Raw genomic sequence first — 72,089 nt, forward strand, 5'->3', positions numbered from 1 at the left:
ACATAGGGGCATACACTTTGCTCACCATTTTTCCTTATAATGATGGAGTAACAAATGTAGATTCTAAGTATGTCTTAGAATACTGTAGCCTCTAGAGCTTGGTATGGTTTCTAGGATATCATCAAATGTATGCATTGTTGCTTCATTATTTTTTGCACACTCTTTGACAATTTTATCTCCTTTGAACTAATCATAATTCATTGGGGTTGGGTTTTTATTTTGTTCCCTTTGGATCTCTATCTAGACTACTAATTTCCTAGGAGGCCCTATTCTTTTTATCAATCCTTCTTTGGACTATTAATAGTCCAAGATTTTCTTGTGTTATTTTGATCCCTTAAGGACACACACATCCTTATACCTGGGTCATTTGTTTTTATTCTTCTTTTTTGAACATGGAGTTCCCTTGAGGACGGAATTTTTTATATGAATTGACTAGAATGCCACACACACTTACTAGACTATTCAATTCATCTTTAATGGGTTGAATAGCATGCAACACACCCTTGTTGAACCATTCAATGTCATCTCTTATTTCAACAATCTCCCTCTTTTCTTGTGAGTTCACAATAAGGCAAAAAAATCTTGTTGGGTAAGTTAAGTACACCTTCTTATAGTAGTATCTCTCTTATTATGATTTTGGATATGATGAAGACTCAAGTCTCTTGGGGGCTTTATGGTTTCTTCATCTCCTTACTCATGATAAGAGTGACTTTTTCTTTTGATCTACTTTACAATGTTTTTGAGGTACCTCATACACCTACTAAAGTGAGGACCAAATCTACCATATTAAAATGGAAGCATCTATGATTTAAGATCTTTTAGCACCTATCTCATAGCAATCTGTTGGACCATGGATGAATTTGTGCTCAATATCCCCTTTCTCCCATTTCTTTCTCCTTTTCCCCATTCTATCTGCACTCACTTTGAGACCTTATATATAAGAGATAAGCTAGAAGGAAGTCATTGCTAGTCAGGTTGTTCAGGAAGTTGATGAAAGAAATTGTAGAAGGGCATACTGAGTAGATCTGAAGTGCAAAGTGAAGTATAAATAAAAAGTTAGTGTGATGGCTACTCAATGAGCACGAGATATGGGAAGAATCAGGTTCTAAACAAGAAAAGTGAGTTGTATATTTATCAGATCATTTGACTACTACTCTCTAACAATTGTAGTGAAAAATATCTTAACCAAGTGAACTAAACAACCTTTATTTGTAAATCCTTTTGTAAGGTAAAGTTTCATTGAATCTTTGTAAGTGCTTTAGATAGGAAACTCATTGAAGGGTGATTAGGTCTAAATGATCTTTGGTGAAAATCACCTAATAGGGTCACACCTAGCAAGTGTGCTTGTAAACTTTAACAGGGCTGGTTCCTAATCGAGCTCACTTCAGAAGAGTGAAATTATTTTGGGTGACTAGTCCTAGGTGGTTTTTACCCTAACTGGGTTTTCACATTAAATTATTGGTGTTAATGTGTTCATGAATATTTTTGATGTTATTTCATGTTTACTGTTATAAACTATTATTTACTATCGTAATTTTGTTAATGAAGTTGATATTTAGTAGGAATTACAAGTCTATTTACTAGCATCAAGTTGAATGAAGTTTTATCTATTTATCAAGTGAATTGCTGAAAAGTTTAAGTTATTATAAGTGTAGTGAATTTTTTAAAAGGGCTTAAAGGATAATAGTTTCACTCGTCCTCTTAGTTATTTAACAGGTTACTCCTAGGCTCTAGGAGTTGATTGTGGTGAATTTTTTTCTCCTGTAGAAAAAATGGCATCCATTTAATTTTTTCTTTCTATTACAACTACTTACATTCTACAAATTGAAAAAATGGTTGTGAAAAGAACTTTTTGTTATAGATATTTGGAGGAAAAAAATTTATATGACACAACCAGAGCAATCATTTTGTTTGTAGGTTGAAGAAATCATTGTATGATTTAAAACAAAGTCCTATAATATAGTACTAGAAGTTTTATAAATATGTATTGAGTTTGAGATTTGTACAGTTTAAATAAGATCACTCTATATATTTCAAATTTGATAATGATCACTTTCTTGTTATTTCCTTATATATTGATGGCATGTTGTTTATTGGCAAACAAAAAAAATTGGTTGCAGAATCAAAATCTTAACTCTCACAAAAGTTTGAAAAGAAAGATCTTGGTGTAGAAAGACACATTTTAGGAATGGAGATTATTAGAAATAGAAAAAATAGAAAGCTTTGGCTAAGACAAAGTAAGTATGTTGCAACTATACTAAAAATATTCAATATGTAAGATTCTAGATCGTTGTGTGTTCCTATCACAATGAGAATTGAGCTTACTAGTTCACAACTTCCTACATCACCATTAGAGATGGAAGACACAAGTTGAATATTGCATCAAGGAGTTGTTAGAAGTTTAGTGTATTCTATGGTATGTACAAGACCAAATATTGCCCAAGCAATGGGTGTTCTTTCTCGCTACATGTCTAATCCAAGAAGAGTATATTGGGGTGTAGTAAAAAGAGTTTTTAGGTACTTGTGAGGTATCTCAAATTACTCTATATGTTTTCATTGAACAAGAAATTATCGTTCCTTAGATGTTTGAGGCTATGTGTATTTAGGTTGGGCTAGAGATCTTTATAGAAGAAGATCGACCAAAGCATGCATGTTTACATTATTTAGTGGTATAATCCATAAGATGAGCAAGCAATAGGTTGTGGTCACTTTTCCCACTACAGAGAAAAAGTATATGGTAGGTACTCATGCTTCCAAGGAAGCCATTCAACTCAAGATATTGTGTTTAGATATAGAGTTAAATTAGGATATAGTCATGACAATTAATAGTGATGGTCAGGTTGCAATATGCCTAGCAAAGAATGCAACATTTCATGCTAGAACCAAGCACATTAATGTGCAATATCATTTTGTGAGAGATGTGGTTAAGGATGGAAAGGTGAAGCTAGAGAAGGTAGAAACTTTGAAATACATTTCTATTTTTTTTTAACTAAGCTTGCGAGCACAGAGAAGTTAAAATGGTGTTTGGAGTTAATGGGCCTTTTGACCTCTAGTAGTTAAGTCCATGATAGTATGAATCCCCTGACTCTTGCAAGGTATTTGACAAGTGGGAGAATATTGAGAAAACATGTGTCTCAGCCCTACAATATTTTCTAGATAATTCTATAATGTAGTTAAGAAGTTTTCCATATGCCATTGCCTTGAAAAAGGTAAAAATTAGTTGTCAAAAGATAACTTGTTCATAATATAATATAAGAAGGCCATTTTTAGAGGTTATATGACACATTTCATGACAACTATGAGGGTTAAAAATAGGGGATACTCCTTTGGATGTGAAAGACTATTTTTAACTTGGTTAATATCTATCTTAGGCAATATAAGTCAAGGACATACGAAATGTGTCAAGGAGGTTTCACACATGGAATTCTAAAATCACATGTGGCTTCCAATTTGTGAGAAGCCTATACAAAGAGGTATTCGTGATGAGTTTGAGAATTGAGTTGTGTTTGCAAGACTAGGTTGTAAAAATGTGCTTGTGAAGTTTCTTCAAGCTTGAGTTGGGGTGATACTCTTGCAAGAACTTGCATTGCAAGTGTGTTGTAATTTCCTATTGATTTGATAATACATTATGTAGGTCTTATAGTGTAGGGTTTTTGTCTTTTAAGGGTTTCCCCAATGATAATCAATATTATATGGTCATTGTTGTTTCATTTATTCATTTATTTGTCTCTTGAATTCTTTGTAATAGTTAATTTTATATTTGCATAATGATTTCTCAAGATTAGCGTAGGAAGTGATTCTGCATTTCTTTTCTTCATTATACATACAAAATACTAGATATATGTGGTATAGTGTAATGGCTCTTACCCATGGGAAGAGCAAGAGAACACTCTATCTAAAAATTATTACTTCATTTGTCCAATTACATTTACAACAACTTATTGTAGCAACAAGAAAAAAATGATTGTTACACTATCCTCATGGTTTTGAATTTGAAAGACTCCACAAAAGGGAATATCAAAAGACCACTAATAGAGGGAAAGGATGAGGACTTGAAAGGTTTGCATCCACTTGATTTTATTATCCAATATATACTAGGTAATTAAAACCACAGTTCAATGTCACAGGATATCAAACAAAACTAAATATAGGAGCACATGCAAGCTAATGCTTCCACTTAATTAAAAAAAGGATCCAAAAACCCAATTGATTTGTGTTATTTGCATAGAAGAACTCAATATCACTTAACGTAAAAATTAAATTGGAAATATTTTGATATGTAAAGAGTGAAATCACAATGGAAAAAGAAAACATAGAATAGTCCTTAATCATCAGGTAAACATGAAAGAGCTCTTGCCAAGCTAGTATTGCATAATTTAGATTGACGTCTAGCTCCTCAAGTCTAATTATAAGTATGACATGACAAAAAATATAGGGAATAATGTTGTGTACACCTTCTATCTGTACTGTTGAAAAATAGAAGCACTTTCATTTGAGGCCTTTTAGTCTTCCTTTGTGTGGTTTGGTACATTAGGACCTTTCCTTTGGCATTAATTTACTTAAATCAAGGTCTTTTTTCTTCTTCCAACCTTTCTAAAAACTCTACATTGGCACCATCCTTTATTCTTGGCTTCTCTTTTATTCTCCCTCACATAAATCACACTTTAAATGCATTTTTTATTATTTCCCTTGCATATATCATATTTTTCTCTATTCCTAGAGTGGTTCTTGGGCTTGGAGCCAATTTTTTGGCCCCATCACCTCGAGGTCAGGGACAAGGTCATCCCTTATATGGCGTAAGGGTTGAGTTCTTCCATTACCAATGTGTTTTCTCGAAGTAACTTAGGGCCCTCTATGTTAAATCTCTCTCTCTCTCTCTCTCTCTCTCTCTCTCTCTCTCTCTCTAAAGTTGACTCTTCTTGGGGTTTCTCTAAAATTGCTATAAAAGGATTATTAGTTTGTGGTGATTGATCAGGGAAGTACTATATATACTTCATAAATTCTTTGGGGTTTCAGGCTTAGGGTTTTTTTTTTTGGGCTACTATTCACCAATGGTCGGTTACTATTCGCCAATTGGATATTGGTTATATTCACCAATTTATGGTAGACATGTTATAACTAGTTTTATCCCTAAAGTAGGAAAAATACTTGTATAAAAGGGCTTAGGGTTTGGGATTGTTTCATAAGGTGTGATACAAAAATTGGTTCTTGTGGCAGTATTGAGCTGTAAGGGATTGAAGATTGTAACCAGGTTGTAATCATTGGATTGTAATAATATTGGACTTGCTGTTTGGTGGATGTAGCCTAGGGATTGGGTGAACCATGTTAAATATTGGTGTCTTGTGTTCTCTTCTGTGTGATCTATTATTTTTTGATATTGTTTATATTTGCATGTAATTATTATTTCTATCTATGGTTAAATCCTAACAAGGATGCCTTCTCTCCTAATTTGGCATATCATATATACATGCAAGATATCCATTATCAATGTTTTAAGGTGTATTCAAGGGGTTCTTAAGAAGGAAAGCAATGCATTCTTCATTCAAGCATTCAATATATTCAACAACCATCATGCATTCTTCCTCATAGATCTAGTTTCACAGTGGAGTTTGACAATCAAAGAGGAGAATTACATTCCTACAAGAATTCACCATTGACACATATGTTAGCATCTACATACATGAGGTTTTTTCTTAGACGATTTAATTTTGGTTTTGGTCTTTTATTTTGGCATATGCAAGAATTTATCATTGAGGCATATATGTAAGCATCTACATACCTCTTTGTAGATCTTGATAGGACTGTTTGTTTCCATTGCTATGTATTTCTTGTTATTTGAATAAATTTTAACCTCTCTTTTATTTCAAATCTATGAATCATAAAAAAATGAAAAAATGTCCATGGACAATTGTGCAAAATAGAGTGAAGAATAAAAGGAGGTTTCAATGAGGGTAGACATACTAGGAAGTCTTGTAAATTCTTAGGTTGGGGGTTGCATTTTTGAAACAAAACTATAATTATAGTGTATATAGGTTAAAATTGATCAAGGGATCCGTTGATAGGGGCTTTCATCTAATAGTCCAATGGTTGAGCGCTTGATTGAAAAATAATAATGTTATGAAGTGAAATAACACTTATAAAACAATAACAACAATAAAACAAATGATCATAATCAATTTAGTTGTCTTGCAATTCTTTACAACTGAATGGTTGATTTAGCAGAATAATTAGCATTTTAATAATTATTTTCAAAATAATCCAGCTATTTTTCTTTTAAATAAAAATTTAATCATTTTGCTTTAAGTGACAAGGCACTAATGAAACCAACGAATTATTTACATGTATAATAGCTTTAATTTCAATAAAAATAACCTCCTAAAAATATGAATAAATAAAATTATTGATTTTTTTACTTTATGTAAGAGTCTTAAAAAAGAAAACCAAAAAAAAAGTAGAGCACCAATGCTGACAAACTCTCTGCATGCAAACTAAAATTTATACAGTCATACATTATCTCTAATCACAAGTTCCCTAAAAAGGAAAACAAAGTGCTTTGAGCTTTTATTTTTGAAAGCAAAACAAAAGTCCCTATAAAGCTATGTCTATCAAGATTTATGATCCTAATAAGCCAAAGAGACCATAAATAAATTACCAGAAAACCAAAATGTTCTAAAAATGTTGACCATGCTAACAAGAGTTCTAGAACCTACTCAAGCACATAAAATGGTGAGATTATTGTAGGAGTTCTTTACTAGCCTACCACAAAGCTGTTAAACTTCCCTAGAATCTTTCTTGACATGAAATATACCTAGCTCAACAATGAGGAAGTCTAAACAAGTAAAACTAAGGTAAGTAATAGAAAAATGAAGCAAACAATTAATTTACTCTTCAAAAATGGTGACACAAAATAAATTTAAATTCCTCTTAATCAAAGTATTCCAAGAGGTAAGCATATCATGAGCTCTTCTTGAAGGGTGAACCCATAATAGTGGGTTACACTTTTTCAGAGGAAGAAATTCTTCCAAAATCACGTGATTAGGAATTTTTCATTTCTTAGTTTTGATAAAAACCAATTAATTTCTATCAACACTAATCAAAATGAAAGTTTCTATCCATGCCACGTAGTTTCGATCGAAACTACATAGAGAGTTTCGATCGAAACTACATAGAGAGTTTCGATCAAAACTTTCTTTGTAGTTTTGATCATATCTATGAAGCTCGACTAGGGTTTGTTATCTCCACTGTCGAGCTTGTTAGATTTGATCAAAACTATATGAATTAGTTTCGAATGAAACTAAGAAAAATACAAATGTCCAAATAGTTTTGCATGACCCCACATGTCATTTTCGACAATGGGAAGATAGTTTCAATTGGAAGCACAAGGAAGAGAAGAGACATTTGAATTTACCAGATTTGGAAAAAGGCATGATTTTCCCCTTTTTTACCTATTTTATACATTTTTTATTTCATTTTATATGTTTTTTAGTTTCATTTTATATATGTTTTTTGTATATATGTATATATCATGTATATATGTATATATGTATATATATATATATAATGTGTGTATACATGCATATATGTATATGTATATGTACGTGTATACATGTATATATATAAATATAAATATATATGTTATTTATATTATGTACATGTATATATGAAATATGTATATATACATATATAAATACATATGCATATGTATATATATATATATACATGCATGCACATACATATGTACATGTATATGTGTATATATGCATATATATACATACATATTATGGATATGTACACACACATTTAAATTTTTAATGTACACATGTGAACTTGTAATATATTAGAATTTAATTTCATATACACGTGTGTGTGTGTTTAAATCTTCACCTTACCTCTAATAATTTAATTTCAATGAACTAACCCTAACATTAGTTCCAATGGGTTAGGTCATGATATGAGTTCCCTAATATAAACTTCATCTTGACCTCTTCACCCTAATCTTAGAAGTCTAATTAATCCTTGACTATTTAACCTAATCTAAAAAATAAATATAACCATGCAATCCTAACCCTAGAAATTTCATGTAACACAATGTTAACCCTCATTTAAATTCAATCCCAATCTTAAACCTAAACAATATACATTTATCCTAGAATTTACAGGTTGATTTTAATCATAACCATAAAATCTAAACCCTAAACATAAACCTTTGAACCTAAAGTTATATCATTTTAACTCAAAAGTGATCCCTAAACCTAACCATGATGAGAAGACTAACTATAAATTTTTATAACACGATCCTCACTTCTTAACCCTAAAAAATCCTAATTTATGAATCCTAACTAAAATTTTTAATCTAGATTTACATTAGACCTAAACATTTAATCCTAAATATCCCTAAACATTATATTAACTTTCCTTAAAATTGATCATAATTCTAATCATAAAGCTCTAAAATCCTAACCACAATCCTAACTCTAAGCCTAACCATGTAACTATAGTTCCATTTGTTAGTCGTAAGTAAAACTAAACTAGGTAATGGTCTAATTATATTAACTTACTCAACATTTAACACTAAATCCTAAACCTAATCATAATTCTACTCATAACGCTAATGTAAGTCTCACACTGATATTAAACACTACTGATCTGACTATATAAACACAATTATAACACTAACCCTAACTCTAACCATAATAACTTACTCAACATAGAACACTATTCTGAACACACACTCCTTTAACCCTAGCCCTAAATAGTTTCCTAACCCCAACTTAATAAAAATTTACCATGATTAAACCCTAATAATGGTCCCCTAAACTCAATCTTAATACTAAACCAGGCAACCCTGAAATTAAACCTAGAACCATAATATAAACCATAATCATGATAAAACATTAACCTTGAATGCCAAACCTAATCAAATTAATTTATGCACTATGAAGCATGTATAGTTCAAGAAAAATATATGTAGTACTAATTTTATAACTCTAAACCCAAGTATAACCCTAATAATAAGTCTTAACCTAACCCTAATGTTTTAACTTTAAGCCTAACCCTAAAATTTGTTGAAAATATAATAGGAAATTAAACTCTGGAGTGGGGGGGTGGTGGGGGGTGAATCATCACTAAAAAATTTCAACCTCTAAAATTATTCACCACGCATCCATCTCATAGTCTATGCATATAAACTAAAATAAAAAATTAAGCATATACATTCATAGCATGAAAGTAAATATTCAACACATGTATAACACAATATATTTGGTTACCCAAAAACCCTCCAAGGAGAAGGTAAAACTAGGGTGGGAATGAAACCCACAAATCTTCACTCATGTAGTAATAAAGTGTATCCAATGAAGGTTACAATGTTTGACCATGAAACATGATCTACCATATGAAAGGTCTGTCCTATTAAAGGCTTACAAGATTGTTAGATCTTACCCTATTAAAATATTTAAAACACCCTACTAAAAGTGTGTCTAGTAAGAGGACTTTAACTTACAATGAAGTAAGTACCCTGTTAAAGACTTTACAAGAGCCTTTTAAGACTACTCTATTAAGATATTTAACTGATTCACCTATTAAAATGTCTTAGCAATGATCCTTCGGTTAGCACTCTGTTGCTTCATGTCAGATCACCTCTATACTAATGTGCACTTGATCCTTTCTGATCAGATGTATCTCTACTGTCCTCTTTTTCTTTTCTCTATTGTCCTTCTAACTAATTCTGCAATATAACTCAATTCATAATGCCTTAATCACCATGAATGCTTTGTTTGTGCATGCAAACTCTCTTCAATTCTCCTTAGCATTCTTTTTTCATCTCTTTAAAGTTTAGGGTTTTTCTTCCTTAAGAAGACCTAGGTGATTTAGGGTTAGGTATGAATCAATAGTAGTGATTCACCTATATTGTCACTTAAACCTTCCCTTTCTCTGATTGGATGGATGTTATGTATAGGAATTCACAATTAAGATTCGTCCTTATCAAAAAAGATCGTAAAACAATACTTAAGTCATCTCAAAAATAGTTTACATAGTAGTTTGTGCCAATACAAACAACTATGTCAAAATTGTATTACTCGGTATCTAAAGTCCCTAGTGCTTGGCACTCACTATAACTTCAATGTTGTTACTCTGCATCTGAGTGACTCAGCATGCACTACTTGCTCGACACTTGAATCACTTCACACATACTATCTACTCAACATCTGAGTGACTCGACACTCACTATTTACTCGACATGCACTATCTTATATATTATGCTCAACACATGTTACTTGTTCAGTATGAACTAAGTAGATGATTTAAGTGTATAAACACTCATTAGTCAAAACCAATCTGACATCAACAATCTCCCCCTTTGACATGAGTGTCAAAAACACTTGGTCATGCATTAATGATCTTATCCTTACTAGCATAATATAGATAACTAGTATATATTAATCTTCTATACAAAAATTTCTAAATATCAAAATTTGGCAACACATGACTTATCAGTCACACCTCAAAATTTCATAACTCCCTCTAAGTTGTCATAACTCCCTTTGAGTTAATTTTTCTTTGCTATACTCTATATCTAATACAAAATCTTTCTCCTGCTGAGTAGATTGTCTATCTGTTTAGCTTTGTCTCTTTCTCCCCCATACTCTTTCTCATTATTACTCCCCCTTTGTCCTTACTGCCCTTTTATCCTTACTTTCCCTTTTTGACACTTATGTCAATGGGTTATACACTAATAGTGTGTTTGTCCAAAAATGGTTTCTGGATCTCAAGGATAATCTTTAGAGCTACATCCCAATTATCACAAGCTACCTCAAATTACTTAATTTGGATGGCCATCTCGGCCGCAAGGTGTACTAAGCCTTCATTGTAGAAAGATTAGTCTTTATTCATGAGAGTTTCAATGTAGGCTAGTTCCTTCTATAGTATCTCCAAGTGTGGAGTCAATGTAGACTAGATGCATATCAGTTTAGCCCTGATGTTGGCTTCATCTTCATGTAATGTTGCTAATTGACTTTGGAATGTAGGAGGGTGTTGAAGTGTTTCTCACTTTGGGCTGGAGAATTTGGTAGAGTTATGCTAGATGTGTGCATAATGCTCTCCAAGTTTAGGATATGACTCCTAACATCCCTTGTGAAGAGTGTAGTATTATTTAGTTTGGTATACAAAGAGAAAATATTCTCTAGTATCTTCTTCACACTTTCTATTTTGGTTGCTAATTCAACCCGTATCAGTGTAAGAGAACTTGATATCTTTTCATCAACCTTGTGTTGGAACTTTCTCTTAAACCATTCAAGTAATTTGACATTAGAATCTAGGTCTGTGTCATTCAACTTCTCTACTAAGCTAGTTAATTGTTCAATTATTGGCTTGTCTTCCTCTAGTCAGCAAATTGAATGCATCAATAAAAATGTCTTTGATATCAATTAAAGCTTTCTTCTACCTATGCTCCTGTCTGATCAATTCTTGATGCTTCTTCTTTGTTAGGGCTTCCTGGAGTATACTCATCTGCTTAATAGTAATAGCTGTATAATCAAATTTGGGCAACTCAATTACTTCATCTAGGTTTACATGAACAAATGATGTAACTTTAGCTCCATTGGATGTACTTGGACTTGGCCTTGAGGATTGTAATGGTGTAGCTTCTATGCTCAGCCTCTGAAGAGCTTGATTAGGAGTGGCAGATTTTGGTAATGCTACCAATGTTTGTATTGCTATTTTCTCCTCTGGCTTTGTTGTCAAACTTGACTCTTTAGTTGCGTCTTTCTCCTCCTTTGTATTATTAGTAACACCTTGATTATATATTGGAGATGTAGGAGTATCTACCCAACCTGTTTGAACTTGAGTTTCTTCATTCTATTATGTCTCATCTTTCTACTCTCCAGCTATCTCACCTTTATCATTTACACTTTACTCTATAGTGATTGAGACTGGAGTACTTTGTGCCATTATAGTAATGGTAGGAGTAGCTATCTCCTTCCTTTGATATACCACAAGAGGTAGTGTTGGTTGTATCATTGTGAATTAAGGAGGGGATAAAGGTGTACCTTGTTTCTATACTACCTCCCTTGCAAATACCTTATCTACCTTCTCAATCTCATCAATACTCACCAGTACAAGATTCTAACAAAGTTTAGCCTGCATGGTGGATTCCATCAGTATCTTTTTCAAGTCATCCTCTATGAGGGGATTGATGTTCTAAGTGACAGTATCAGAAACATCCTTTATCTTTATAGTGTCATCTTTTTTGTTCACCTCATGTGAAGGACTAACACTCGACATTAGTGTCTCTAGTATACTCTATTCAGTTGGTTGCTCATCCTTAGCTAGTGCTTGTGTGTCTATGTTCATGTCCTTGCCTCTCTCAACTATATCTTTTTCAGTGCCAACTTCTTTTTCTCCTTCTTTTTCTTCACCTACCTCAATAGGCACCTGTAATATTGCCTAGGATGTTGTCAAACCATATAGTGATATCCACATGAAAGTAGTATTTTGTGCAACATCCTCACTGTTATTTTGCAATATACTAAATGCCCTATATTTTGGTGCAAATTTTCGAGTATGTTTCTTAATGGCTTGCCATTGCACCCTTACTTAGTTCTGGCATTACCTAGGCAAGTGTTGTTTCTCTTATTTGTTTTTTAATATTCAGACAATAATGCCACTTCTTCTCAACTCTCTCATACAAACTCTTAGGTATGGAGTTGACAAGTTCAACAGGAGCATTTTTAAATATTTTCATCATGGCATATACTACCTCTTCAACTTGATTCTTTTCAATCTTCCCAAGATTGTCAAACTCAATGTGAGAGAATCTAGATAAATCAGCATGATTTCTAATATTCTCACATAGATTATCTAAATCTGAAGAAGAACTGTGACTTACCACTTGAAATTGGTTGTTGTTATCAGATTTAGTCTTCTCTTCATTAGATTCATCTAGAGCAACATGTTTTCTCCTTGGTCTCTTATGAGATTCTTCACCCTTGCTAGCTTGACTAGCTCTTTGCTCCTTTGGATTGGCTACTTCCTTAGCCTTTTGTGTAGTGGCCCTTGTGCTAGCCCTAGTTGTAGGTACTATAGGCTAAGTAGGTTTTGCAACCTTCTTTGGTTTGTTTATTACAGACACTTTAGCTTTTCTTTTCTTTTGTTTAGTAGCTATAGGTGCTTCACCGACTTCTTCTCCCTCAACACCTTCTAAAATTTATACTTCCTCTTCTTGTTGGTCCTCTCCTTGACCTTGGGTGATAGAAAGTGGTGCTTGGGCAAGTGCATTATCTTCATTATCATCATCATCTTCTTCATCTTCTTCTTCTGCCCCTTCACCAAATTTCTCTTTCAATTTCTTTACCGTCTTATTCTTCTTTCTAATGATTGAAGCAATCTTCAAGTCCATTGTGATTTTTGACTTGGCCATATCATAGTTCCCAAAAGTTGTAGCTACCTTGTCCACTTCTTCTACAAGTAATGTTGTTATTGTTGCAGAGGTTTCACCAATGTTGATTTCATATCCCAATGATCTTAACCATCTAAATCTAGGAACTACTACCTAAACATATGTATAATTAGTGTCAACTAAGAAGAAAACATTATCAAAATGTTTCTCCACTAGTGAAACTAGTATCCTTAGTCTTTTCTTCATTGTTTTCTTGAAGTCTTCAAAGTAGCTTATCATGACTGAATCAAAATTATCACCTAGTTGCTCAATGAATTCACCTATTTGCACTGCAATAGATCTATTTACCTTCCATGCAACTTTACCAAAAGTAGGAAATGTATTCTATACATAAAAGAATATACATACAAGAATAGATCCAAATTTACATTGTGCACTTTTGGTCTTCCTTATGGCTCCCAAATTCTCAGTCAACTGTTGCAACTACAACTCGGTAAGATCATAAGTATGATCTTTCTTCACTATTTTGTATCCCACATCCATTGTAATAAATGGAACACTATTAAGACTATTGGATTGATAGAACTTATGTGTTATTATCCTCACTGCAAAAGCAATTAAGGAATTTATGATTGTATCTATTGTCATTCCTCGTTTATTCCATATGGCCACTGTATTCCCTTCAATTACCTCTTTTGCTTCACTTCTCAATGTCTTTGGTTGATCTAGGGTTGGATACCCTATAACTCTATGCACAATTTTCTTGGTGATTTTCATTGGTCCATTCTCTAACCATACATAATTATCATGTATCCTGCTTAAAACTATCTTTATCCATTCTATCTTGAAGATGTTGGGGAAATCTAGGGCACAAGTTAACCCTTTCTTCTCAACAATTTTGAATTCCTCCTTCAACACTCCATTTTCACACAATTTCCCATATGTCTCCTTAATTTCCATGTCTCCTATGCTTCCAACCTTACATGTATAACAACATATAACATCTTGGATTATTAAGACTTGTGGTGGTATTATTGACAACACACTAGGTGGATCTTGTTTATAAGCTATGTTTGGAATAGCTCTAAAATTAGGTTGTTTAATCTCATTAATTATCAATTGCATATTCAAAACTTCCTTTCCCTCTACAACCTTGGCTACTGAAGAACTAGACGCCATTTCATAAAACTAGGTTTAACAAAAATTTAAACTACGTAACTCGACACTCGATAAATATCTTTATGATTCTGCAATGATGGTGTCGAGTGACTGTTGAATCCATTTGCAAAAGAAAAGAACAATTTTTCTGGTTCATCTTTAGTTCTTTGTGCTCTCCTTCAAATTCTAATAATGTCAAATGAGTAGAAACTGATCATATAGACCTCAAAACCTTGCAATTAATGCTTAGTGCTTACACAACTATAAGCTCAAATTCAATAAAGATTTCAACGCACTCAACTTCCATGAAGTTTCCTTTCCACTCAACAACCACTATGAGCTCGATCAACACTAACAATTTTGATAGCTCGACACCAACTAATATTTCACTCGGCAACCATAGTGAAATTTTTTATGCTTGATAGTAACATCAAAACGAACAAAACTAAAATATTTCTTCTTTATTCTTAACAAATGTAATCTTTTCAGCACTAAATCATTCAAACTAGTGTAAAGTATATTATTTTACATACCAGTCTCACTTACCTCTTGATTGCTTAATTGGAGGTGTGATCACCTGACCCATTTGGTGAAGTGATCCCTTCTACACTTGATGTGTTGCAATCTTCCTTTCTCTTCCATGTCTTATTCATTTCATCTTTGATATTCATAATATCTGCCTTTTCTTTGCCTTTGTTGAACTCACTATTTGATGCCTTTGACCTTGTTGGACAATTTCTGCTTATGTGAGTAGTCTTCAAGCAACTATAACATGTGGTTTGACTCAACCATCTACTATAGTCACTTTTGAAATGTGTTCTTATGCATTTTTTAGCAACATGTTTATATTCTTGATAGGAATGGAAACTATATCTTGTATTATAATCCCAATTATAAGAGTTTCCATTATGCCTTACCTATGTCTACTTGTTTGATGAGAATTTAGGCTTGGATCTGCACTCATATGCTCTATTTCCATACTTATGATAGTTATAGTAGTATCCTTCAGATCTTTGTGAGCTTGTGGTCTTGGTTTTGCATTCATGTGCCTGATGTCTTTGTTTGTAACATTTATGGCAGTGACTCATGAATTTTTTCATAGGATTCTGATTTGCAATCTTGCTCCTACAAATATTAGCAGTATGACCTATCTTACCACAATTATGACAAGTAGGTTTGGAGTTCTTGCCTTAATTACTTCTCTGTTGGCCACTTTCTGATGTTTCTCCTTCTTTAGTACTAGTGTATTCACCACATATCCATCTCACAGTCTATGCATATAAATTGAAATACCAAATTAAGTATATACATTCATAGCATGAAAGTAAATATCCAACACAAGTATGACACAAGATATTTGGTTACCCAAAAACCCTCCAAGAAGAAGGTAAAATTGGGGTGGGGATGACACCCACAAATATTCACTACTACAATAATAAAGTGTATCTAATGAAGGTTACAATGTTTGACCATGAAACATAATCTACCCTGTAAAAGGTCTACCCTGTTAAAGGCTTACATGATTGTTAGATCTTACCTTGTTAAAGGATTTAAAACACCCTGCTAAAAGTGTGCCTAGTAAGAGGAATTTAACTTACAATGAAGTAAGCACTCTGTTAAAGGATTTACAAGAGCCTGTTTGGACTACTCTGTTAAGAGATTTAAATGATTCACCTATTTAAATGTCTCAACAATGATCCTTCGATTAGCACTCTGTTGCTTGATGTTAGATCGCCTCTATACTAATGTGTACTTGATCCTTTATGATTAGATGTACCTCTATTATCCTCTTTTTCTTTCCTCTGTTCTCCTTCTAACTGATTCTACAATGTAACTCAATTCATAACACATTAATCACCATGAATGCTCTATTTAAGCATGCAAACTCTCTTCAATTCTCCTTAGCATTCCTTTTCATCTCTTTAAAGTTTAGGGTTTTTCTTCCTTAAGAAAACCTAGGTGATTTAGGGTTAGGTATGAATCAACGGTAATGATTCACCCATATTGTCACTTAAACCTTGTCTTTCTCTAAGTGGATGCATGTCATGCATAGGGATTCAAAACTAAGATTCATTCTTATCATCAAAGATCCTAAAATAATACTTAAGTCAGCTAAAAAATGGTTTACATAGTAGTTTGTGACAATGCAAACAACTATGTCAAACTCTATTACTCAGAATTTGAAGTCCCTGGTGCTTGGCACTAACTATAACTTCAATGCTATCACTCAACATTTGAGTGACTTAGCATGAACTGCTTGCTCGACACTTGAATCACTTGGCACATACTATCTTCTTAACATTTGAGTGACTCAGCACTTGAGTGGCTTGACACTCACTATTTACTTAGCATGCACTATCTTATATGTTATGCTCGACATATGTTACTCGTTCAATATGAACTAAGTAGATGAATTAAGTGTATAAATACTCATTAGTCAAAACCAATATGAGATCAACAAAATTAACTCTAAACTTAACACTAACTCTAACTCTAACCATAGTCCTACTGCACGATCATTTGGTTTGTCACATAAGATTGATGTTATGAATTCACTCGGTCATTTATGAAAAGAATTTTGAGAACCACCACTCTCTTCTATCATCTTTTTGAACCCTTGATTGTAAAAATCAAATTCAAAATGATATCAACAACAACATATTTCTCGCCTGGATCCCCATGCCTGGCTTCGGCTCCGACCCCTGGCTTAGTACTAGCCTCTGCACATGGATTCAATTTTGGCTTCAGCTTCAACACTTGGCTTTGGCTTTGGCTCCTACATGGGTCCTGCTCTGAATCTCTGATCAGAGATGGTTTGGTGACGCTAGTTCTTGGTCGTTTGGGTTCATTTCACTATGCTTTGCCTCTTTTCACTGGTTGTTGGTAGCTATCTTTGGTTGCAGGGTCTAGGTGTGGGAATGCTTCCTACCATTGTTGCTGGTTCTAGGTTAGCTTCTTCTATGCCTTTTGGGGGTAGATCTGCCTCTTATGCCGATGTGGCTGCTTTTGAGGTGGGTCTTCATGGAGCTCGTGTTGTTCTATCTGGGTGATCTCGTCCTCATGAAACATCCCCTGTATGTGTTTCAAACCCTATAAGGGTTCTCTTGGATTCTAAAATAGTCGATAATATTTTAGGTACGACAGATGAGCTTTCTTCTTTTGTTGCTATCTTTAGGATTCGAGGTTTTTGGCCCTCTCTTTCTAATCTTCAGGCTTGGATTTATAAGCATTGGGAGCCCATTTTAGATAGTGAGGTCCATATCTTTCTGGTGGCTAAAGGTTTTTTCATAATTAAGTTCAATTCTGTTAAAGACATGAAGACTATTTTGTGCAATCACAATTTCTCATGGGAGGACAAATTTCCTCTTATGGCAAAACCGTGGCATATGGATTTTGATCTGCTTACTGAATCATTTAACAAGGTTCCTATTTGGGTCCAGTTACTAAATCTTTCGATGCATCTCTGGCTAGATTCAGTTTATGAAGCTATTGGGGCTGCCATTGGTGATTTTCTTTATGTGGACCCAGACACTTCGGATCTCCTTCATTCTACATATGCTAGATTTTTTGTAGAGATGGATATTTCTAAGGGCCTTCCTGATATGGTCTATTTGGATTCTTTGAGGGGCTCTTGGACCCAATCATTGGATTATGAAGGTATCCCTTTTCGTTGTAGAAAATGTCATAAGACTGGTCACATTGCTGCTCACTATTCTACTGTGAGGACTAAAACCAAGTGACCACCTTCCTAGTGGTCAGGGGCCTCTTCTAAACACTATTAGTTGGATAAGTCTAGTGGTGTGCCTCTAGATTCAGCAGCTGTATCTGCGGATGTTTCTTTAGCTAATGTTCTTTCGACGCCGTTGTTTCAGGAGGTTCCTATTCCTTCTCCTGTCGCAGTACTGGACATTCCTCTTGGTCCTATTGTGGGCCAGGATCCTTTTCCCTCTCCTACCCCTGCCCCTATTCTTCCTCCTGGTTTTGTGGAGGGCCAGTCGGATTTGGTGCCTTCTCCTGACCTCTTGCAGATGGATCCACCTTTGGCTCCTTCTGTTTCCAAGGAAGATCCTTCTTTGGTTCCTTTTCCGGGTGCCACTATTCCATCTCTGGTCTTTGTTGTCACATCCTCTTCCCTAGCTTCCAGAGTTCTAGGTTCTAGTTGTGATGGTGCAGATTTACTTTGTAGAAGGTTGCAAGTTTGGTGGAGGATGGATGGACTACAGTACAAGGAAAAAAGGTAAAATCATCCACTCCCTCTTTTGATATGGCACTGAGGTCTCACAAGAAGGGTCCAAAAGGGAAAGTTTGAATCTCCTAGCTTTTGGCCAACTGTCCCCTGACTCTTTTGGCCTTTTGTTTTTGGAAATGTGTTTTTTTATGAGGTTTCAGGAGCTCGGTAAAACCTATTTTTGTGGCTATTGTTGTCTTGTTCAATATGTTGCCACTTTGGTCACCTTTTGTTTGGTGACTTGTTTCACCTTTGTTGCCTCTTATTGGGTTTTAGGCTCCCTTCAAAACTTGTTTGTGTGGCAGATTAGTACTATGTTTTCTTTGATGCCACTCTGGTCACTAAGTTCTATTTGGTGACCTGTTCTTCCTTACATTTGTAGTTTTGTTTAGTTGAGCTTCATTGAAAATTCTTGAATTGTAAAGGGTTTCAAGGCCCCTTCAAATCCTGTTTATCTTATCAAAAATAACATGTTTCAAAAGATTTTATCTTCACAAAATATGGTTTCAATATTTCAAACATTGTTTGTCTAATCTTTGTGTCAGGATTTAAATTACAAAATGAGAGATACAATTCATGTTGCATGAAAGATAGATGTGAGAGACAAAGAGAGAGATGGGGGGTAATTAGTGGGAAAATATGGTTTGACTAGTGACGGGAGAAAGTGCAAGAGAAAAGTTACAAAGATAAGGATGTGTGGAGAGAGATAGAGGTTATGGGTTAGGATTTAGAGAGAGGGGGTATGGGAGAGGGAGAGGTTAGGGGTTAGAGAGAGGGCTTGTGTGTGTGTGTGTGTGTGTGTGTGTGTGTGTGTGTGTGTGTGAGAGAGAGAGAGAGAGAGAGAGAAATGGGTATATATATATATATATATATATAAGTTGAGAGTTAATCCTTCTTGAGGTGCCTATTTTAATAATCTAACACATAACAATAGTCGCCTCGAGAAGAATTAACTCTCCCCTTATATATATATATATATATATATATATATATATATATATATATATATATATAAAATCTAGTTTACTTGTGAATGAAGGCTAATCTAAAGAGTCAAACACAAAAAAATGCAATAATTATTCTGATTGTAATTATGTAAAATATCTTAAATATTAGAAAGGAGATTTATGATTTAATGAAAGATATTAAAACACTTTAAGCCTAATTTATAATTTAAAAATAAATTACAACCTTTAAATAACAAATTAAGAATGGCATGACAAACATCCAAGTGATCCACCACTTAATCTAATTAAATGCTATAAAATAGCAATGAATTTTCAATATTCACATACTACACAATCCATAATTCATTTTAACATAGCTAATTAGTGAGAAAATTTAGCCTTTTCCTTACCACAAATCTAATGTATATAGAGTTTAGGTGTGAAAAGGCAAAACTACAAATGCCTAAGTCGGACCTTGTTATTTCTAACTTCTCTCTAAAGTCATCCTTAAACATCACATAATGATGGAAAAATTAAGGTTGAAAAAACAAGTCAACTTTGTCTATTTAACAGTTTTAGTTTAATTGTGATATTGCTATCAGGAATTAACTATGTGATTTTTGAGTCAAACTCATTGACCCATGTTTCATGAGTAGTGATTCAACATGAATCCATCTCTCATGAGAATAAATGGAACACTTAGCACTCATTGGATCTAGGTGATGCTCACACGGGTGAAGCACCGGTATTACGAAGATAATAGAATAATATGTCTTCTTTTCCAATTTAAAAGTGAAACAAAAGTCCCTATAAAGCTATGCTTGTGGTGAGTTTTATTTTTGTTAGTTTGTGCTAAATTTTACGAATGATAAAAGACTTTTGGTGAATTTTAGAACTTTACAACAAAGTGTTTTCTCTTCCTTTTGGATTGCATCTGTCATTCTATGGATCTCTTTCAATTACTACCAAAATACTTGGTCAGGGAAGTCATTCTGAGGGTCCCTTATATATTTTAGAGTAATCTGAGGTGCGTATCAACAAAGTGGAAAGCCATTATAGAATGAGGTGAAGTGTACAAAGAAAGAGATTAGGATCATGTGAAAAACTTGCATGTTTTCTGGACCAATCTGGTGAATGTAATAGAATTGTATTCTATGATCCACTTTACAACTCACTGGCCAAAAGCCCATCTATGCCCAATAAGTTTCAGTTCACAGACCATTCTCATTGCTTGTATGTTGGTAAGAAATTGATTGTTATGGGTCTCAACTATGAAATTAAACCTACAAAGGCCATCGTGGTATTTGATTTCATGTCACACACATGGAAAAAGGGAGCAAAGGTTCCTATTCATACATTTGGATACCAAAATGCTTGTTGTGCATCACCTGAAGGACTTGTTTACATTGCTAGAGAAGGTGAGGAAGCAACAGTTTATGATGTGTCTGAAGACAAATGAGAGCTTCTTCGCAAAATGGAAGAAAAAATAGGTTGGGCAAGAGGTTATTATATTGATGGGATGTTTCATTTTGTGTGTCTTTGGGCGAAGAGTTTTTATAGGACTGATCGATTCAATCCAGTGACTCAATAGTGAGTGAGATGTATTGTATGATTTTGAGTTGTTGAGATATTCTCCATTGTCTTATGTGGCTGAATCAGGGCGTATATATTTATTTGCAGAGTATAATAAAGTAATGGAATTTGATTGTTCAAGGAAGGTGTGGATAGAGGCACGTCACGTTCCTCCGTATATGAACTAGGTTGGTGCCGCCGCATTGGAGGATCATGCATTTGTGACAGGAAGAATAGATGCTTCTCCAGAATTTGAAAGTAAAACATGGAGGTGGGTGTTTACAGACAGCTCAATAACCGCACCATGGAGTTACTACAGTTCTCTTGTGATCATTCAAATTTGAATTGTTTTAAAAGTTTTATGTTTACATGGAATTCACTTGCGATCCTTAAATTTGAATTGTTTTTGAAGTTTCGTCTCGTTATGAATTCACTGTGTTCTTTTAACTCACGATTCTCTGGGAATTTTGGTTTTCAAAAATTTGAATTGGAATACTTATTTCTCCCTCTCAATTTTTTTCTAGAATTCGGTATGTTCTCTTGATTGATGTGAGAATGAAATTTCCCATTACTAGACATGGTAAAAATTTTGAAGTGCACGATTTGAAATTCAAAACGGAAAATATGACAACAGGATGGGTTTGTGGCCTTCCTTAGCATTGCAATTGCAATAGCCAACTTTTATTTTAATTTTCCTCTGGATTTGGAGAAGTGGTAGAGCAACAATCAAGATAACTCTGCATATCCCCTGTTCAGCCTCAAAACCCTGTTGGATGAAACATTTATGTGAGGGTTCTATGCGGAGGAGGCTAAATGATTATTCGATTGGTAAAGATTTTGATCATGCTGAAACATGTCCTCTTCCTTGTAGGCAGCGAATAATTTTTAACAAAACATATTTATAAAATTAGTGTTAAAATAAATTTAGTCATATGAGGGCTTTTTGGGGAATTATGTTAGAATAAAAAAAAAATTTTAATTCCCTTATAAAATTTGTTAGAATTAGGGTTAGGGTTTTATAATATATGTATTGTTATAGTTAAGTTTTCTATAAGACTTAAAAGGTAATGGGTAATGTAATGGATAGGAGTACAACTATGGTTATAGTTAGGGTTAGGGTTAAGGTGGGCTTGGGGTTGGGGTTGGGGTTAGGGTTAGGGTTATTTGTTACAATTAGGGTTTGAGTAAGGGTTGTGTTTAGGGTTATAATCAAGGTAACTTGGGTTAAACATTATAATTAGAGTAAGGTTCTAACATGTAGGTTTTTAAGATTATGGTTAGGGTTATGGTTACGATTATATTTAGAGTAAGGACCAAACATGTAGTTGTTTAATATAATAATAGAGGTTACAAATAGCAGTAGGGTTAGGGTTAGGGTTTTAGATTATATGTATCAAACTATAGTTAACTTTTCTATAAGACTTGCAAAGGTAATGGGTAATGTAATGGATAGGAGTACAACTATGGTTACAATTAGAGTTAGGGTTGGGCTTAGGGTTAGGGTTAGAGTTAAGGTTAGGCTTAGGTTTTAATATGTGATTACAATTAGGGTTAGGGTTAGGGTTTTAGATGATATGCATTGTTATAGTTAAGCTTTCTATAAGACTTGCAAAGGTAATGGGCAATGTAATGGGTAGGAGTATAACTATGGTTACAATTAGAGTTATGGTTTGGGTTTGGGTTAGGTTTAGGCTAAGGGTTATGTTTATGTTTAGGATTAGGGCTAAGTTAGAGTTATGATTAGGGTTTAAGGAACTGTTAGGATTAGGATTAGGGTTAGGCTTAGGCTTAGGACCTATACTACCGAGTAACTTACGGTTAGATTTAAGGCTTAGGAAACATGATTAGGGAAAGGGTTACATTTAGAAGTTGGTTTAGGGTTATAATTATAACTATGATTAGGATTAGGGTTAGGGTTAGGGTTATAATTATAATAAGGGTCAAACATGTAAATTTTTAGGATTATAATCAGGATTATAGATGGCAAAAGGGTTAGGGTTAGGGTTATAGACTATATATATTTTAATAGTATGAGAGAGACTCCCTACTCTCTCTCTATCTCTCAACTTCCTAATCTCTCTCTAGATACGCCCCTTAATATCTCTCTATCCCTCTTCACTCTCTAGATACACCCCCTAATCTACATGTCCCTCTTCCTTCTCTCTAGTCACACCTCCTAATATATATCTCCTAATCTCTAGATACACTCTCAATCCCTCTCTCCCTTCTTTATCTCTAAATGCACCCCCTAATCTCTCTCTCTCTCTCTCTCTCTCTCTCTCTCTCTCTCTCTCTCTCTCTCTCTCTCTCTCTCTCTCTCTCTCTCTCTCTCTCTCTCTCTCTCTCCCCTCATTACATGCATGTCTCTACCCCTATCTCTAATATATTGAGCTCTATTGAGAACATCCCTCTATTAAAATCATAATGTAAGCCCCCTCCACTCTCTAGATGCACCCCCTAAACTCTCTCTCTCTCTCTCTCTCTCTCTCTCTCTCTCTCTCTCTCTCTCTCTCTCTCTCTCTCTCTCTCTCTCTCTCTCTCTCTCTCTCCATCCCTCCCTCTAATATAATATTATTTCTATTCTCTCCCCCTCCCCCCCCCCCCCCGCTCCCTCCCTCCTTCCCTCTAATATAATATTATTTCTATTCAGTAGTATTGTTATAGATAGGGTTAAGGTTACGTATATAATTTATTAAATAATTTGTACAATTACATATATACATCGGGTTAAGAGTTAGGATCTAAGGTTTGAAATTTCATTTATATGGCACGTAGTGTTATTGTTAGGGTTAATAGGTGGTTAAGTGTTACACTAAAATAAGGGACATGGTTAAGGGAAGTATGAGATTTATATGTAGTGTAGGAGTGTTTGAAGTAGAATTATGCTCATATTGGTATAAGTTTTAAATGTGACTTGAATACCAATTTTTAAAAAAAATCTATTTTGTTCATGAAAGGGAAATTATAAGTCCCAACACAACTATTTAGATGATGTCAAAGTGTGAAAGAAATGATAAGAATAAATTGTATGGAAATCATTTCTCCATAATGACGTGACAGCATCATATATCAAGTTGAATGTTAAAAATTATAATGCAAGTTTTGAATTACAATGACTAAGAATTGTATTCAATAAATTTGCCTATCAAGAAGGATATGAATGCAAAATTACAACTTTCTATGAATGTTAGTGAAATAAGGGTTACATTTAGAATAAATACATTTCTTAGAATTAGAATATGAGATTTATATACTAAATTTAGAATGTGACATATATAAGTGAGATGTCCATTTTAATTAACATATTTAGTAGGCACATCCATTGAATCTTATATCTATATAAACAAATTATTTTTCTCTTGTCCTCTTCTTCATGAAAGTTGACTAATGTGATAGAAGGATTTAGGGCTTACAAAAAATCCCATTTATGAACCAATTAATGATTTCTCTCTTAAAGCTTCTCCCCCTCATAAGGACACATTGATGCAAAAATATACTTTTAACACTCTTCTCAATGATCCCCCTCATTGGGATGAACCATAATGTTGATTATTCACTCGATATACACCCCTCCCATAAGAGTATTTTTATGCATGAAGATGAATTTTTGGTAGAAGAGGGTGATTTGGTTGTCAATTACCTTAAAAACACTTACCCGACTATCCATTTCAGTTATCTTCCCTCTAGAGATAGAGAATTAATGAGTTGTGTTTTTTTTCAATCCTAAAATTTTTCATGAAAGTACCTAAGAAGTAGATGGTGATATCTTTGATGCTCTCTCTTTTATAAATGAATCTTGAAAATTAAAACCCTGGTAAATTAAATACCATTATATATACCTCTCAAAACAAAACAATGATTATTCTAAAACATTCCACACAACTTGATTATCAGGCAATACCATACACATATAACAACAATCCTCAAGAGGGCAATGTCATTGATGCTCTCCTTTCTACGAATGAAACCTTAGCACATAATAATCCTCATCAACTGAAAACTATTCAATCATGATTAAGGAGCTTCAAATTTTACAACTACCTTCTATAATAAAAACAAAATCCTTAAATTTGAAAACTAGACACATTATTCTAACATATATATAGATATTGAATGGACCTTTTTAAATTTCAATACAATTCCACCTAGAAGACGTGATATAGGATGTTTTACAACAAAGCATAGAAACCAATGAGAAATCTAAATCACACTTTTCCAAAGAGCCTTTGATTTCAAACCTAATATGTCCAGTCAATCTATATATTCATCTCCTAATTTCTCATCACAACAAGAGAATATTTTGTTTGATTTTTTCAATTGAGACTTAATTAATAAATTAAGAAACAAATGAAAAAATAGGAAATATGTGAAAAAAACTCTTTCATTTGTATGTATCATCAAACTTTTGGTCATAAGAGTAATGAGTGTTATTATTTGATGCATAAAATTTAAGAATTAAATGGTTGTCGTATAATTCAATTGATGCATAACTATGAATGCCACTTTTTTCATGGTCGTTCTAAATAGCATCAAAGTATCTATTATGTTTCCTCTCACTATGAACATTACTAGCCTATACTTTGGGGACACATTATCATTTATGGGTAGTGTAGTTTTAGGTGCAATCATACTTTGTATGCATCGTAATAATATTTTGTGTTCCTTGCCTCCGCATTTTGGAGGGGGGGTGGAGGAGTAATGTTTCATTCTCCTATCACAAGGACCCATTTCTTCCCCTTATTGACATATGTCTTTTATAATATAATTCCATTTATTGTATGGATTTGTTTGTTTACAAAAGGGCATTCTCTTTTTTAGGAGATTCATATTGTGAATTACAACCTTATGCTTGCTTAAAATTCCATGTCTATCATAGATTATATATCATCTAGGTGTTTGCATTATGTTGGGGAGCTTTGTGGAATACATGCTTTTGGTTTCCCTCCCTATTTTTGCAGATAGATTGACATTCTTCTTAAGTATTCTTCTACTATCATTGATGTAAATGGTGAGTTCACTCATAGTATTATTATCCAAAGATTTATTAGGAAGGGTTTCCTAATTGCTCGTTTGTTTGTTATTGCAGTTGATTCCCTGTATTATATTCTCAAGTCCTCACAATCAGAGCCTCCAGTTAGAGGAATCACTCTTCCTAATTAGGAGATTTTTCTTAATGCTTAGTTTGCAGATGACACTACTTTGTTTATTGAATTTGAGGAAGGAAATTTTGATAATATGAACCACAAGCTTAATTTCTTTTGTATGGTCTGGGGATAAAGTAGCTTCACATAAGTCCTCTATCATTGGGTGGTCTCCCTCCCCCCGAAGTGGATTGTGAACAAATTGTGGCAATGGTCAAGACCAAATGACAATGTTAGATATTTGGGATTAGGTCATTCTCCATTGATCCATCTCTTAAAGATATGTGGAATAGGCTCTTTTCCAAAATTTAAAATAAGTACTTAAAGTGGCAAAGTGGCAAACTCATCTCCTTTCCTTGGTTGGCCGAGTGCAAGTGGTTCAAAAAGTTTTATTTTCTCATCATATCTATTTCTCTTATGCGTGGTTGTTTGCTAATTATCAAATTGCTATCTTGGAAAGGATTATGAGAGACTTCTTGTCGTCTGATGGGATAGGGAATAAAAAGAGACATTGTGCCAAATGGGAGCGGTGTTGTTTACCTAAGGAAAATGGTGGTCTGGGCACTAAAATTTTGAAAGCTCAAGGAATGGCATTGGCCTCTAAGTGGATTATTCAAGCCCTTTCAAGGGAGGAACCTTAAAAGGTTTTGATCATAAAAAACATCTCTAGATTAAGAATTAAAAAAGGCAAAAGCTAGACTAATGTTCCTCTATGTAACAAGGTGTTTGGTAACTTTCAATTGTCTATTTTTTATTCCAACATCTTTCAATCCATTTGGTAGGCATGGACTCAAGTTAGAAATCTTATCCTAAGCAAGGGTGTAAGTGGGGGTTCTCCTACATACTTTGTTTTAGATAGATCCATTTGGTGGGGAATAGAAGCTAATGGTAAACCTCTAGCACTAACCTAAATTTGTTCTACTAAGAATTGGTACAAATATGGTATCAATTTAAAGATATTATGGTTGACAATAGGTTAAAGGGTATTGGGAAAAAAATTATGCTAAATATCACATTCCTAATACTCAGAAGAAAACTTATTGTATCATTGCTAAAGCCATGGGAAACTCTTTCCCAGGTCATACTATGAATGTTGATCAGTTAATGCAATGGATCAAGTGTAAAGATGATTCTAATTTTAACTTGACTTCTACCAAACATATTTATAATATGCTTAAAGATTATTTTTATATCTTTGACATGGTGAATCATTGTTGGGGGTTGGGGTGCTCGATCTCTAGGTCGCAATATATCTTTAATTTCTTTTAGCAATCTACTTATGAACCAAAAGATTCTTGCTTTAGATGGTTATTACTTTTAAGAAAGCTTTTTGTCGGTAATACTCTACCTCACAATTTAGGCAGTTCTATTGTTTGTGGTGTGAGCTTTGTTCTTGAATCTTATGAACACCTATTTTATGAATGTATCTATGCCAATGGTGTCTGGTCCATTTTATTTGGGTCACCTATTGTATGGAACTGTAGACCTAGTCTTTAATGGAGTGAAGTTTTAGTTGGCTTTGTGGAGTCTCTTGATTTTAAAGCTAACACTTTTTGGTTTGTTTTAACCTATGATATTTTATGGTTTCTTTGAAAGGAGAGGATTGGAGAGATTTTTCAAAAGAGAAGGTGGTAGCTTACTGGTTTTGGATGTAAACTCATTCATTTTTATATTATGTCATAGGTTGTCATGGCTATAGAAATCTCTAGAGGAAATTCATGGTGTTGATGTGGGAGGGACGAATCATGATTCACAAGGAAGATGTGGTTTCATGCCACTAATTTTATATTCACAAAGATATGATTGGAAAAAGAGAAATTGACATTTTGAACCAATTCATCAAAAAGTTGAGCATTGAAGATAGATATGGTGATGCAAATAGAATGCACCATGACCAAGCATTACTAGGACAAAGAGATTAGTAAGATGGATAGGTCACTGCTAGATTTGTGGAAGGATATCTCTTCCATGTTATTTTGTTTCCATGAAACTTTTTGTATTAACAGATATTACAAACTATAGGTTACTCAAAAATGTAAATGTATATGCTTAATATTTAGCTATTCAGATGCTACCTAAATATCTTCCGAGTTGCTTTTGATATTGTTTACTAGTCTTGTAGCTCAAAACTCTTATATTTCACTGATGTAACCCAATTTTATTCACTATGTTAATACAAAGATTAATATAATATAATCTATTATAATGATAACGATTAGTTATTTTTAAGTAACAACGTTGTATGCAAAAAAAAATTGGTGATATTTACATAATATATTAATTTTTTCCTAAATTTTAGAATTCATTTGGTGACCAACTTTAATAAATGCATTAGATTAACAATTAAAAAGTTCTCCTAATTTCAGTGCCATTCTGATCTATTTTTATCATAGATAGTGTTTGTCTCATATTAAAATTGTAGCTAAGTGTGGTAATATTACATAATTAGAATCAAAAAAAGGAAATGAGTGTATTTCTTAAAAAAATTAAAAAGGTATACATAATTCAATCACAAGTATTTATTAAGTTTTTATTATGAGAATTTGAACTTTCTATTAAAAATATAAAAAATGAATCTAATAAAATCTCGCATTCAAAATAATAATTTGATTTTTTTGTTCTTATGACATTGTACTTAGTCCTTATTTTTCAAAATGAAAATGAAAATTTTCTTCTTCTTATGATAGAGCACTTAACACTTATTCTCACTAGTATCTCCTTTCATTTTAAGTAAATATGTATTTATTGAAAACAAGTTTTGATATATTCTCTCTAAACTTGACATCCTATTTTTCATGTCTCATTACCTCGTTTGGATATATTATCCTAGTTTTGATATATTCTCCTTTCAATTCAAGATGTAGGGAAGCAAAGGTGCACGGAATCACTTCCTACACTAATCTTGAAAGGAGGATTACACAAATTCATCTAACTATTGCAGAGATCTCAGGAAATGCATAATGATATAATCAAAATAACAATGAACACATAACACAATGATTATCGTGGGGCTTTCAAGAGAAAAACCCCACCCTCCAAAACCCGCACAATGTATTCTCAAATCAAGAAGATTACAATACACTTGTAATGCAAGTTCTTACTATTGGATACAATTGTTCAATTGTGTGTTGTCTCTGATGTTACACAAATGTCATATCAGTTATCAGATACAGTCTACCAAGCTCAAATGGTCAGCAAAGTGAATTACAGAGTCTACCAAGCGTTTCTAAAGGTTACACTATGGAGTCAGTTTCTACCGAGCTCACTCGGGCGCTGAAGGAATTTATAGCAGAAGACAGTTTCTACCAAGCTCACAAGGTCAGTGAAAGAAATTTAGTTCTTACTGAGTTCACTCGATCTCCAAAGGTTTTTGTTGCAGAGTTTGCAGTGTTTACTGAGCTTCACTTGGTTAACACTGGAAGTCATTTTTGGAGCAGTGTTTACCAAGACGGGTCGGCCAATGAAGGATTTCATTGTTTTGGGAAATAAAGTTTAATTGTTTCATATAATGTTTGTAGCCGATTAATGTATGGTTTATTGGTAATTGTAACTTGTAAATGAGTCGACTTCACAATCTGTAATGTATAAATAAAAGGTCAAGTTGTGATTTCAAATGTATGGATGAATGAATGAGCAAGTATGCAAGTGAGTAAATTGTGTGAAGAGGAAGGTGTGAGCGAATTTTGAAGAAGGATCAAATATCCTTGAGGAGCAACAAAGTTGTATTCGATCCGAGAGGATCTAGTGAAGCAAAGCAGAAATCTGTATCAGCAAAGTTTAGTTGCATCTCATTCAGGTCACTTATTGTTACTTTCTCACCATTGTAGCAGTAATTCCTAAATCTCTTAACAGAGTTGGTCTAACAGACATTTTGTAAATCCTCTAACAAGGTGGATAGTTCTATTGAATTGTTCTAAAGTCTTCTAGCAAGGCCACTCCTAACAGGGTGATTAAATCCTCTAACTAGGTCACACCTAACAATGTGTTTTGTAACCTTTAACAAAGTTGGCTCCTAAAAGGGCTCACTTCAAAAGAGTGAAAATTGGTAGCTAGTTACTTGGTGGTTTTTTACAAGTTAAATTTGGTGTCTCTTATGTTCATGTTATTTTCCTTTGCATGCATGTTAATAGTTGTGAATGCTTAAAGATCAGTAACAAGTTAATCTACCGAGTTACAACATTTTTCTATGTGGCTACCGAGTGACAGAAGTAACTAGTTATTTAAGACATCTAAGGGATTTGTGGATTTGTTTTTGTGGTAACAGATTCACAACCCCCCCCCCCCCCCTCAGTTACTCCATCTATAATTCCAACAATTGGTATCAGAGCTTTTGGTGCTCGCAAGAAAGATTTCAAGGATCTAAGCTAAAGATCAGGATGTCTTACGAGAGGGAAATTCTAAGGCTTAACAGGAATAACTTTTTAGCATGGCAAGGTCTCATGAGACTCCATCTAGCTTCCATTGGAGACACAAGATTGAAATATTTGGATGAAGCATATGTAACTCCTTTAGGCACATTATCTGTAAATGGCATTGCTGAGAAGAAGATGCATAACACCATGATGATAGACATTGCATCTGCCCTACTCTATGAAGAATTTGATGATGTCAAGGACTGCAAAACTGTCTTTGAAATATGGAACAAATTGAAAGATATCTATGGAGGAGATGACAATGTGAGAAGAGCCAAAGCAAAAAGTTTAAGAGGATAATTTGATTAGATAAGAATGAGAGAAGGTGAAAATATTGCAAAATATGTTGAAAGAGTCAAAGCAAGTGTTAGTGCAATCAAAGCTTCTGGAGGAGATATCAAGGAGGAAACAGTTATAAGTAAAGTTCTTAGAACATTACTCCCTATTTATGCAATTAGAGTTTCTACAATTCAAGAAAGAAGATGTGAAGCAAATCATAAGATAAATTTAGAGGCCATAGTTGGAAGATTGACTACATTTGAGCTAGATAACTATGATAATTATGTTCCAGCTACCAAGAACATTGAATCAACATTTGAAGACAAGCTTTCACTCAAGGAGAAAGGCAAGAAGATAAAGGATTCTCAGTCAGAAAGTGAACTTAGTTGACATGATCAAGCAAGAATTGGTGAGAGGCTCACTACACCATCAAGATTGTCTTACATTCTATTTTTATCTCTTTATAGTTGTTTGGCTGGAGGTGATTAGAGAACTTAAAATCAAGTTGATATCCACTAATTGAGCAGTGTAAGTCCCTTTCTGATAACCACAACTATATGTGATTCATAAGGAACCTTGAGGTTGTTCCATTTGATCACACAATCTATTTACATTGTTTAGCATATGAGAATCCTTATTCAAGAGAGTTGTAAATTTGATATTTCATCTTGGAATGTTAAATATTTGATTTTGTATGTTGTGGTGGAACAAAACTCAGATCAACATGTCTTGACCCTATTTCGAAGCAAGCTAGTAGGAAGAAGACCCAACTACACCCAAAAGCTGCCAAGCACAAACTAACTAGACAATAACCAAAATGCATGAAACAAATGAATACCCAAGGATCCATCTTAAACAATGCCGGCCACAATCATACTCGACCTCACACCCAAATCATCTATATTGTGGATTCATAAATTGCATGTCCTACTTGGTTTGAGTGAGCTATATATTTTATGGGGATATTAGAATCTTATTTTATAGGTAGTGAATGAATCGTCTATATTTTCTATCAGATAAAAGGGGAAGCAAGTGTCCCAACCCTATTAAAAAGAAAGCTAGTAGGTAGACACGAATACAATGTCATCCTAGAAGGAAGAAGGCCCGACTGCAGCCAAGCTGCCAAGCATTAACTAACAAGACTACAATCAAAATGTATGACACGAAAAAGTGCCCAGGGATCCAGCCTAAACAATACCAGCCACCATTATATTCAATCTCACACCCAAATTATATATCTTGGGGATTCATGGTTTTCATAGAAATTTCAAAATCTCACACCATATAGAAGATATAAAGAGAGGTGACATAAATGATGAATGCATAAGTATAAACGGCATACACATGATCCTTGGAATGTAATATAACATTTTTAAAAAGTCTGGCTTCTCTGGATTCTTGAGCTTAAGAGATATGCCACTCGTCATATTCTTTAGCATTTACCTCAAAGCACTACAATGATTTTGAGGAGATTTAGGTTTTAGACGTCGTGCCTGCTTTGGAGATTGAAAAGATAAGAATCAATCTCGTCAACGAGAGCCAGGACCCATTTTTCGCGGTGGTGTTGAATGCACACAAACATCAGTTTCATCTCCATCTTCATCCTCCGAGTCTGCACTAATCCAATTGCTTGGATTAGGTTGAGAAGGTCTCTGATAAATCATTGGATTAACATTCACCACTCCACCTGTCAAACAGAAATGCAGATATAAAACATAAGGAACTCCATTATATTGCTCAAAGAACCACATATTCATAGAAATAGATAAATTGACGCAATAATCAGCCTTTAATGTGAAGGAAGGTGTATAGAGACCAGAACTACAACAAAACTACTTATTATACACATCATACCCTGGCACATAATATTTATTTTGCCTCAAAGTAAATATAAAAATAAAACTAAAGATTACCCATAAATAGAACTGTACATTGAAAGAAGCCAGGAAACATATGCCTAAAGCCATACTACCTTCTTGTGGGTGCATATCATGTCTCTCAGTTATACTTCCCCTTCCACCAGAAGACAAAACTGGACTAGAGGATTTGTGTATTATTGATTAAAGAAAAACCATGCTGAATGGAGACAAGGGTAAATTTGAAAAGCTGCAAACAGAAATGATTTTAAACCCACAACATTGCAGCTAGGAGAAAGACATGATCATGAAATATATGCATGCATTATGAAGGGACTAGAAACAGACTCACTTCCCTCTTGTCCATTCTGTGCAACTAGAACCAGGGGATAAATTAATTTAGGAACAGTTAGAATACCCTAGCATCCTGAAAAGTGAAATCCTGAATACCAAATAAAAAATAAGATGCAGCACATCCTGCTGCCCCTGTATGATTCCTCATTTATACTGCTCTCTTTACCATGAAATGTACATTGATTGGAGGGGAAAAACCGGAATAATGGTGAGAAAAATATCTAAAGAATTGTTAGTTTTACTTTTGACAACAATTTCTGGCAAGTCCCTATTTGACATGGAAGGGGCATAACTAAAAAACAAAAAAGCATCCTTTACAAACCCTTCCGGAACAGGATGGACCAACAAAAATTCCACTACATCCCCTAAGAAAATGTGGAAATGTGTCCCACACTATCTAGACACTGACATGCATACACTTGAAACAAGTGAATTTACAGGATACTGTTACCCTCCAGTGCAATCCTACTTGAGCATTGGGTGGCAGTAATAATTAGTTACACCTATTAGATTCAAGAGTGGCCATGAACCAATCATAGAATTTTCATGGACGATGCCATTTATTTTCAGTGTTTCTCCAAGAACTGGGGACAGCATATCATTTTCCAGATTTCAGGGATGGTGGAGAGATGCTATCAAATTAATAATTTTAAAAAATACCAAGATAACTTAAATGAAAAGGACCCTAAAGTTTGAAAATATGAAAATTCAAATATGTACTAAAAAAATAAACATGAATCAGTCTAAATCATATTTAATTATCACATAGGTAAGTTTAACTCATAACATTACGTTTGTTCAGTCTTGAAGACACACTGAAAACATTAATCAAATAAATTAAGTTCAAAAGAGTCAATGTATTTTCTCCAAAATGCATAGGATAAAGATCTCTCTTTGACACTTGTAGCTTTCCATGCTTAGCAGTTTAATGTTGACTTAACCTGCATCTTGAACAAGGGTCTGAGCTGGGATTAAAATAACCCTTTTACCATCAATAAGCTAACAAGTTTGCTTTCCATTCAAAGGATTCCAAACCATAATTAATGGCTGTGTTTTGCAAACTTAAGTTTAATCCTTGCTACTAACCAGCAATGCCCTTGTATCTAACTTTTGCCAAATTGATGCCAGAAAATTCATGTTTAAATTGTTCAGTAGCTTTGTTTTTTAATTTAATAGACTATATTTTAGGGTGTTGTTGGGGGATGCCTCACATCCCTTGGATGTCCCTCAGGCTATCAGTGCATTGCTAGGCATTTCCCCACAAGGCGGGGAACATCTCATTCCCTTCCCATCGCCACAAGAATACTTAGCCAGGGACATATCCCTGTGAACCGTTAATTAATATTAAGTGTCTGCAATCTGCTGAAATACAGCAAGCATTAAAGAACGACTACATTACATGAGCAATGCCATTTGATTTTTACTGCCTTCACTGTGTTCAAAAGAAAGATTAACAGAAGTCAAGTCATTTCATATAAAACAGGACTGCATCACATCTCTGATAATACAAAATATTCAATAATATCATCAGTTACAAATTAGTAAATTACTATGGGTTCAGATTAATAAACTCCATGATCAAAATGGATTTAAACAAGTCATGAAATTTGTCCCATTTCACATTTAGCCTGCCAATTCATAACATCAAAATTAGGTCTCAGTTATACCTATGTAAACAGGCCAAAAACCATAAATGAACAATCAGAAATTAAGAGGGATGCCTTTCTGCAAGGTTTTCTACTCATCGTATAAACCATGTTCAACCAATTACATCTAATGGCAGAGACGAAGGCAGGGCAGTTTAGGGCAGGCATACTAAACAAGATTATCTTTTGTGTTATTGATGTTTGCTCTCTCATTTGCCTAGAGATAGCTTGTCATAGAGGTACTTTTGTGTGCTGTCCATCCCCTTGGAGGGATTTGCTTTCTAGTATACAGCTTTCAAAATATTTTTAAATCAAACAATGCATTGTCTCTCTATTTTTCTCAACCAAGAGGTTGAGGTATTCTATCCTTTCGTTCTCTCTATTTCCGATGCAAGTCTCTTTTTCAGCTAAAACATTTATAACACTTTAAAGGATCAGAAAACAGACTTACAAGAGATTTCTGATGAATCTGGCTATTAATAGGAATATTGCTTGTCCTAAACAAATGCAAGTGGATAATTTGGAAGAGTTATGAAATCTCTGACTACAGCCGGCAGATGAAATCACCTGTCAGTATGTTATTTCAACAAATTTAACAAAATCAAGTGGCTAAGGTATTCCATCTTTTGTGTTGTCAGATTTCCACAATTAATTAAAATTAAATTTAGAGGCTTCTATTTTAGACTGTGTAAATGTTTTCAGCATCAACATTTTGGATCATGCTCCATTATCCATCATCAGGATGTAAGCGAGAGCACAAGATGTAAAAATATAAGATCTCACATTTTAGCATCTCTTGCTCTCTCTTAAATCCTGATGATGGATCACAGAGTGTGATCCAAAGCATTGATGCTAAAAACACATGCACAGTCTAAACAGAAGCTTCTTAAGTTAATTCCATCTTTTTGTTCTCATTATTTCTCATGCAAGCCTGTTGCCAGTAAAACATACATATAGTTTTGAGGGATCTGGAAATAGACTTGAATCAGTTGTTAGAAATTATAGTACAGTGAATCTAGCTGTTATAATGAATATCGTAGTTGTTTGTTGTAAACAGATGCAAGTGAATGATTCGGAGGACCTATGAAATGTCCCTACAGCCGCCAAAGGAAATTGTCTGACAATATGTTATTTCCAAACTTAATAATGCACATAAACTCAGTTTCTGTTTTGTGTGATATATTTCTTATTAGTCAAATCTGATCAAAATTTAAAATTAGTCATCCGAGATTTGATAGCTATTATGTGTATCTATTTTTTCTAAATTTTTTCTAAGCACAATGCAAGTTAGATGGCACAAAAATTATAGTGCAATATAAATCATTTGAATGTCATTATAGGATACAGTTGAGGTGATGTCCCCCTCATATCTTGTCTCACAGAAAACTGATTAAGTGTTTGTTTCCTTTGAATGCGTGTAGGAATCTCTTCACTTGCATCAGCACTGTCCTGCATGATAGGATGATCTGCTTCTTCCCCACTGACACTTTTTGTGCCACTACCTGCTCAAGAAGTAAGCCCAACATTAGGTGTTTGTCAAAATTCAATCTTGAATGTAAGTTGCAACCAGATGCTACATAGATACACACTTCCACAGCTAGAGATAGGATAAACATATAGACACTTCTTCCTTATCAGCAAGTACCCACCAGATATATTTGACCAGATTCTAGTATGATCAGAAGGTGGTCCAGAGCCAGCTGAGGGGACAGCTTGTCCACTAATATGTTTAATATGGTTATGAGGTGTTTGAAATCTAGGACGCCCTTGTCCGTGGTCCTGCTGCTGTGAGACCCTATTTTCGACAGGGATTCGCTCTGACTTGTCCATTTCTCTAATTTGTGAAATTAGCATGGTTGCTAAGACAAGTGTGGCATCAAAATCTGCATTTGCGCCATCATCCAATCCAAACTTAGGTGCCAATAGGATAGGCCTGAGATATTGATACAACCAAAAATGTAAGGATTAAAATCCATTACAATTTTTTTAAAAGGGCTGTTGAACTTCCAGATCTTAAACGTAAGTTTCCAATATAATTGCATAACATATGAAAAACACCCAGATTGCTTACTCGCCGGCCTTCTCGAAAAACATATGCATACCAGCTTCACATGCTTCACAGAAAGAAAGAAAGGCCTGCCATTTCAGCCAAAGGATGGGACTAGCAAATCAACTTATGTTAAATACCATGAAGTTTTAAAAATAAATGTTACCAGTACATATAGTGATAGACAGCTCCATTAGTTGTTCAGTATCACACAACTAAAATTAAAACTGTATTTAGGTTATGATGACTGTTAAATTAATGAAACATAATTATAATAGATTCCCAAAGTTTGGATTTAGAATTTAACAGCAAAAAAGTTAACACGCATAACTGAGAGTAGGGTACAATGTTAAAAAAATAGACTTCAATATGAGACATCTTATTGTGTTATTTTGTCTGAGAATGCTGCTAGAGCAATTTATCAAACCAAAACTAAATTTCAATTCAGACAGTTTCTGCAGATGTATGTTTTACAATACCTTCAGTTCCTTCATGCTAAAAGTTACATCAACTGCCGCTCCCCTGTGGCAATACTCCTGCAACTCCTCAGTGGGATCAATCCAAAGTTGGGTATGCAGTGCACCCTCACTGTTTTCTGGGTTGCAGAGAATTTACAAATTATACCACTGCCCATGAATGATTAAACATAATCAACAGAACTCATGAAAATAAGCAAATGAATAATGAATCATCTCCCATTCAATTAATGCTCTATAAACCTGTCATGGAAAAAGCCCTAGGAAACATCATACAGAACAGTCCTGGTATCTTTTTACCTTTAACTGGATCTATATAGCTTCTGAGCTCAATAGCTTTCCCTTCTGTAGAGTTATCCATTTCTGAAGGTAAGGCTGTTGGCTCAGTCGCAATAAGGGTTATTTCTTGAAGTGAAGACTGGAAATTACACAGTAATCTGTTTAAATCACGAGGTTTTACAACCAAATGGCTGGGAAATTGAGTCCGATCAAGTGCCAGATGTTGAAGATCAGGTTGATAATTACAAACAATTGAGTAAGTCTTTCGGATGCCTACAGCAAAGCACAACCATCAGAGAGCTAGTAAAATTGAATCAGTTAAGTTTTCATAAATATTCACCAAAACAAACTGCAATCTGCTGTCTTTACTTTTATAAACACACCATTTAAACAATCCAAAGTCCATTGCAGTTTTGTTGCCTCCGCCTCCGGCAAGCACACTGACAATCGATCCATACTAGATGGTGGTGTCCTAAAAATAGTACAAACAGCCTAAAATTCCATGTTAAAGATGAACACCTAACCCCTACATGGTATAATTGCTGTAACTGAAAGTGCACTGACATGTAAATAAGAAAAATCCTTCATACCTTGAGGAGAACGCTACATTGAGCTTGGGCTGTAGAAAGCCTGTATGTATCAAAAAACTGTGGTTTGAATGTCATTGCTAAAAATGCTGACCGAGAAGAATTGAGGGTCCGAAAAATCATCTGAAAAGAAGTTAGAGCAGTTATAACAAGGACAGAAACAAACTTCAAAGACCAGAAAATACATGCAATGCATGTCTAGGGTATTTAAGTATATACTAAAATTTCGACAGTTAAGTTAGATGCATTAAAGTTGGTATAATTAAGGTATTTTACCTTGTTTAATTCACAACTAGGTACTAATTACACTTTACTTGAGCTTACTTAGGGAATTGCATAGGAGTAGTTGGAGCGTTTCCACTTTAAGTGGACTTATCATGCTATTATTTTAGCATATCCTCTTATATGGATGGACTTTTCCACCTTAGGTGGACGATCCACCTTTTTTCAACTTATCACTTTATCACCCTCCACCTTTGTTGCGCATATTGCACAAATTTTATTACACATTGAAGGATTACGCACCTGTGGGGGACATGTGATTCTACCTTTGGGTGGATGATTATCATGCGATGAGACAATAACACTTGTCATTGCCTCATTCACTCCAACATTTCCACCTTGGCTATATAAGCAAGGGGTCTCCTATGTAATGTTCATCCAATTTTCCAATATTCTATTCATTATATTGATTTGTATTGCATTCTCGATAAGAGTACTGTTAATTCTTATCATATCATTTTCTCTTACCATTGTGCTTTGCATTGCCTCTAGATCATGGGTGGCTACTTTCATAGCCAACTCTTACAATTAATATATGCGACTGTAATGGTACAGAATCAGGCATACAACACAAGTATTTATACTATATAATGGTATTTGAGGTAACCTAAGTTGCTTGTTGAAGTATGGGTCCAGAGTTCAAGTATGTTGATATAGAGATTTTTGCCCCCAGTTTCAGAATGTCCAGGTCGGTTGAGAAAATTAAATCATTCCCATAGGATTGTCAGTGTGCCATTAAATAATTAATTGAGAGTGCTGAGTTTGTTTATTTGTTAATCTTGCAATTATCTATGTTTATTTATTTGTTAGACCCGTAATTATCTAATGCTGTTGTTATAGGAGGTTTCCTATAATATATGATATACAAGTTCTATAAATATGTAAATGCATTGATGAAATGAACATATTGAAACATAATAATATTTTCTGGGCCAATTTTTTTATATAGTGCCTATAATTTCTGCCCAAATCTCTGATATGGTATCAGAGCTGGGCATCTAAATATCTTCTTTACTCCCAGTTTAGTAAAATTGCAACTTCTCTTTCAAATCCTAACAAATTATAAAAATTCGAAATGATTTGGAAAGTTTATACAAAGGAGAGCAAAACCCAAAAACACTTGGAATATATTTTGCATAACAAGAAAGCAATTTCGAATGGAAAATGGGGGCATGAATGTGATTTCAGCGTGCAGGTTTTAAGAACTTGTTTTTGCTTTTGTGTGGTGATTTATCATTGAGCAATATCCACCATCTTAGAAAACATTTGTCTTTAATTGTTAGTACAGATGTCATATGGGCAAACATTTGGAAATGTATTGTTGACAATTCACTGAGAGTCTTAAATACAAACTTTGAAAGTCTTCACGCACAGTCAAGATATGATGGCACATCGTCTTTCTTAAACTCGTAAAAAAATTAAATTCAGTAGAACGAAGAAATTTTTTATGTAAATATTAAATTAGAGTTTATTTAATAGTTATATATTTACCCATTAATGGATTCTTAAGGTTTCATCCACCAAGAGTGAATAGGGAAGAAGTGAAGTGGGAAGCCCCAGAAGTGGGCTGGGTTAAAATCACTTTTGATGGTGCTGCAAAGGCAATCTGGGTCTGTCTGGAGCAGTGTGTGTGGCTAGAAGCTCAGATGGTAACATTCTTGCGATGGAATGCAAAAGATTAGAGGGGACTGAAAATGAAGCTGAAGTCCAAACAACACTTCTAGGGGTTGAATTGGCATAGAAATTATTAGGGGAAAATTTTGCATTTGGAAGGTGATTTGCAAATCATTGTGAATGCTATTGCATCAAGCACTTCATATACATGGGGATTACAAAAATTTATCTCAACTATCAAAAAGAAGCTGGCACTGTTTTCTAATTTCAAAATCACCTATAATTACTGGGAAGGAAACTCACTGGCGTATTCATTGTCCAAATTGACAGTCTACATGGTAACCATGACATAGGCGGATGTGACGACAACAGGGCCCAAATTGGCAGATGAAATGGCAACCACAACATTGGAGGATGTGACAATAGTATGGCTACAAAGCAGGGAAGTGGTGATATGAGAAGTATGAGTTGGTAAAGATTTTGAAGGACAGGAAAGGACAACATCGCACTCAAATGGTGGAGAGTGAATGCTTTTCAATTGTCCTTGCACATGTTGCACTTAATGTGACTAATGACAACCAACTCTACTTTCCCGTCTACACAATTGATGTGTTCATTCTCATTATCTTCTGCAAGCAGCTGCATCCCAATTGTCTTGTGCAGTGTGGTGAAGGAAAAGGCCATGGAAGCAAACATTAGTTTCAATGCCACGAAGCAACAGATGGCATTTAAGGGGCCAATTACAGAGGAAAGGTTAAGACATGTTTTTACCTCTGTGAACACGGTTTTATCAACATCATTTGGGCCCTTCTAGGTGTGCAGTATGCAATTTCCAGTTTCAAGTTTCAAATGGCACAGAAATACTGATATTGTGGCTCTTTTTTGTGGTTGGGGCTTGTATTTTGCATCCAAGGGGGGAGGTGAAGCAAATTGTTGAGCGTTGTGCGAAACCAGAGTGGAGAGTGGGACTAGAAGAAATCTTGCACTACGCAATTCCAGGGCAAGGTTTTGTAGCAGCACGAGATGATTGGATAGGGTTGCTTGGGGTTCCATCCCTAGTGCACCCTTTTCTACTGAATCGTTCTTTGGGTGATGGTCTAAACAAGAAGGAGGAAGCCCATAAAGCCTCAGCATGCTAGTGGACTTTGTACATGACTAGGAATTGGAAGTAGTAGTAGGAATTCCAAGAAATCAGATTAACCCAGATATTCCCAAGCTGAAAGTAACTGGAACCTGGGAGAATATGAAGGAAAGGAAGGAAGCAAGGCAAAATGTGTGTGCTCCTGGTCAAGGATAAGTTGACACTACCTGTGGATGAAACTGGGGAGGTGATACTTACGGTAGAGGTCGAGGAAGAAGAAATTCTCAAGCTAGAGATAGAGAAACACTCACAGAGCTTCAGCAAGAAGCCATGTTGGGAAATATGATTTTAAAGATGCAGCAAACGATCCTTGAATTGTGGCACTTCCTCCCTTGGACTCCATGGTGCTTCAGTTTCTGTGAATGATGGTTTCAGGTATGCTAGTGTTTCCAGCAAGGTAGTTCTTCACCTTGTTAGTTTTCTCTACTTTCTTGTGTGTCAAGTGCTTTTTTGGTCATAGCATTACATTTGAACTGGCAGGGATAGTAGTAAATTATGAAAAGTTGTCTAGGTCTGATGGCAAATCATATTGTGGTTCTTGTATATATATTCATGCACGTCCCACTCTATGGATAAGTTTCTGGTTTTGGGGTGCAAATGGCAACACGATTCATTGCAAATTTAGGGTTCTTGGTGTTTTGTGTATCCAGACAACTACATAAAGTCTAGAATTTTTGATATTTTGCTATTACCAATAGGTTGTCTCAAGGACTTGTAAATTGGGTGGAATGTTATCAGGGTCTGGAAGACGAGTTTGTCATGGGGGGTTTTTATGTATATGCTCATCTGAACTATACGGGTGAAGGGTGTACTATCTGATGTTTAGATTGTTTCAAGGTGAAAAAATATTGTGGAGAAAATTGGAACATCATCAAACAATCTAAATGATCTTAAGTTCGTACTTCATATCATATTATAATAACAAAATCATCTTTTACCAAGCAATAAAAATATAGTTATATTTATTTGAAAGATTTATTAAGTATCAATCACTTAAGGTCTTTGACATTGCTATGATTAGGAGGGCGGGGAGTTATGTAAAGACTTTTATCAAGGAAGAAAATAGAGCATTGATTGGAGAATTGGAAGGTAAAGACTTCCATGCATGGCAAATCAAGTTACAAGTGATCCTAATGCCCTTCGTTGATTCTTGGGATGTGGTGAATGGAGCCACACCAAAGCCAACTCATGCTGATGAAATAGCAAAATGGACTACAAAATTGAATATGTACTCCACCACACTGACTTTCAAAAACCTTAAAGCAAGTATGGGATGATCTCAATGCTTTGCTTGGATTGCATGCATCAAGTGCAAAGAAGGTCCCAAAGATACGGTTATTTCAGCTAAAAATGATGGAAAATGTAATACCTTTTGAAACACAGGTTAGTTTTGTTCATCGACAAATCAACTAGCTAAGAATAAAAGCTCAGGTAGATGATGATGACATAGAAACTATTTTGTTGAATAGCAATAAATTTGATTGGCATAGTATGGGAAGATCTCACAATTTTATTTTAATTAGAGACATCAAGTGTAAACATGAGCCTAAAGAAAAAGCTATTCTTGCTAAAAAATTATGGAAAAAGACTATTATTCAACACAACAATAAATTTTGTTCCCTGATGAATCAACTAGTTAAGACAAAAACCAAGATAGATGATGATAACGCAAAAGCTATTTTGTTGAATAGCATGCCTTTTAGCTATAGCGATATAGTGTTCACATTGAAAAAGTATATGTTACTCTAGAAGATATAATCTTTACCTTGATTGATGAAGAAACCAAGCAAAATGATTCAACCATAGAAGAAATTGTAATGCTTGTCTAAAACAAGGTTAACCATTTCCTCTAAATCTAATTCTTCTACTTCAAAGGGAAATCAATTCTCCAGGGATAGAATTTTGTGCTAGCATTGCAAGAAAATGGGGCAAGTCATGATGAACTGCATTGGATGTGCTCAAGATCTCCTCAATGGTAAATACAATACAGATAAGGCATTGATAGAAAACAATAATTAAGAATGCCTCTTTGAAGTGGCTAATGAAGACCCTCCACAAAAGAATAGTAAGGAGAAATATATTTCCTTAGAAAAATCAAGAAATACTAATTTTTATTAGATGTATATGTCCCCAAACAAATTTATTTGTTATTTGTGATTGCATATGTGTCACGAAACACAAGTATTTATTGTGAAATTGGATGTGTATATCCCCAATAACATTTGATGAGTGATAGTGATTCAATGTGATTGTCCCCAATCACAAAAGTTGGTAATTGATGTGTATCCCTAATCATAGTTGGGGTTAGTATAAATGGATGTCCTTATTCGTAACTTTGATGTTGGCCACATGTGATTGTCCCAATGTAACATGGGGACACATCCCCCCACCACGACCTTCTTGCCACCAAGTCACCATCGGGACACGAAGACAGGCAGACATCCCTAAGATCTCTAGAGAATGCCAGGCGTCCCTCGACTGTCTCGAGGACATCTACACATCCGCCATCCCTAGTCCCCATTCAAGATGAGACAGCAACAACTAGAGATATAGGGCTGGTTAGTGTTCCTTTGGCAGATCTTGACAATAAGGAGTCTGGCAGTTCTAGCAATGAGGAGTTTGCCTTGGTGGATGATTAGAAGCCTTCCTTTGCTACATTTTGACATGATTTTTGTGCTTGTTTTAATATCATGCCCCTCATTGTAATCACCTTTATAAAAAAAAATTATAAGATAAATCATAATATTCTATTTGTCAATAATTTGAATTTTCAATAGTAATTGGTAATAGGTATTTCATTATTCAATGTTCAAAATGAAAACTTCAATATTCATTGTTCAATGTTCAAGAATACATTTTGTAATAGGTATGCTGTAATTGTCTATGTATAAGTATTATAAGGTCCAGGATTACTGAGAGGGGGAGTCAATTAGTAATCTATTAGACTCGAACTTTTATCAACTTATTACCAAATGATTAACCCAAATTAGATCTACTCAATAAAACACTCAACCACATTTATCCAATGTTAACTTGTGAACCAATCAGCAAAAAAACACATGAAAGCATCCACACAAGTAACACAATAACACCAGTATTTTTCACATGGAAACCCTTGGTCAAAGGGAAAAACCACGGTGGGAATTAGTACCTACAAGTAATTTGCACTCTTCTGAAATACATCTGGTTAAAGGCCTAGCCCTTTTATGAGCTTACAATAATGCACAGTTAAAAGAAGACCATGTTAAGAGTCACCTAGTAAAGGGATTTGCCTCTAGCCTTGTTAGGAGCTTTACCTTGTTAGAAGTAACCTTGTTGGAGAATTTCTAACTCAAGTTAACGAGTCATCCGGTGAAGCGAATTAATCTTCAAACCTGTTAGGATCTTGCTCACCCTATTAAGTAACCCAATTAAGGGATTTAACTTGGAAAGCCTATTAGGATTCAACAAGGAAGATGATATGCGAATATCACTTCTCCTTTGCTTGTACATGTCCAATTAAGCCCAAGTCTTGCTTCTTTTCGAAGACACTCAACCAACTTCTCCACGGCACCCAACATTCAAGATCTACAAATTTGTAAATACATCATACTACAATATAAATATATTCTCCACTTGTTAGGACACTGCCTTAGCCAAAGCCAAAATGTATTACATTTGAATTTTGCCTCTAGCCCACCAAACATATTACCAAACCCTAATCCATTATTTACTCGATCAAATCGGCCACCAATTTCAATTGCACATTGATCCGACCAAGAACACTTACACTTTTTCACTTGTTCCAACATACATGCATGACTTCACTAAATTCGATCACCACAATCGATGTGAGACCACAATATCGATCCACGTCATACTACCACATAACCAGAACACTTTGATCACAAAAAGATTCACCGAAGTCGGACGTAACATCACCTATTAAGGATCAAACATAAATTGTTCTAAGTTTTCTATCAACTTCCTACAGAACGATCGTCAATCCATCCAAACCATTTCTTCTGGTAAATGAAACATTGTGCAATCAAAACATCAATCAAACAACTGAGTCTAGATCATATATCCAAACCATGACACTTGAAACCACACAAATTTGATAGAATAGTCCAATCATTCACCGTTTGTGACTGGATGTTCTTCCTGGTTGCTTTGTCTCACCTAAATCGATCATCACTCTATCCAAACTTGTTTCCAACTTGTGCAATCATAGACATTGCATCTAGGGACATCTCTAAGCCTCCCATTTGAGTTGCAAACTCCAATTCAATCTCCAACATTGTCAAAAACTGAATTCAGCTCTGCATATACAAGAACAATGCTCCTAGTAAGCTATCAATCAACATTACTTGAGTTGACATCAATGGCAACACAATAACTGATCAGTTTAGCATCAAACCTATATCATGATACCTCTACAACACAATATGCATCAGTTAAACAACACTATGTCCAAGTATTTGGTATTATTAGATCTTATACAGTTATACAAATATATAGATACATTATGCACATATATACATATATATGTGTACCATTGATTCAATTTCATTTGTCTATAAGATCTCCTAGGAACCAATAGCATAGGCTTCATTAAAGACATGTTAAAGGTTACCCATTGCACTGGGAGCTTTATTATTGGCAATGGGAGCTTTATCGTGATGACAACACTCACACATTGATGAAGAAATTCTTCCTAAGCCACCGAAGGATTTGAAAAACTTATCAGTAGTGGCAAATGAAATCATTTTAGATGTGGAAAATTTATAGAGAATTTGGTGCCCTTCTTCGATACACATGCATCTTTTAGGAAGATTGGAAAACTTGGAGATTGAAAGAATTTCTTCAAAATCTTATCCATAATTTTGATCCAATGAAGGTAAGCCTTTAATTGGGTACTTTAAGTATGCATATCGTAATTTGCTTATATTGGAAGAGTGGAGCAACAAGAAACAACAATGAAGGAAAGAAAGGTGAAGCTTCTAGCTTGGTGGAGGCACATATGACTAGTGGTGACAAAGCACCAATTGACACCCCTAAGTCTAAGGGAAATGAGTCATGCATTTCATTGTGACATTCCACAATAGAACCCTACCAACTTTGGGAATTGGGTGTGGCTTGAGCTTCCCTATTTGCAAGATATGTATCATTAGTGGCTAATGATTTACTAGTGACATCTTCAAGAATAACTATTTCTTAGGCATCTTGGGCTTAGTTAGTAGGTGGTAGTAGTAGGTCTAGACCACAACAACCTATTACAAGAAGAATGTGAATCTCTAGTTCAAATGCCACAATAATTAGGAGACATAAGGATGATAAGGAACACATCCATATTGTAATAAGTTAATAACATACATATAGTACAAAAGATAAAAGATGGAAAATGATAAGAGTTGAACATTAGATTATGGAATATGCTAACTAATGAATGAATATATGTCAAAATTGAAAGAACTATGTTGTGAATGATATTGCGCAATTTTCTTTTTTGTTATTTGCAACTCTTCAATCTTACTGCAATTGGACATACATTATTGAAAAAAGTATGGATACTCTTCTTTTGTAAGCATTGGGGTATAACTACAACTTGTAGCACATTATGACACAAAACTTCAGTTTGTGAATCCATTTTCTAAGCTGAAATTTGGTTTCATTGCTAGGAACCCTAGTCAAGCAATAAAGAATAGATCAAATTTACAAGGCTATCAATTACTTTGATTAAATAATTGCTAAAGAAGGCATTATAAATAAGACATTTTTTCTTAGGATCTATTGTAGATTCCTTTAGATCCAAGCCTCACGAGAGGAAGTTAGGAACCTAGGAGATGACCAATGGGTACGCAAAGATTCTCAAGGGATCCTTGAAGAGATGTGACAAATAGAAGTAGAACAAGAATAATTCATATGGGATTCATGGAAGGATCAACAAATTCCGAATCATTAACACCTGTGAAGAAAAGAGATAATGAGCAATTAAGAGATTTCAAAGATAACATTGAGTTAGTGATTGAGTTAAATAAGAGTAAAGGAAATTTAAGAAACATTAGAGAGATAAGAAGGATACCACAAACGAATGGAAAAGGCTAAGAAAGTAAATTGTGCCAAGGTTTGTTGTAGGTAAATAAAAAGGAGAGAACCCACATTGTTTAGAAGATTGGAGTACAAATGTGTACGCCATAGGGGTTGTAGTTGAACAAATAGGGCCTTCGGGTTCGAGTCTTCCTCCCTCCTCCTTGAGCCTCTCCCTGTTCAACTGGGTATTACAGATATTACACTCAACATGGCTTGGACTCGATAAGATAACACCCTCTTTCAAAGGTTTCTCACATTTGTTGACTACTTGCAAGCTCTTCCGACAAGGAGAAAGCTTTTTCCTATTCCCACTAAGATCTATCTTGACAAGGATCTCACTAGATCACAAGTGACAAAATTGAGGCATTCCCAAGGTCTACTGGCAAAGGCTAGCACAAGGGGAAGTGGGTTGTTATCAAGAACCTTAGGGCTGTTATTCGAGATTCTCCTCCTCCTAGGTGGGAATCGAGGACAGCCACCAAGCCCAAATAACAATCCTAGTAGCAATTGGACTTGGCGGAGCCGCCCTTTGGTTCCTTATCCACTATCAGAACAACAATGACTCTTTATGGTCCTTGTCAAGTCTTTTGTAGGATGTCCCTGAATCTATCAATATTCTTCTTGTTACAGAGACTTATGAGAGCCCTATTCATCCTCTTCCAGGTGTGTCTTCGATTATTAATGGTTGACTACTTTTAAGGATGAGGTTAGATGATCCAGTGAGGTCAAGGGGTCCAGTAGGGTTGCCTGTTTGATCAAACAGTGCCTTTTTAGTATGATTTTCGTGGCTCAATCTGACAATTCTACCAAATTCTTGTGGATCCACATTGGTCGGACAACGTCACATTGCAGAGACATCTTCATCATAGTATGTTATTTCCTATCAGCTTCCTTGTACTATGCAATTCATAACACAGAGAGTGGTGACCCTTTCGAGGACCTTCATGAGCACATTGCCCAATTTTTTGCCATGGGTGACAAGATCATTTTGGGGGATTTCATTGCACAAACCAGATACTATTAGACCCCCATCTATGATCGTAGGTCTAACTTGGTTTGTACAACAGAATAAGATCCAAACAGACTAGGCTAGCAGCGATTCTCAAAGGATAGGCAAGGTCCCTTCACTAGATATGGTCGTCATCTGCTACAGGTATGCGAGTCTTCAAACTTGGTAATCTTGAACAGGGTTTCTTGCTTTTCTAGGTTTGGTCTTTTCACCTATTGGCCTCACTACGACGGTATGAGTGTTGTCGAATATGCTCTTTCTTGCACTTCCTTTATTCTCTCCATCAACCACCACTATTTCTTGCCTTCCCTTGGCCGATCATGCCCTTCTTAGCCTCACCTTCAAGGTCTCCCCTCCTTCCCTCCATCCCTTCACTGCCCCTCCTAAGTTGGCCCCCTCCACCTGTACCTCCTTTTGCTTTGTCGAGAGCAACCGTGACCTTTTCGTCCACCACCTCAAACAACTCCTCCCTGGGATTCCTTCACTGACTCTAGGGGTTCTCCCTCCATGTTTAATTCATTGGCTACCAAAAAGTGGGAGCCTGCCCTCTCCATTCCCCACTAGACCTCCTACCTTTCTACAACCACAAGTGCAGGAGTACTTGCCCCATGAATCAATGGTTAGATGGGGACTGTACGTCTTTCCACCATTTGAATTTCTCCACTCTTTCCCCCTTGTTCGTCCAATTGAGGATCGACTACTGTCACCTTCTTCGCCATAACAAGCAAATGTTCTTCACGATGCAATATAGATACCTCTGTGCCTCTCTTTTGTAGTCTCCAAAGCTCTTTTGGCATACCTTGTTCCCTTGCCTCCCTCCTCTCCCCTCCACCTTAGATCACAGCTCCCTGGTTTCCCACACCTCCACTCTCTAGAGTCTACAAGACCCCCAGCCCCCCCCACACCTCGTAACCATCTCTTCACGTTCTCCAATATTAATGAGGCAATTAGATATATGAACAATAGCAAGATAGTATTGAGGAAGGGTTCCAAGTGGAGCTCTTCAACCTTGGTATTATTGTTTTGGGCTCCCTTCTCATAGTTCTCTTTAATAGAGTGATTTGTACTGGCTTTCTTAACTCTTGGTCACTACACATTATCCATTTATTTCATAAGACCAAGTTGGCCTCAGACCTTGGCAACTACTAGAGCATCATGGTTGGGCATATGCTTGTCAAACTCTATGTCACCATGTTGAATACTATATTATCCATGGAGCTTGATCGTCGACAATATCGTACTAGGGGGTAGGTCGGCTTTCCTATTGATTTTTAAACCATGGACAGGCTTGACACTGCTCGACGCCAGTCTATTGCTACTTTGTTGACTTTCGCAAAGCATTTGATTCTATTCCTCAGACAACTCTCTCCCAAAGACTTAGAGACATTGGGATTTTTGAGACTTTACTGGCAGCTATCACGAGATTATATGAGAATGTGGTGGGCAGGTTCAGGACTCCATAGGGTTTTCTAAATCCCATTCAAGGCACCATTAGGGTGAAGCAAGGGTGTCATATCTTGATAAGCTTGAGTCTTTCCTCCTGGACTTCTTGCTCCCTAGTGATGGTTGCTACTTACACCAAGTTTTGACATCCATTTTGCTATTTGCCAACGACGTGGTTCCCTTGGCTTCTTCTGCAGAGAGAGGTCAACAACTTCTTGATGGGTTGGCCTCTTATGATTTATGGCAATTAGTTGTGAACTTGGGCAAGACCCGGGTGATGGTCTTCAATTGCTTAAAGACCTTACATCTCCATTCTACTTTCAAGGCATTAAGATTAAGATCACCTCCTCCTATACTTACTTGAGGGTTAAGTTCTTCGGACCCTAGCTTCAACCCTGCTATGTAGCCTTGAGTTGATAAAGGGCTTGGTTCCTTGGCTATGCTTGAGAGATAGTGGTTCAAACAACACTTTCAAAATACCACAACCAAGATGTCCCTCTTGGACTCCTTGGTCAGACCAACTATTCTCTACAGCTCTATCATTTGGGGGGGCCCTCTATTCGAATATAACTAAGCTTCGATTGAGAGAGTCCCAACTATCCTCCTTTGACGCATTATCAGTCATCATCGATCCACCCCCCACAATATCATATTTGTTGAGTTTGATGCTCATCCTTCAGGATTTGGTTTGGTACCTTCATCAGCTTCAAGGCTTCGCAAACTCCTCTAAGGGTCGTTGCAAACATTCTTATCCAGTCTATTGCTCTTCCGAGATGGTTGCAATCCAATCCAGCTAGCTGAGCTCATTGTTGGTTCGCTTAGGCCTCTGCTCTTCTTTGTTCAATTTGGATATTGATGGACTGCCTTCTCCCCCTTTAGTTCTCGTTGGATGCCCCTGCTTACCTCCTTCCCTCTCGAATGAGCACGTCATGAATGACATCTACAAACAATATATCATTACAATGCGGAGTAACCCTTCAAGGGAGCTCCACCCAAGGATGGCTTTCTATACTGAGCACTAAATGGTTATCCAAGACGGGATCATTAATCACCTTCAGTACCTCACACGCCGTTGGACTCATGCCCTCCACATCTCCTTGGGATCCTTTAGGGTGGGCTCCCATTGGCTACATAAACAAATAAACCGTCAGATTGATAGAGAGGAAAGGATTTATCACCTCCACCCTCTTGGGGAGGTGGAGAGGGAGAGACATTTTGTTTTTTTTTTCCCCCATTCACTATGAGATCAAGGGTGATGCAGAGCCACGCCTTGGAAAACTCAGGAGGAATCAGTCACTCAACTGAGTTGCTTCAAGGGGCATCCACAACCTTCAGGATCACACACGATATATTATAACCACCCATTGTGTTTGAACCAACTGTTCTTATCATTATTATTATTATGAAAACACAACCAGAGATACCTTAGACTCAACTCATAAGACTCCTATAACCATCCAATAGATTCAAAACTTTGAAAATAAATCCCCCAAAAATTTCTTCTTGCTGCCTCTGGATAGACCTGCACTCAGACATGAATAACTTTCGAACCAGAAAAGATTTACTCAATCCAACCGTTGAGATTTTGCGTAACTAGGTTTCAAACAACATATAAAAATTTGAGAGAAATCCAACGGTTCAAACTTGAGATATTGACCCCGCATCAGAGTACATTTTTCTGCAAAACATTGCTTCTTGCTGTCTCTAGATAGGCTTGCACTAAGACATGAATAACTCTTGAACCAGATCAAAACTCTTCAATCGCTCTAGTGAAGATGGGCGTAATTAAGCCTATAATAACATATCCAAAGCTCATGAAAATCCAACGGTGCATTTGGGAGATATTACCCATGCACTGAGACTCATTTTCTGCAAACATACCGAATTCGACCCAAAACTAAAACTTTTTAATCTTCTGCAAACTATCAACTTGTTTCCAGTGAGAAGATAAGAAAAATCCGTTCAAAACTCAGACCATCGAAAACTTGCACAAAGACAAAATAAAAAAAACATTCCATATCTCTCCAAATTCGATTCGTGTCTTACATAGCCGACTGGCTCACCCTTAAATCTGACTTTCTTTTTCCTATTAAAGGATGTGAAACGTTTTCTTCTTATTTTAGAAAAGAAGAATGTCTTCTATCCAAAAAAAAAGGATAAGAATCTGAAACGTTTTTCTACCGATATTAGACAGTCGTTTTCTAAGTCAGGAATATTCCAAAAACTGCCTACTACCTATTATTGGATTCTAAAAATCATTAAACACTCCACCTACGAACTAAAAAAAACTATTCTAATTTAAGATCCACACACCTGGTCATAGGTGGCTATATCTGGAGAGCTTATCGAACTGCTACTCTAGGTATGTCACCACATGTAGGACGTTATTACAAACTTCAAAAACTAAAAGCATTTAAAACATAACATTAAATTCCCTATTACATTTTCAACAATGTTGCCTCCTATAGCGTTTCTCTTCTCTGCCACTGCAGCAAAGGGGACATTCTATTGTTTATTCAGGGGGTACATGAGACTATCTTCTTTCTTTAATTACATTGATCAATGATGTCTTGACCTTTATCTCCAAGAGGCCATGCAACTTTCTGATCACTCTCTTAAGCTTCAGCTCCCACTAAGACAAGCTTCAAAGCAGCTCATCACCTCCTTCACTCTTGGTCTCCTACCTAGGGGACGAAGAGGTCGCTCGGCCATTCTTCAAGTCACACCAAATCTGTGACCTCGCTAAGGATACACTCAGCAACATCACCCTACCTCCAGTGACTCCTTCATATGAATGGGAGCGTGCACACACACCTTCACCCCAAACCGTATCCTTTGATGGTGGACTCCTCACCTGTGAGGAGTACTTAAGTTCTCCTTGTTCTGCCTTTTGACTATCCTATTTTGTTCTTTCCACGAACACCATTTGGTGCTCCCACTACTGGTTGCAGCCTTGTTTGTATTTTTTTCAGTCCTTTAGACCCATTTGTGGTCTCTTGTTGGACATTAATAAATTTATCTTATCTTATCGAGAAAAACAAATGAGTGAACTGCTCAATGAAGCATCAAAGTAGTTAGTCACTCACACCAACAAAGCAACATTAATTCTAACCAAACCAGTAGGAAGGATTAAGAAGTATGATATTTCTTGCACATAATGGGAAAAAGATTGGTGTGGTGTGGAGGCTCTACCACTTCTCATGTTAACACAAATACCCCACTCTAAACTAGATTTTGCCAACCTAAAAATCACAATGGATAAAATATTTGAGGGATTTGTAACCCCCTTAGAAAACTTAAAACCCCTAAATTTAGATGTACAATATTTGGATCCTATAGTCAATACAAGTGTGCAAAAAAATGAAAGAATGATGAATTAAACAAGATATCATATCAAGGAATATAGGAAGAAGATGATCATATGTTTAGTAACTTGACTAGGAATACAAGTGAGAGATTGAAAAACAATATAAAATGGAAGATTAAGGAAGAATAGGAAATACCACAATCTAATAATGTGTCATTAACTAAAAAAAAAATCTCCTAAAATGAAGTATATTTTAAGTCAGGAAGAATCTCAATATCACATATATTTGATCATTTGAGACTATAATATAATGTTAAGAAGACGAGTTTTCATACATAGTTATTGTGAGACAAAAAAATAGAGACTTCGTAAACCAAATGACTAATACCAAAAAGAGAAATCATCAAATAATAAACCAATTCAACATTGCAATGAAGCCAAAGGAACTTCTCTGAACATGGGCTCACTAGTGAAGCTCGTCATTTTTTGTAGGGGATACAATAGAAGTAGTCAAACACATATTTGTTATGGAATCTTTGCAATAGAGAAAAGGAACAAAGATCAACAAAGTTCTTCTTGGTACAAAGGTTTATAGTACTTGTCTTGCACATTTCTATTTGATTCAAACTATCTACAAGTACTTGCATTTCATTGGAACTTCTTTGTTCCTTTGCCATGGCTTGTTGTATCTTCGCCTATGCTTCTTAAAGCCTTTATTTCTTCATTTGAGAGTTTCAAATTGTAGCCATTTGGTTTGTGTTCGGATGACAAGTGAAATTGCCTTTTTATTTTAGGCAATTGTCTTCGTGGTTGGCTAGTTCACGCCATTTGCATAGCATTGTTGCATTCCCACCTTGTTCCTATTAATTTGACATCCTCAAACAAAGTGCCCCTATTCATCGCATTGACATTGTATCATACGGTGTCCTTTTGCATCATATTGAATTCAATTTCTTCACTCACTATTATTGTTGATTATTATTCACTCTTGTATTCCAATACCCAACAGGTTACACACTTTTGTTGGTTATTTCGTTGCGTTAACAATGTATCTTTAAAGTTAGTATGTTTGTCTTCTATAAAGAGCATTGGCATGCTTCTTTTGTAATTGTACAAGCAATCCTTGATAGAATGTCCCAAAACTTTGTATATATCACAAAATATGTTTTTGGGACAATTTGTAATATTATGACTCTCATTTTACATTTTATGCACCATAGCCCCTTATTACCTTAGTGGCTTCTTCTTTGGCCTTCAAATCCTTCATCTTCTCATCATGTCCTTCATCAAGGCAACAAAGGATTTTCATATCATAATATCCATATACCCAATACTGACGCAATCCAAATGAACATCCACTATCAAACTAGGGCTTAAATGGGCTCAGACTAACCGTGCACTAAATTTGTAATCAACAATATGTAGTATGAACCAAGGAATTAACCAGATATCTCACATTTTTCTATTAAAATCAATGAACTTCAACTACAACTTTGAGAAGTAGAAACCATGCAAAATATAGAAACTACACACAAGAATCCACAATATCTTTGATGAGAATTGTATATTAACTTCAACATAACCTTGGCAACAATTTATTATCTCCACCTCCTACTATTGCTACTTCCTCTAAACTCCTATCTAATGACCAACTCCTTACAAATTGCTACTTCCTCTAAACTCCTATCTAATGACCAACTCCTTACAAATGATAAGGCAAAGTCTTTTATGGACTTCTCAATTACAATGAAGGGTCCAAATTGATTTGAAATCAATGGCAAAGATAATTCTAAGCAAATTGTAATTAAGGTTTGTTGCAACCACTCCTAGCAAACGTTTAATATCATTCAATGAGATAAATACATATTGTTTCAATTTGTTCAACTGTTGAAAACAGTAAACTACAATAACCATGTAAGGAAACAAATGACAAAAGCAAATAGTTTGGTAAGTAGTTTGCAACGTAGGTTGAAATCTCTACGATCCATGCCTAGATATAGTCTTTTGAAAACGAAATCCCACTCAAAATATTGATGAGATTAAATATATATAGTGAAAAACATCTTTAACGGATGAAGCATCCTTCGTGTATGGCATTCAAGTCAATGGCTAGCCAGCAGGGCAATTTACCAGTCAAAAATTAAATAACTAATGATGCCTGCCATGGCCATGACCTAGAACATGACCTTTACCTGCAGTAACCAAACATTGTATAATTCACTACATGCTCCTTCATATTTAGTTCAAAAATATATTTTAAAAGTTTTTTCATCGTTAGGGAGAGCAAATGAGAAGTACGATACTGAATAAACGATAGAAAGACATAATTAGGTTATCTGTATAAAGCGTGTGAAAAAGAGACCAGAAACGTTGGTCAAATAAAGAAATGAAAAAGTAAAAAATCAAAACATACCTTGTCAGGAAGGCATTCGATGCTGAGCTCGTTACCAATCTTGGCTAAGCAGGTAATGGCTCTGTTCAGGGTTTTGATGGCGTTGCCGCTCATCGCACACTCCATCTCTGATATTCAAATTTGATTAGAATTCGCTTCACACAAGAAATTGGCAATACTTTCTACCTCCGGAGCTGTACGTTTCACTCTCTTTTTTCGCGCCTTGCACTAAGTTAGACGGATGTGCTTACAAATTAATTGACAATTAGAAAACAATTTATTTTTATTTTTATTTTTATTATTAGTTGATTATTTATTTTATTATTGGTTAATTGATGAATGTTTGATTTGTGGGGTTCATTTGGAGCCATTCAACTTTACCAAGTAGACCAAGGGTCCTCTCCAATATTGTATTCATCAACTTAAAAAGATTCTATACTTTGATTTTTGATAAAAAATCATTTGTGATTTTTTATTTTAAACTTTTAGATGGATAATTTTAATAATAGGTATTCCTTTAGAATAATGCGAATAAAAAAAAAAGTTATTGTATACTAATGTAAATGCACCTAAGAAGTTAATGTAAACTATAGTTTTGAAATAGAAAAAAGTTTTAATTTTTTATTATAATGTAGTAAGAGTAGTCAATTAGTTAGAGGAGGGAGGATATTATTTCATAGTTATACAAGAGGCCTTCATTATTAGGGATTTTTCTTCGACTTGTAACATTTTCTTCTTCATTATGTTTCTTGACAAGTTATATCACGTCTTACAAAAGATATAATAAACTAGGGACCTTACCATTACTTGGTGAACATGAGGCACATGTATAATGTGACTAAGGAATAATTAAAGATGTGCATGTGAATTAGGACCATCCATGTCCTCTACATTAAGAATAGTTGTGTGAACCAGCAAAATTATGCTTAGTCGCCATTATATCTATAACCCCATTTGCACCTTGAGGAGGAGATGGGTTCCTATGAGGGGAAGGCAACATGTGTGCAATAGTACAAAGAGTGTTGCTCCATTCAATAAGAGGTTGGAAATGGATAACTTTTATAATATCATGTTTATCTTGCACTTGAATAAAGAAATAAATAATCAAAAACCTTTCCAAATATTAAACAAAGAATGAACTATAAAATCATGCCACATTTGAGCAAACTTGGCGAACATCCATTGTGAATCATCTAGAAGAATCATGGGGCAAAAAGAGAGCTCGAAAATTATAACGCCCTGCCAGGGAACCCAAAAGAAATTAACCTAAAGTTTCACTAAGTTTTCCTAACTTTTTTTTTTTTAAGATAATAACATCAATAGATAATATAGCGAAAGCAATAACTCACATACATACAGCTATCATAAATATATTACGTCTCCTAAGGGTTCCATGACATTGAATCACATTTATAAGCTTATTAATATTAAATTTAACACAATACCAAAATCCACATCATGGAATAATCACAAGTATGAATCCAATAAATAATATACAATTACAAAGGATGTCACTTGGCACATGCAGATTGCATAATCATCTACTATACAAGTCACAAGGTATGAAAAGCTCAAACAATATGCATCATCAATAAAATACATCATCTCATAAGATCTCTGATAAATCAAGTATAGTATAACAGAATATAACCATCCAACACAAATATAAGATCAAAAAGAAAAGAACAACTACACAAGTACATTCAACAATGACATCCAATTGTTAGATCTCAATGGTATAAGAAAACTGCACTACCACCCGACCTCGTGGAACCTAAATGGCCCACTCCCACTATGTTGAGGAGATAGTCTCAAGTCCCTAACAGATATCAATCCACAAGTCATAACCAACATCTAGGTCAAGGAAATACCTGATAGCAATCTATCTCAAAGGTACTAAGACACAAGTATCATCTAATCCTAGAGGCAACAAAGACATGTAGGAAATCTATTATGTAAGTGGGCAAGTGTCATCACATGAGCCAATGCTAAGGTTACCTTAGCAACCTCTTTGGACTCCAACCCCCTAGTGTCTTTGTGCGGCACCAATATCCATTCATACAAACAAGGTACACTAATGAAGCAAGGTTGTAACCAAGCATCCTCTCTACTCCCATCCTAGCCTTTACTAGCACTCGAGGCATGGCCGAGGAAAAAAGATGACTCTTATTAGTTCATTTTAAACTCATTTAATAAAATGTTATCACTTATTAAAACAACTTACAATGGATTACCGAGGCAGCCACTTAGGGCTCCAGCCTTCATCACAAACCACTTCCCAACGTACACATAAATTACCTACCCTAGGCTCATAAAAGTAAAACTCATAAAATCACAATTTTCACCTCAATCCTTTACAAGCAACTGGAAAGCACCTAAAGACCAATCTCAATATCACCTCGGTCCTGTACAAGTAACTGAAAAGCACCAAAAGATAAAACATAGTATTCACCTCAATCCTTTACAAGCAACTGGAAAACACCTAAAGACCAATCTCAATATCACCTTAGTCTTATACAAGCAACTGGAAAGCACCAAAAGATAAAACACAATAATTACCTTAGTCCTATACAAGCAATGGGAAAGCATCAAAAGATAATTGATCGAAGACTCAAAGGTTACACCAAAAAAGGTTCAATCTTTAATTTGCATAAATTTCTTCTTGCTCATGTTATGTGGATTGAAGCCTATGCAAAGACATTAAAATCACTTTCAATCGTTAGTACAATTTTTTGGGCATTTCTAGGGTGCCCATTACAGGTTGAGTATAAAAGATCATATACATAACATCATCACAGAATAAAACCTTCAAGCCTCTAGCAAACATCCTGATTGGTCCAAGTATTAAGTCAAAACCCAAACCCAAAATCATACAATACAACATACATCTCATCAAGTATTTAAACAAGTGTTTTCACAGTTCATTTGTTTTCAAAACACAAAGGTTGTATAGACAATCACAATTTAAGTTTTCATTTTCATAGTATCAAAGTTACTAAGGTTTTCGAATTATCAAAAGATGTAATATTTTCCCTTAATAAAAGAAATTATTTCATATAAAAATTAAACCATTAAGTAAAACCCAAGTTTACTAGAATAATCATTTCCCCAATTAAATTTTCTAAATATGTTTTAATAATTAGAAATCTTTAATTTAAATATTATTAAAACTCAACAATAATCATTTAAATTATTAATGATAATATTATTTATTATTAATAAAATAGTATAGATTAATTTTATTAATAAAAATAAAAAATAAAAAATTGATCGGTAAGAGGTTGAAGCCAAGGTTAATTATTATTATTTGTTATGATTAATTATTACGATCAATAGTTAATCTTGACTAGTTTCAAACCCAAGACCTCCAAAAAAAGAGGCTCACACTTTACTGATGTGTTGCAAGCTCTTGTCTTTAATAAATCAATTTCTTATCTATTAATAAAATAATTATTATTATTCACCATAATAATATTTATATCATTTAATAATCAATAATAAAAATGTTCAATAAAACTTAATATTAAAAGTGTTTATATTAACTAATTTATTTATTTTTTGATGGAGGTCATCCACAAACAAATTTTAGATACCCGATACAGCCCCATGGATGCCTAAAACCTCTTTGGCTAAGAGCCAAAGACTAAGGAGCATCCATGCTGCTAAATTCGCCCGAGGCACTATCCTGGCCTCATCCCTTATGATGTTTTTGGACCTTGCACTCAACAAGACTTGATCCCTGGTGGGCTTTTTGTGAGACATTCAACTAATATATTTATTTTAAAATATTAATACAATTAAACTAAAAGAAAACTAAAAATTAAAACAATCATACCAACTGACCTACCTCCTCTCTCGTGCTGCATGCTCCAAGTAGTAGTAGGCTGCCAATGGTAGCCACGGTCTGCTTGAGCAACTGCATGCTCCCAATTGTAGCCGTGGGAAGGGGGAGGTGGGAGGTGGTGTCATGTCTCCCTATCAATTTATTAATATTATTTTTAGAAAAGCACAGCACAAGCCCCCATTAAAATCACCAGTACACATTTTAATTTGAAAAATTCACAACATTACATATATATATTTACTGTGGTAATTATATATATATATATATATATATATATTCAATTTGCGTAATAGATTTGATAGGAAAAATATGAACAACCAATCAAATTGGGTATATCAAACTTGATTTCTTTATTTTCAAACACTACCCAAATCTAAATATGAATCTCTAAACTTACGAAACACAAGTTTCAAATCAACAATTTGTTTACAGAGATTTCTCAAACGAAGAACGATACATTTATAAACAAGGGTTTCAACCCAATTGAATTTGGAAAACAATTTCTCTCAGACACAGAGAAGATTGAGCTTTCAAAGAAAGAAACTACTATGCAAAACCCACAAGATCCTACCTCAATCTGATGCTAAACAACGAATGCATAGAGCTCGCAAGCAATTTCCCCTACTTTTGAAAACCCTCTTCTTGGAAATTAGCTCCTCCAAATCTCAGTATCGAGAAATGAGCTCTAATTTCCTAATAAAGAGCTTTCTCCAATTAAGGTTTCAGTTTTACAATCACGTGAAACCTTTTCCTTTATTATTTTATTATATTTTCATTTTCACGTGCAACCTTTTTGCAATTTTAATTAAAATAACTTTATTAAATCAATATGTTTCTCTCTTTTATTAAATCACGAGATGCTTTTGTCAATATATTGATTAATTCAACTAATAATATTATTTAGATTTCATTATTAAAATGAAACTCCTAAATAAATTATTATTAAATCAAATAAATATAAATACATCATAATTAGAACTTTTATTAAATCTTTTAAATTTAATTCCTTTATTTATTTAGTTTCTCAATTAATTAAATATAATTAAATATTGAATTTCCTTTATAAATTTTTTATTAAATTAAATCATTAAATTATCTTTTAATTTGATTTGATTATAACTGAAAATCAAAATAGACTCACAAGATGAACTACGAAAACCCATCATAAATTACAAAATACTAGATCAAACTCAAGGGTCAAAATCATAAGTTCATGTCACTTGACAAATTCAGAAGGGTAAACAACTTAGATACTTGTCCTACTTTCTAGGACAATTGGCTTAGGGTTAGGATTTGGACTCAAGAATTATCTTCCCTCTTTTACCATTGAGATACTATGATAAGGCACACTCATCATGACAATTTAGGGAAGTCAATGCCTGGTACTTGTAATCTGCATAAAATTTGAACATGTATATAAGGGGCAGCTCTGATACCTCTGTAATGGGCACCCTAGAAATGCCCAAAAAATTGAAGTAAGGATTGAAAGTGATTTGAATGCCTTTGCATAGGCTTCAGTCCACATAACATGAGCAAGAAGGAATTTATGCAAATTGAAGATTGAACCACTGTTGGAATAATATTAGTTCTTAAAATGATAAAATCAAATACATAGTAATGTATTCCAAAGGCCAAACCCCAAGGGAATGACACCTAGAATGTTACAAGAGAGGATGAACATCCTCTAATGCCAAGACCAGATCTCTAACTCACACCTCCAAGCTTTTATCAAATGCAATTCACAATCATCTGATGCTCAACAATGATTCTCCCACCTCTATTTATACTTTTCCTACACCCTTCTAGAAGGAAATCAAATATTAATTAATTGCAAGTACTAGAAGCTTCCCCCTTCCAATAATTAATGCACTCTCTAGAAACTCCTCCCTTGCAATACAATAATTAATTGTGCTTCTAGAAAATTAAATTACTAGAGGCTTCCCCCTTTCCAATAATTAATACACACTCTAGAAGCTTCACCCTTGTAATACAATAATTAATTTAATTAATTAAATATAAAGTCACATTTTAATTTTTAATTTATTTAATGATTTTATAAGAAATTAATTTAACTGCTAAAGTGGGGACATTACAGTTTGCCCTCCTTAAAATTGCTTGTCCTCAAGCAATCTCAGTCCTGTTTTCTGTGGCACCTGCTCACTTTCCCAAGTAGCATCGTCCTCTGGCAGATATCTCTGACTATATATTCTTTTATCACCCTGTTTCACAGAGTCCTTTCCCTAGTATCTGGAATGGCCTAAGGAATCAATACGAGCTTTCCCTCTTCGTCTAATGGTGGCAATTCTCCTGAAGGCACAACTCTCTGATAGATGGCTTTCTTAAGCCTTGACACATGAAACACATTATGCACCTGACTACCCTCTAGAAGCTCAATCTTGTAAGCAACCTCACCCACCTTGCGAATCACTCTGTAGGGGCCATAAAACCTAGGCTTCAACTACTTTGCTCCACTTTTCTTGAGTGATGACTGTCTGCATGGTTGTAGCTTCAAGCAAACCAAATCCCCAACCTTGAAATTGTGCTCTATCCGGTGCTATTCAGCATACAATTTTTGTTGATTTTGGGCTTGTTGTATATTCTCCTTGAGCACCCTCAAAATATCCTGACTATCTTGCAAGAAGTGTTTTGCTTTGGGTACTCTACTATCCCCCAAAACCATATCCATGGAACTAGGTGCTTCATAACCGTACAGTGCCATAAATGGAATCATTTTGATGGACATATGATAAGTGGTGTTATAATAGTACTCTCTCATATGTAGCCATTTGACCCAAGCCCTCTATTGTGCAATCACATAGTTCCCCAGATATCCTTCCACCCATTTATTCACAATCTCTATTTGCCCATCTGTCTATGGATGATAACTAGTGCTAGGTGTAAGATCTGTACCACACAACCTAAACAATTCCTACCAAAAACTATTCATAAATTTACTATCTCGATCACTGACAATAAAACTAGGTAGCCCATGTAACCTGAATATCTCTCTGAAGAAAAGATTGGCCACGTGTTGTTGTGTAAGTAGATGGAATAGCAAAGAAGTGAGCATACTTCGTCAGCCAGTGAACAATCACATAGATGCAATCTTTCCCCTGTACTCGTGGTAACCTGGTGATGAAGTCCATAGAAATAATTTCCCATTTCCTATCTGGAATGGGCAAAGGTTGTAATAACTGTGTAGGATATGTGTGTTCTCGCTTATTCTGCTGACAAACTACACACTCTCTGACATGCTTTTGAACAACATCCTTGAGCCCTTCCCATGTGAACCACTCACGGATCTACCTATAGGTTTTAAAGGTCCTTGGATGTCTAGTTGTAGATGCATCATGAAATGCCTTCAGTATTACTTCCCTAAACTGTGATGAAGGAATCAAATATATCCTACCTTGGAACTTAATCAATCCATCCATCATCACATAACAATCATCATGTATGGTGGTTGCAATTACTCCAAAAGCCCAAGTGTCCCTTGCATACTCTTTTGTGATCTTATTTCTCCAATCTCTTGTAATCTTAGCTAGAGCACAAATCTGAGGTATCTTGGATAAAGCATCTACTACCACATTCTTCTTACCTTTAACAAACTCAATGTCAAAGTCATAGGCTTGTAATTTCGTAATCCGCTTCTATCATCTATCATTCAAATCACATTGGCTCATGAAGTATTTGATGTTGTTGTGATCGGTTTTGATCACGAACTTTCCCCCAACTAGGTAGGACCAAAACTTAGCTAATGCATGCATTATAGCCAACATCTCCCAATTATAGATGGAATAGCTCCTCTCCACTCCACAAAGCTTCTTGCTATCAAAAACAATGGGATGCTTCTCCTACATCAAGACTGCCCCAATCCCATCTCCTGATGCATCACAATGAAGCTCAAATGGCTTTGTGAAATTTGGTAGAGCTAGTACTAGACATGATGACATCACCTTCTTGAAATGATTGAAGCTTCTTTGAGTTGCCTCTTTCCATGTGAAGGCCCCTTTCCTAGTAAGGTCTATCAAGGGTGCAACGATCTGTGAAAATTCCTTAACAAATCTCCTATAAAATCCGCAGAGACCAAGGAATCCCTTAAGCTATGTAAGATTCGTAGGAGTAGGCCAATCAACAATAGCCCTAATCTTTTTAGGATTTACTCGAACTCCATTTGCACTGATGATATGCCCAAGGTATAGTAGCTCAATCATCCCAAACTTGCACTTAGATTCCTTGGCATACAGTGACTCTTTATCCAAAGTGGACAACACAATCTCAAGATGTTGTAAATGCTCCTCCCAATTCTTACTAAGGACTAAAATATCATCAAAGAAAATCAAGACAAATCTCCTAAGCTGCTCCTTGAATACCTGATTCATGCAACTCTGAAACATAGCAGGGGTATTGGTTAGCCCAAATGGCATAACCAAAAAATCGAAGTGGCCATAGTGACACCGAAAAGTTGTCTTCTCAATGTCCTCCTCCCTCATCCTGATCTGATGATACCCTGACCATAGATCAATCTTTGTAAAAAAGCATGCACCATGTAACTCATTAATTAGCTCATCTATTTGTAGGATGGGATATCTGTTCTTAATGGTCTTCTTATTTAATGCCCTGTAATCGATGCACATGCACATCATCCCATCCTTCTTCTTTACCAACAATACTGCTGAAGCAAAGGGGCTCTTACTAGGCCTAATATGGCCTATTTCCAACAAATCCTTAATTTCCTTTTCTATCTCATCCTTCTGTTTCTTAGGATGACAATAGGGAGTAATCATGACTAGTTTGGCTCACTCCTTAAGCTCAATAACATGTTGTATCCCTTTTTCAGGAGGAACCTTATGCGAAATCTCACCAAGGACCTTAGTGTGCTTGTCAAGTATCTCTTGGATATTTGGTGGATGACTCTTCACCTGTGGCTCTTATGAAGTTGGCATAGTGAAACATTCTTCTACCCACTCTATGTTATTATGCTGAAAAAGTCTTTGGATTCTCTTCAAGGAAACTACTCTGCAACTCCCATCTGAAAGTCCTCTAAGTACAATAGTTCTTCCCTCATGCTGAAACCTCATCTCCAATTTTGCTAGGCTAAGTGTGAACTCTACTAGTGAGGTCATCCATATCATGTCAAGGATGACATCATAGTCTCCCATGTCTACCACATAGAACTCATCTTCCAACTCATAGTCATCTCCAAATTTGATGTGAAGATTAGATACCTTCTGAGTGCATAATAGTTTGTCACCATTAGCTACCATGACTCTAAATTTGGCATGCTCATTGGTCTGTAGACCTCTCTTGGCTACCAATTGTGCATCTATAAAATTATGTGTAGCCCCAGTGTCAATGAGTGAGATTAATTTCTACCCTTGGATAGTACTCCAGACCTTAAATGTGATTGCCTTTTGAGCCCCTGTTAATCATGCTATTGACTTCTCATCCTCACGAATGTTGCTCTCCTCCATAGTGCTATTCTCATTTGAATCAAAGTGTTGATCCTCTCTCTCTAATTGCGACTCTTATGCTGAGAAATACTCCATTTGATTTGTCTTAGCCTTGAAAGGACACTTATGAGAAAAATCCCAAGGCTCATTACAATGAAAACATAACTTCATCTTTATTAAATCATTCAAGGTGTCATTATCCTACTTATCTCTTTTTGGCTAAGCATCCTTGTGAATTTTTTTTGTCCTTCTCCTTGTCCCTTTTCATATAAGAATCCATGTGTTGAAATTTGTTCCTTAATGAAGAAGGTGCTAAGTCACGAGCCTTTTTAGTGGCCTTCTGCAATGTAGCTAGGTCATGCCCCTTGACCCAACCTCGCAAGGGTTCTAAGAGTCCATCCATAAACAACACTACCAACCTCCTCTCTAAAATATTTGTGACCAACATAGCTAACCTCTGAAACTCACTGATATACGTCTCAATTGATCTCCGCTGCTTGAGTTGTGCCAACTCCTTAAACTATAATTTGGGATCCCTAGTATCGAATATCTCTATGAGCTTCTCAATAAACTCCTCGTAAGAAGTGATCTAATTATTTCCCAAGGTTACCATGCCATGGTGCCACCACTCACGTGCCCGTCCATCCAAGTGAATAGACACATACTTTATAGCCTCCTCTTCAGGCATAGGATTCAGCTACAAGTATGTATCCATCTTCTATAGCCAAGCTCGTGAGGTCATCTTCCCTGAAGCATCATAATAGGGTAAAGAAAGTTTCCCAACTTTCTTTCTTAGCTCAAGGTTTTGACTTCTTCCTCTTGATCTAGGCATGTCTCTCATCCTCAAGTCCAAGTAATCTCTGAGAGAAATGTCCACTTGAGACTCCAGTCCACTAGCCTCCTAATCCCTCTTGAACTGATCTTGTAACTCCATAATCTATGGTTCATTAATTGGCTGAACTGGATCTCTAGGTGGGAAGGTGGGTAGAAGAGGTCTCAAGTTGGCTATTCGAGTTGGGCGTACAACATGTCTAAAGTTATCAGCCTCATTCCCATTTTTTCATGTCTATTATTCCCATTAATGTTGCCTCGATCTCCATTATCATTGCCCCTATTATTGTTGTTTCCATTGTTGGCATCACCCAGATTAATATTGATGCCCATTTATCTAGCCATTAGCTGCAATATTATATCCATTTGCCTATTTTTCTCCTGTTGCATCATATCCATTCACCTATTCTACTCCTCTAATGTATCCAGTAACTTTAACATTACATTTTTTTGATTTGGACTAGTATTCCTATCATCTCGGTCACCCATACTGCTGTCTTGTTCAAAGAATATGTCCTCTATATTTGTATGATTGGATTGTATGTCCCTTTGCATGGATGAACTACCATGTTCGTTCTGTAAGTCTGAACTCCTACTTTGTCTTGCTCTAGTATTGCAGAAATTATAAAGCCCTTGTTGCATGCTCAAACATAGATGCTAAAGATCTACACAGGATGGCAGGAAATATAGCTCTGATACCACTGTAATGGGCACCCTAGAAATGCCCAAAAAACTAAATCAATGATTGAAAGTGACTTTAATGTCTTTGCATAGGCTTCAATCCACATAACACCAGCAAGAAGGAATTTATGCAAATTGAAGATTGAACTGCTACTGGAATAATATTAGTTCTTAAAATGATAAAATCAAATACATAGTAATGTATTCCAAAGGCCAAACCCCAAGGGAACGACGTCTAGAATGTTACAAGAGAGGATGAATGTCCTCTAATGCATGCCAAGACCAAATCTCTAACTCACATCTCCAAGCTTTTATCAAATGTAGTTCACAATCATTCGATGCTTAACAATGACTCTCCTACCTCTATTTATACTCTTCCTACACCCTTCTAGAAGGAAATCAAATATTAATTAATTATAAGAACTAGAAGCTTCCCCCTTGCAATACAATAATTATTTGTGATTCTAGATAATTAAATTACTAGAGGCTTCCCCCTTTCCAATAATTAATACACACTCTAGAAGCTTCTCCCTTGTAATACAGTAATTAATTAAATTAATTAAATATAAATTCACCTTTTATTTTTTTATTTATTTAATGACTTTATAAGAAATTAATTTAACTGCTAAAGTGGGGACATTACAATGTACATACACAAATAATCTAAACTAAATAGGCAATGGCAGGGAGTGGTGCATCATGTAGATCTTGAATAGCAGGCGACTACGACTGTCTCCCTCAACCACATCAAAAACATCATTCATAAAGTAAAACATACAAGTACACCATACACATGCAAGTATGGGGTAATTAACCATATAAATTGCATATCTAACTATCATCATGGAATAACTGAAATCATTGTATGCACATACATGTATAATCATCAAAACAATTCTAAACACATGAAATAACTAAGTAACTCATCACATAAATCAACTGAGTATGAAATAACATAATATCAAATTCAATAACCAAGTACCACTAATAATAAAACTAGCCTAAAAGAATTTGACAATACAATCTGAAACTCAACTAGGGGTAGGCATTACATAAATCATGTGTTTGAACCCAATAAACTTGAACCTATACATGGGACAAGAAGAGATGTTTGATTATTTTCGAACTAGTATAAAAAAGAGTTGTAGGGATCACTAACAATCACATGGATCGATGAGAAATTATAGGGAGGTCATGTTAAAGAATACAACAAATGAGCCTGGGTTCCAAAATTGCTAACTAGATTACATGAGACCTTTGTTTCCATGCAGCAGTCATATATCGTAGATTACAACTATTATTAAGGATTTGAAGTGTCAATAATAATAAAAATCATGAATGGCATCTATAGGGATTATATTTGTAGAAAGAGGCATCACGATACTATTTCCAGTATTTCCACCAAGCTATAGTGCATCTAACTGTAATCTTGTGAATCCTTTTAACTTAGAATAAATTTTAAAAAGTCTTCAATACTTGAATTGAAAGTTTGTATTTCACCTTAGCTTTAGGGTAAAAAAGACATTGTTGGGTGGGTTTGGAAAATAGATCTAAATTCAATTATTCTCTTTATTAGAAACTAAGAGAACAATTCACAAGGCTTTAGGTAAAGCATAATCCTAGCAAGTAATCATGGGAGATGACCAAAGATAGTGTCAATTAATTTATAATCTTATTTCTAAAGTCATTATTGTTCCATATTTAACATGGTTTAATATTCTTTGAGTATTCATTGTGTTTTTTTTCTATCAAAAGTATATTGAATTTGCAAAGACTCCTCCAAAATGAAAATATATAAGAAACCTAACACATTTTGATCCTATTTTTTGATAGGAACTCCAAAAATGAAACATAGTACTACAACAAGATTTTCCATGTCTTATTTTCATTATGTACTCTAATAAGCCATTAACATATTTAAAGGCAATGGTTGATGATGAATATCAATAATTAGACCCTCAAGAGTGTTGAAGAAGATAATATAATTACTAAAGAGCTCTATAGGAGCCTTTTTCCCACTAGAAAGAAGACTAAAAATAACTTAGTAACTTTTCAAGTTTCTACTGAGAAATCCTCAAAGGGTCTCAATAACATAAGTAATAAACATGAGTAGTTACAAGCATTTTACAATGAAATTGGCAATAGAAAGTGTTGAGTTGTCATTTTGCACAATACTTAATAGCAGAAATCCTTTCAAACTCCTCTCTTGAAAAGCCAATCTGGGATCAACTCCAAGGTTTTGGGTGATCTTGCAATCAACTAGAATCCACTCAACTAAAGATAAATGTATTTGTTCACAGGGAGAGCTTTATTGGTTTTGACTGATTTAGATAAGATTTTGAATCTATTTGGTATTTCAAAATTAACCACACAAAAAGAGATATATTTTTGGTTTTTTTTTAATCTTTAAATGAATGCAATCTAAAAATGTAATTATATGAGTTCCTAATTTAACCAAGGGTTAGTAAAGAAAATAACAAAACTTCTACAAGGTAACAAGAAGTTTAAGAAAATGACATAAAAAGTAAATTTCCTAACAGACATAAGCTATAGAAACAACGCGTCTACGAGGTAAGCCTTTGAAAAGGTTGGTAGGTAACCAATAAAATAGAAGCAGTGCTTCATTAATTCCATGATGCAATCGTCGATGGGAATTCAATAACGGTAAGATGTTTCACTTTCCATTAGATCGCAAGCCATGAAAACTACACTCATGTGAGACAAAAATTTATGTAGGAAATATATGGTGATCTCTTCTCCAACTAATTATGGCAGTGAAATTTGTAAAATCATATCAAACATGAGAATTAAAAGATCACACAATTAAAATAACACAATAAAACTATTGGCTCAATTACATTCCATGAACATACATTCACAAAATATAACACACTTAGGCAAGAATCACTACACTCCAAATGCGAGCACCAAGAGCATATATTATTGCATCAAAATAATGGCCCAAAATACATATTACATTCCTAAATTTATGTACAAACTGATTCTCTAACAAGTGCTTAGTAGGACTCCATCCTTATTTATATTATTAAATGGATGCATGAGCCTTTACATGTCTTAAAACAAAGAAAGCATGAGAAAATAAGAAGAAGAAAGCCCTTAGATGATGTAGGAGTGTTTGGAAGTGCCAAAAATAGAAGGTCCATCTTCACTAGCTATTTGTAGGAGTTAAATTGTCGTCAGAATGCATTTTTGGTGCATGAAAAGCTCTAAATTTAGAATTGGTAGTTAACTATTGGCGCACTTCTAACTTCTTCAAAAACTTCCGGCACACCTCGAAAGTAGCACACCTTGAAAGTAGGTCCAAAAAATGCAAAATTTTACCAAGTGCCAAAACTAAAATACTAGCTTATGGGTTTTGTTCCCCTTTATACCAGAACTATGTCTGGGTATTTGGTATTTGCTCTTGAATTTCTCAATAATCTCAGTGACTTGGGTTACATCCATAAAACCTAAAGCTTCATATTTTTCCTTCTCTTTCTAACTATAATTGCCTACCTCAATGTGAGTATCTACAAAATCTCCCACTTCACATCCAAGTCTAGCAATGCTTCTTCAATCTTGAATGCTTCTCTAATATCACCATCATTAGAAGCTTCTTCAAAATTCTTCCAGAATTATTCAACAACTACTTCTATAGTCATCAATTTTTCCCTTGAATCATCTTCAAAAATATCTAAGCATGCATCACTGTAATGTTTGTCTACCTCCAAAATTTGCTCTTGGGTTTGATCCTTGAGCTCATGAATATTTGCATGTTGTTTCCATTACTTTATTGCCATTCACAATCTTCTCTATCCAATCATCAATTTTATCTAAAACTTTTGTTGTATATACCTCCATTAACATCCGATACCTTTGACCCTTTATGGATTGTAATGCCTGCAAGTCCTTACCTCATTAACCCAAAATCCTAGTTCAAAATGGCCACCAGCTTATCTACATTATTCTACATATGGTGTAGCAATTCAATATTTCCTTGTATAATCTGCACACCTTTCTCTTCAAAACTTTCTTGCCATTGCTGACAAACCCTAAAAAATAGATCAAGTTGCACATTCTCCTTATCCCTCTTCTTGAGTGTTGCATTTCAAGTATCCTCGAGATTTTTAGGATCTAATGGACCAACTACTTCATTAAGATATCTCTTTAGGATCTCACTCTACTTCCAAAGAGTTATTAGTTCAGTCTCATCCTATTCTAAGTGCCTAAACACTTCTTCGATTCTCCTTATCACCATTAAATTGGCAGTATCCATCGTGGGTTTTCCAAGCACAACCTCCCTGATTTGATAATCCTTTGGAGTCAATTCCTCAATATCTACATGCAGAGGAGGGATAGCAACATGAGAAAACAAGTCATGATTCTGATCACTCATCACAAAGGTCGGTGTTCGTACATCTTTTGGAGGCTACTTAACCTTCCTGAGAGCTTCAATCAATTGTCTCATTCGCTCTTCCTCAATATCATACCATTGCCTTTTGTTTCTAATCACCTCTTTCCTCAACCATCTCAGAATATGTCCATCAAAGATTTATCTTTTGAAGAAGAAGGAGTTTTTTCTGCTATTCTCTTCCCCTTATCACTCCTCTCTAAAGTCTTCTTTTGTGAGAGATCCACATCGAGAGTCTTTGTATCTATGGAGTCCATAGTTCTCATCTCCATGTATTGGATAGTTTGTTGAGGTTTCTCACATATCTGTCCTCCGTTTGACACTTCATCGATGGGTATTTGTTGTGGCTCTTTTTCCTATTTAGCTTGGACCTGTTCTTCTTCATTGTTAGAAGGAAGAGGAATATTTAAACCTTTATCCATGCAACATGTTACTTAATTTAGTGATGGTGGAGCTTCTCTTGGTCCTTGTGGCTGATGTGGCAATTGACTCCAATCCTCTTGTTGAGGTTGATTAGTCAGAGTATCCCTTATCTTATCTCTCACCAACTAAGTGTCAACCGACATGAAATTAAAATCTGACATCTAAAAGACATCAGCCCCTTCATCTTCTTGTTGATCAATCTACGGTTGCAACTCATCCTCCAAAGTAGTAGATTGAATAGGTCGAGTAGGAATTGATTACGGTGTAGTGGTAGAGCTTCTTCTCCACTCCAAACTCTAACTCAACGGAAGGTTATCTTCTTCATCTTCATCATCCTCTTCTTCTTCTAGAATAACTTCTGGAACTGATGGAAAAGAGAAAACCTTTCTAATCACCTTTTGTCTCCCATTGACCAGAGTTTTGATCTTTCCTCTCTTAGGAGCCAATGGGGAAGCTTGTACCTCTTGCCTTTACCCTTTTGAGCCCTGTAATATACGACTTCTCTATCAAGTTGGTGCACTGCTTCTAGCCTCACTAGGGACTGAGCTATGAAAGTGGGCAATGTTACCTTGGCTCCTCTACCTTTTTTTAGGTGGGCTATAGCTTGGAGACTACCGCTTGAGGAATTAGATCCAATTTGAAAGGTCCTTTGATCCAATCCTTGGTCAATTTGATGATGTGCCTGGCCCTATGATTAATATGTATTTTTTCTTCCTTATCGATCTCTGCATTCATAATGGGTCGATCAAAAATCTTATCTCTATTATACAATAGATCTAGGACATCTTCAGTATCTTCTTGCACTACC

The 72,089-nt window shown here is 35.1% G+C and overlaps 1 protein-coding gene across 4 annotated transcripts; it reads right to left on the reverse strand.

Annotated features, from left to right (window-relative positions):
• Window positions 1–32,437: 32,437 nt before the first annotated feature.
• LOC149568748 (uncharacterized) lies at window positions 32,438–55,901 on the reverse strand. Of its 4 annotated transcripts, none has more exons than XM_089821641.1 (10): window positions 55,660–55,901; window positions 38,382–38,501; window positions 38,175–38,283; window positions 37,813–38,064; window positions 37,516–37,631; window positions 37,061–37,125; window positions 36,639–36,922; window positions 36,335–36,491; window positions 33,106–33,170; window positions 32,438–32,820 (listed from the first exon to the last, which is right to left on the reverse strand). In XM_089821641.1, the coding sequence occupies exons 1-10, from the start codon at window positions 55,762–55,764 to the stop codon at window positions 32,663–32,665; spliced, it is 1,431 nt and encodes a 476-aa protein (XP_089677767.1). In that variant the 5' UTR covers window positions 55,765–55,901; the 3' UTR covers window positions 32,438–32,662. The 4 variants fall into 4 exon arrangements, with proteins under 4 accessions (XP_089677767.1, XP_089677769.1, XP_089677770.1 ...); XM_089821643.1 differs by having other exon boundaries at window positions 38,175–38,263; window positions 55,660–55,836; XM_089821642.1 differs by having other exon boundaries at window positions 32,538–32,785; window positions 55,660–55,871.
• Between the last annotated feature and the right edge of the window lie 16,188 nt (window positions 55,902–72,089).

The sequence above is a fragment of the Cupressus sempervirens genome, chromosome 3, assembly GCF_028749045.1.
Source record: "Cupressus sempervirens isolate cs-2001-9-10 chromosome 3, ASM2874904v1, whole genome shotgun sequence".
Classification (NCBI taxonomy): Eukaryota; Viridiplantae; Streptophyta; class Pinopsida; order Cupressales; family Cupressaceae; genus Cupressus; species Cupressus sempervirens.

What these genes read in the sequence shown, in the direction of transcription:
- LOC149568748 (XM_089821641.1), bottom strand. Translation starts at nt 55,764, where the DNA reads ATGGAGTGTGCGATGAGCGGCAACGCCATCAAAACCCTGAACAGAGCC. An exon ending in TCGAATGCCTTCCTGACAAG is followed by an intron (nt 38,502 to 55,659) that starts GTATGTTTTGAT and finishes ACTTCTTTTCAG; the next exon opens with ATGATTTTTCGGACCCTCAA. An exon ending in GACTTTGGATTGTTTAAATG is followed by an intron (nt 38,065 to 38,174) that starts GTGTGTTTATAA and finishes GCTTTGCTGTAG; the next exon opens with GCATCCGAAAGACTTACTCA.